Source organism: Numenius arquata, chromosome Z (assembly GCF_964106895.1).
Source record: "Numenius arquata chromosome Z, bNumArq3.hap1.1, whole genome shotgun sequence".
In the NCBI taxonomy this organism is placed as follows: domain Eukaryota; kingdom Metazoa; phylum Chordata; class Aves; order Charadriiformes; family Scolopacidae; genus Numenius; species Numenius arquata.
Genome location: NC_133616.1, coordinates 36,611,006 through 36,683,094, shown reverse-complemented (window position 1 = coordinate 36,683,094; position 72,089 = coordinate 36,611,006). Strand labels below are relative to the sequence as shown.

Genomic DNA, 72,089 nt, shown 5'->3' with positions numbered 1-72,089 from the left:
GGCTGTCACTGATCACCTCCTTATTTTCCATTGTCCTTAGCACAATTTCCAGGAGGATCTGCTCCATGATCTCACAGGGACAGAGCTGAGACTGGCCAGCCTGTGGTTCTTTGGGTCTTCCTTTTTCCCTTTGTAAAAATGGGGGTTATGTTTGCCCTTTTCCAGTCAGTGGGAACTTCACCAGGCTGCCACGACTTCTCAAATATAATGGGTAGTGGCTTGGGAACTTCATTTGCCAGTTCCCTCAGGACTGTGGATGTATGTCATCAGGTCCCATGGATTTGTGCACCTTCAAGGAGTGCTGTAACATTGTAACATTGTCCTTACAGTCTAGATTGTCATTACAGAGCTTAGTACTGGAGATCTTTAAAAGCAAGTCTGAATAATATACTATTATTGAAAATTAATTATAAATTTAGGGAATTTTTAAAAGTGCTTTTCAGTTAGGTCCCTGCTGTCTGAATGTCTAACACAGAAATAAAAAAAATACTCCATGAAGTTTTACAGAATGTTAAGTAGATGATGACAAAGGCCAAATGCAAAGGAGTTGCAGAGGCTACTCTGATAGCCAGAAGAGATGAAAAGGGGTAACTATTTTCAGTCTCTGCTAGAACATTCTCAGGGTTTACAGTGAATTCACAAGAGAGATGTGATGACAGGAAAAAATGAAAGTAGAAGTGTTGGTAATAGAGATTTAGAAGTTGGTATTATGTTTATCAAAGTTACCTCTTTCAGGACAAACTCCTTAAAAAGTAGGTCTGCATCCTCTACATAGAAGGAAGTTATCCTCCATATAAACATGAAAGCAAATATAAAATAAGAGGCTGTTACTTCCATCTGTAGACTGAAAAACTAGTATAGGGACAAAGACATGGTGCAAATTGTCCAGGCATTTTCCATATTAAAGCAGCCATAAATAAAACCTTACATAACACCCAATTTATCTTAATCTTGGCCTAAGAAGTCTTCCTGCAGCTAGGTGACATCTCTGAATTAGAGAGGTACTCAAGAGCTGATCAGAAATTGTTTGCCAAAGGTTATTCTTGTCAGAAAAATATGTTATGACGTTTAAATTACAAATTGTTTCTAGTGGCATTTTTCTTAGAATACCAATTCAGAGTAGAATACCTGAAGAGTGTAAAAGTTTAAATATTTTTTTCAAAGCTAGGAATCACAAGCAATAACATACCAAAAAAATTAATTTCTCCAATGCTGAGACATTTACAGAAAAATTTTTAAAACTAAGAGAAACTTGTAGTCACTCACAAGAAGGGTGAAAATATTCTGAAGCAAGGTATCTTCTAGTCTGTCATTATAATATAATGCCATGGAGGAAGAGGAACACCAGATAACATGACATGCATGAGTTGACTTTATTAAGTGGACCAAAAAAGAGGTATAGACTTTGTCAGGTAAAGGATTGTATACACGTGTGTACATGCAAACACATGCGTGTGCACACACAGACAAAAACACAGAGTTAACATATATAGTTATGTGCATGATTCCTTCACCATTTCCTTGCCAGAAAGTTGAGGCTGCAGAAAAAGCCACACTCTCCAGCCGCGCTGTGGTGGGCTCTGCCTGAGGGCTTGGCAGTCAATGCTTTAACTGCTGCATCTCGGGTCCATGGTGCCAGATGTCCACGTACCAGCTCTCCCAAACTCTGTTGCTGGGGGAGTTTATAGCCAGATGCTGTCTCAAATTGATATACGATGATACCATACTAGGCCTTTCTAGCAGTTCCAGGTGTTCTCCCGGCACTTGTTGACCCATGGTCCATACCATGGCTCATCCCACTCAGTTCTTGCTTGCTTGCTTGCCTGTCAGCCACGGCCAATTATTCTTAGTTACTCACTTATGGTCAGGGCACAGGTTGTGATAGTCCTGCATCAAATAAAAAAGATTTTGGAGACAAAAATATCGCATTGAATTTTTGGAAAGGAATGAAAGTTTAAACATCTTATGAAAAGGATTTGCCTTCAGTCACCACAGGATATTTTGCTGTCTGTACTGTCCAGAAATTTTGGAAATCTGGGACAACACAGAATATCCAAATAATTTGGAGCTGGGACTGCGTAGTCCTTGGAAACCCTGTGTTTTGTAATCCTGATGGGTTTAACTTAAGGAATTCCCTTAGGTCTTTATGAACAAAGTACTAGCTGAAGCAAGTGCTGTCACTAATGATGCTTTGAAAGGACCCAAGAATAAAGACAGCAAAGATTGGTTGCTAGAAGGGATTTTCCAGAGCTCATCAACAAAACATTTCTACTTTGCACATTCAAGATACTTGCAAGGAATGTGCTGACAGTGTTGTGCCTGCAGCACAGCCTGTAAGTCTTTCCTACAATAGTACTGTACAGGTGGAAGCAGAAGCCTGTATCCATGGAGATCTATCCCCAGTATCCATGGAGCTCTATCTAGATGTTTGTGCTCTTTACCTATTTTTCTATTCCAATGAGGCCAAAAAAGACCTAGTTTCTTTTCGTCGGATGCTTTTGCTTTCTTTTTAACTTAGTCTAAAGGGTCCAAATGATAGCTAGGGAAGGAGAAAGTCCCAGGAAAATGTGTCTCTGTGTGCTGCTGGGCACAACCACATTTTTCAAAGCACTGGCATTGCTGATGATGTCAGCCCAGGTCTCTGATGGTGCCATGCAGTGCGCACATGGCACTGATTTGCCGTCATTGCTCCTGTACCTTTGACACCCTGAGTCCTCTCTGCCTTGTCTATACCAACTCCATAATGTCTCGGATTATTATCCTTTTCCCCGCCACACTGTCTCCTTTTGCACATGTGCATGAGGTTGATATTGCTACAGTATGGTTTTGAGGATAGTTTTAAGATTTCACATGGAGAGCACTTGTTTCAGCTCTTTTAATAGGTACTTTCAGCTTAACTGTTTACCAATATGAATAAATTTCAGAATGTCACTGGTGAACCCATCTTTATTCCTCAAAACACTTTTTGATCCTTATCTCTTACAATCAAGTTACAGATTAATCAAACTCTTAGACATTATTAGTTCCTGCACCTCCTCTTACTCCTGGTACATTTTTAGAGAAACAAAACAAAACACATTTGAAACTATCCTAATCTTACTGTAAAGAACAATCAGGCACAGAGACAATTACTTCAAGACACACTTTGGAAAAAGTGGGTCACAATCACTTATGCCTCAAGGGCCAATATGTAAACTGGGTATAATAAAAAAGATTTTGCTACAAGAAGGAACCTCAATTAATATACATGAAGTATTTGGGGAATTTCAGATGAAAGGTGCTGTGAACTGTCAAAACATTCATATCCTAATATATTCCTTGAGACAGTTTGGACCAAAGTAAGCATAACTCTCCTTCCTGCTAAAGGCTGACAGACGTATTTCATGATAAATAGTTTGTGCTTGAATGAACACTTTCAGAAGCTATTCTGATTTTTTTTTTAATTTTAAGTTTTTTGAAGGTGAGCATCTGCAATTCCATTATTATATTGGGGAGAGGGGAGAAAAGGCTACATATAAGCATGTGTGTGCCTGATTGAAATTATAAAGCTTTGTGCTGGAAGGATCTGTAACTAGGATACAGCTAAAAATAACTTTATTCAGGACAGATGGGTGATGTGAGTATGTGGGTGCTATTCATTGTTTTACTGGACTTTTCAACACTTAGGTGTGTTTTATAAACTCATTCTGAAGATCCAAATGGAAAAAATGTTATGAAAATATGATAAAAGAAAGTAGGTAGGCTGAGCTTCAGCAATTGCCACAGCTTGGGCTTTTGGGTTGGTTGGTTGCTTTAAATTTTAATGTTAAGGTTTGGGTGATATTGAAAAAGCAAGTTTTCACAATTAGATTTGCAAAATGGCTGTTATCTATAAGAATCTCCGCATTTATTAACAGTATCCTTTAAAACTTTAAATTTCAGAAAGAAACTGTATCTATTTAGGAGTTAATATTAAAATTAAATGCCAGCATGCCCTCTACTGGCTCACAGTATTAACACCAAACAGTAACAGAAGAAATTATATATTTGTAACGTGGTAAGAATCATAGTCCAAAATCCAAGAGAAGATTGCCAGCTGCATTTAATTTGAAACATGCTGGACTTGTTAAAAACAGATTTGGATCCCTCCCACATCTTGAAAAGGTGGTGGCAGCATACGCCTTATGCAGCTTGAAGAAATTGGCTGGTTTCCACAGTGGCTGCTGACTGCATGGTAGAGCAAACCACATTCATATTGCAGCAACGAGGCTGCAATGTTATGCATCATCAATTGAAAAAAATGCTTTCCAGGGTATGAAAATCAAAACAAAGCATGCCCTAATACATTTTCTACAGCTCGTCAGAGCCTACAAGTTCAGTGGGGACTGTGAAACTCCTGCTGTTGCACAGTCCTTCCCTGCTCTAGTTCCCTGCAGGAGCTATGACAAAAGTGGGCTGCTGGCCTGTGTTAAGTTTAGAAACAAGATTGATAGTTGCACACTATCAAGAGGGAACTCTTCACCTCAGACATCAAGTAATAAGCTTATGGTGCAAACTGGAAATACCTGCTCAGAGGTGGAAGCAAGTGACTGCTGACCCTCAGCAAGTGGTGTCCCACACAGGGGGAACATTTTAACACCTGTCTTTACTTCCAGTTTCACCTCCTGGTAATCTCTAGAAATGTTCCTACAGTGCCTCAAGCCAGCTCATTGTTTCTTCATACCTCTTCATAATGCAATATTGCAGAGAGCAGCAGAAACACAAGTCCCATCTCTAGAAGAACAGGAAAAGATAAATAAAATTCCTTCCTCTTTTTTTTTACTGACTACTCTGCTGTTCCCTCATGATTTAGGAAGTATTCATTTTGCAGCACCACCAGAAAAGTCAGCAATAAGAGAGGATAGTTCCGGCTCTGAAGCTTCCTACTAGCAGATTGAACATCCTTTCTGCCTCTTCTAAAGTTGCCTTGGTCATCGTACAACCCCATACATGGGCTGAAGCTTCAGACATATGGTACTTTCCACGTTACAGGAGCTTTTATGTTTCTTCCTGTTCTCATGATTTTTGGAAGGTCCGGGCAGATGGGGATATAAAATGTTTGACTGGGACTGCCCAGCTAGAGTTAGTGCTACAATTTTTTCTGACAGGTTTTAAAGATCAGATCACCAAGTAGATCCTGATATATAAATTAAGAAAATATGACTGCATACAGGACTTATTCTGTTTGCAGTAAAGGCAGAGGATTATCTAGCTCATCAGTTGCAAAGAGTCAGATGAGTTTTTCCAAGGCCTCAGTGCTTCTGAGTAAGAAATTCAAACCCCTGTCAAACTTTACAAACAAAACCTGAAATGACCGACTCTAGACCATTCTTTGAAACTGAGCCCAGAGGATTGTGTTCAGCGGCACAATGACCATCTGAAGGCCAGCCATGAATGGTGTATACCAGCAGTCAATAGTGGGTCCAATCTTGTTCAACATCTTCATTAAAGTGAGTCTAGAAGAGGATCATGAAAATCATCAGAGAACTGGAGCATGTTCCCTATGAAGAGAGGCTGAGAGAGTTGGGGTTCTTCAGCATGGAGAAGAGAAGGCTCCAGGGACACCTTATTGCGGCCTTTCAGTGTATAAAGCGGGTGTATAAGAAAGATAGAGAGACTATTTACCAGGGCATGTAGTGTCAGGACAATTGGCAACTCTTTTATACGGAAAGAAGGTAATTGCAGCATGGACATAAGAAAGAAACTGTTTTACGATAAGGGTGGAGAAACTCTGGAACGAGTTGCCCAGAGAAGTTATGGATGCCACAGCATTGGAAGTGTTCAGACACAGGCTGGACAGGGCTTTGAGCAGTCTGATATAGTTAAAGATGTCCCTGCCCATTGATTGGGAGGTTGGAACTAGAAGATCTTCAAAGGTTCCTTCCAACCCAAACTGTTATATGACATTATGATTCTGTGATTAGTGGTCTCAAAGTTTAGGCAGAGTACCCTCTCTGTTACTTTGCAGATGATACAAAACAGGGAGGAAAGGCTGATACAGAGGGTTATGCTGGCATGGAGAGGAACCTGGACAAGCTGGAGAAATGGGCTGACAGGAACTTCATGAGCTTCAATGAAGGGAAATGCCAAGTCATCCTCCTGAGGAGGAATGTTAGACAATGTGAAAATTACATGTCATAATAGAGGTTCAAAAGTGGAATGAGAGAGTTGATGCATTACACTGAATTTGGGTGTAGGTATTAGGTGGGTACCTGGTTTCAGACCAAAGTGTGTGGTATCCATGGGGCAGGAGCACAGTATCTTAAAGTACAGCTGCCAGGGGCCTATGAGAATTCTCTCTCACAGCCTGTGTAGCCTGGTGTTGGTGCTCACGATAGCAGGGAGAAGAAATGGGAAGTGGCTGTGGGGTGCCAAGCTCTCCCATAGTACAAGGATCTGCAGACCCCCAATGCCTGGGGAAAGGATCCTCACTTGGAGCCATACCCTCTCTCTGCACCAGTTTGCCATGTCCTCAGTGAACCTCTTGCCACCCTGGTGTTGGAGGAGACAAAGTGACTATGGGGGTCATTAGAAAAGCTAGTAAAATAACTGTTGATGATATGAATTACAGCTTGTGCCTACTTCAGGACATCACTGCCAGTGTACATGCTCTGAGCAAAGGACGTGCCACAGTTCAGTAACTGTTGAAGGACAGGAAAGTCATGTAGATGAGCACTGTTGACGGTGGTTGGGTAAATCACTGAATCCTTCGGTTTCAGGCAGGGACCCAAAGAAGCACCAGTGCGTTTCTGCAGGTAGTGGGAAAGCAGATCTTGTCAGAGAGTTGCCCACCCCCTTCTGGTACTCCCCAGCTTGTAGACAAGCAGAGGGAGATCAAGCCCACTTTTCTTTCCCTGCTTTCTTACTACTTCATTTTCACAGAATCACAGAATATTTTTGGTTGGATGGGACCTTTGAGATCATCGAGTCCAACCAAAAACAAACAAACAAACAAACACACAAACAAAAAAAAAAACCACCAAAACTAAAAAAAAAAAACCCAAAAATCCCAGAACACCAATCACCCACAATCCCACACCACACCCATCCACAAACAGACGCAACCCAACAATCTTGGGCACTAGAGCATGCCCTGAAGTGTCATGTCTACACATTTCTTAAATACGTCCAGGGATGGTGACTCCACCACCTCCCTGGGCAGGCTGTTCAGTGCCTGACCACTCTCTCACTAAAGGAATTCTTCCTAATATCTAATCTAAACCTCCCCTGCCACAACTTCAGACGATTTCCTCTGGTCCTGTCATTATTCCCTTGGGAGAAGAGGCCAACACCCACCTCTCTACAACCTCCTTTTAGGTAGTTGTAGAGGGCAATGAGGTCCCCCCTCAGCCTCCTCTTCTCCAAACTAAACATGCCCAGTTCCCTCAGCCTCTCCTCATATGACTTGTTCTCTAGACCCCTCACCAGCTTGGTGGCTCTCCTCTGGACACACTCCAGCAGCTCAATGTCCTTCCTGTAGTGAGGAGCCCAGAACTGAACACAGTACTCGAGGTGAGGCCTCACCAGTGCCGAGTACAGAGGCACGTTCACTTCCCTTCTCCTGCTGGCCATGCTATTCCTGATACAGGCCAGGATGCCATTGGCTTTCTTGGCCACCTGGGCACACGGCTGGCTCATGTTAAGCCGGCTCTCCACCAATACCCCCAGGTCCTTTTCTGCTGGGCAGCTTTCCAGCTTTTTGACTCCTGGTTTCACAAAAGGTAAAGAGAGAGTGAAAGGCACAAGCCCTGAGCACTATGCAAGTGAGTAGCGTGAGCCTGGTTGCCGCTACCCCACCAAAGGACCTGTGGGCTTTTACTGCAAAAGGGCTCTTACTGCAGGGACTTCAGCTCATCCACTGTCTGCCCCAGCAGCATCTGAAAGGGAAATGTTCTCTGTTTGGAATCTTAGAACCGTTGAGAGCTTGTGGGAGAGGATTAAGGGGCGGGCCAATGTGAGGGACACTGTAGTGGGTGTTTATTACAGGCCACCTGATCAGGATGGGGAAGTTGATGAAGCCTTTTACAATCAGCTCAAAGTAGCCTCGCAGTTGCAGGCTTTTGTTCTCGTAGGGGACTTCAACCACCCTGATATCTGCTGCAAAGGCTACACAGCCAAGCATCTACAGTCCAGAAGGTTCCTCCAGTGTATTGATGATAACTTCTTAACTCAGCTGGTGGAGGAACCAATGAGGAGAGAAGCACTACTGGACCTAGTGCTGACAAACAAAGAGGGACTGGTGGAGGACGTGAAGGTTGGGGGCAACCTTGGTTGCAGCAACCATGGAAACATAGAGTTCAGGATCGTGGGCAGTACGCGCAAACCAATAAGTAGGACCGAAACCTTAGATTTCAGGAGGGCTAACTTTGACCTTTTCAAGAAACTGCTAGGAGAAATCCCATGGGATAAGGCTCTGGAAGGTAGGAGGGCTCACAAGAGCTGGTTGATATTCAAACATTGCTTTCTCCAAGCTCAGGATCGGTGCATCCCTAAGAGCAAGAAGACAGGCAAGGGAAGCAGGAGACCTGTGTGGTTGAGCAGGGAGCTTCTGAAAAAACTGAAGTGGAAGAAGGAAGTTTACACTGAGTGGAAGAAGGGACTGACCGCTTGGGAAGATTATAAGAATGTTGTTAGAGTATGCAGGGATGAAATAAGGAAAGCCAAGGCCTCCTTGGAATTAAAATTGGCAAGGGATGTCAAAGTTAACAAGAAGGGTTTTTTCAACTATATTGGAGGCAAAAGGAAAACTAGAGAAAATGTGGGCCCACTGTTGAATGAGACGGGTGCCATGGTGACGGAGGATGCAGAGAAGGCAGAGTTGCTAAATGCTTTCTTTGCTTCAGTCTTTACTGCTCAGGCCAGCCCTCGGGAGCCACAGAATTTGGAAGAATCAGAGACAGACTGGACAAAAGAAGCCTTTCCCTTGGTGCAGGAAGACCAAGTTAAGGAGCAGTTAAGTGAACCGGATACCCACAAGTCCATCGGTCCTGATGGGATGCACCCGCTAGTGCTGAGGGAGCTGGCAGAAGTCATTGCTGAGCCACTCTCCATCATCTTCGAAAGGTCCTGGAAAACAGGCGAGGTGCCTGAGGACTGGAGGAAAGCCAATGTCATCCCAGTCTTCAAAAAGGGCAAGAAGGAGGACCCGGGAAACTACAGGCCAGTCAGCCTCACCTCCATCCCTGGAAAGATGATGGAACGACTCATTCTGGGCATCATCTCAAAGGATATGGAGGAAAAGAAAGCTATCCGAAGTAGTCAACACGGATTCACCATGGGGAAGTCATGTCCGACTAACCTGATAGCCTTCTATGATGGCATGACTGGTTGGATAGATGAGGGGAGGGCGGCGGATCTTGTCTACCTTGACTTCAGCAAGGCTTTTGACAGAGTCTCCCACAGCATTCTCATAGGTAAGCTTAGGAAGTGTGGATTAGAGGAATGGACAGTGAGGTGGATTGAAAACTGGCTGAAAGACAGAGCTCAGAGGGTTGTTATTAGGGGCACAGAATCTAGTTGGAGGTCTGTAACAAGTGGAGTCCCCCAGGGGTCAGTACTGGGTCCAGTCCTCTTCAATATATTCATCAATGACCTGGATGAGGGGATGGAGTGTACCCTCAGCAAGTTTGCTGACGATACAAAACTGGGAAAGGTTGTTGACACGCCGGAGGGCTGTGCTGCCATACAGCGAGTCCTGGACAGGCTGGAGAGTTGCGCAGAGAGGAACCTGATGTACTTCAATATTGAAGGCAAGTGTAGGGTGCTGCACTTGGGGAGAAATAACCCCATGCAGTGGTACAGGTTGGGGGCTGACTTGCTGGAGAGCACCTCTGAGGAGAAAGACCTAGGAGTCCTTGTGGACAATAGGATGACCATGAGCCGACAATGTGCCCTTGTGGCCAAGAAGGCCAACGGCATCCTGGGGTGCCTCAGGAAGAGTGTGACCAGCAGGTCTAGAGAGGTTACCCTGCCCCTGTACTCTGCCCTGGTGAGGCCCCATCTGGAGTACTGTGTCCAGTTCTGGGCTACCCAGTTCAAGAAGGACAGGGAACTGCTGGAGAGGGTACAGCAGATGGCTACAAAGATGATTAGGGGCCTGGAACACCTCCCTTACGAGGAGAGGCTGAGGGACTTGGGTCTTTTTAGTCTAAGAAGAGAAGGCTGAGGGGGGATCTGATCAATGCTTATAAAGGGTGGGTGTCAAGAGGACAGGGCTGGTCTTTTTTCAGTGGTGGCCAGGGATAGGACAAGAGGAAATGGGCACAAACTTGAATATAAGAAGTTCCACCTAAACATGAGGAGGAACTTCTTCACTTTGAGGGTGGCAGAGCACTGGAACAGGCTGCCCAGGGAGGTGGTGGAGTCTCCTTCTCTGGAGACATTCAAAACCTGCCTGGACAAGTTCCTGTGCAACCTCCTCTAGGTGGACCTGCTTTGGCAGGGGGGTTGGGCTAGATGATCTCCGGAGGTCCCTTCCAACCCCTTGAGATTCTGTGGTTCTGTGATTCTGTGGAGTCTTAGAACTGCTGGGCTTTCCAGAGCCACTGGCTCTAGTAATGCATGGCAGAAGCTTCTGCTTCTTTGAACTGCTTCCCTGTGCTTTATCACCAAGGATACTATTTAAGGTAAATAGCTTAGAATTTATCTGTACTTTACAGTGCACAGTAAGAATATATCACAAAGCTGTTCCCATCTTCTGCAACATTTTAGGGCAAATGGTAAGGAAAGACTACAAAGCCTTCTGGAAATTCTAAGTCTGTGTTTGAACTACAGAGCATCCTTGAAATTCTGAGCTTAAGTCTAAGACAACCTACTAGTGCTTTACAGAAAATTAAGATCAAGTCCATTTCTCTAGAATGCACTGGGTTTTATAAAATGTTACCTGGGAATATGACCTAATTCATTACTTCATTTGCCCATCTCAAATCAGAGTACTCCTGTGCTGGGAAGAAGACCCATCTGCACAAACCCTCCCTGCTTTCATGAGTGTAGCCACCTTCCTCAGCCTGTAGATATGGCAAGCCTAGGACACATCCAGGAGCAAAACTATTGCTCAGCATAGTGGTAGCCATAAAGACTTGAAAGACCTTAAAGTGTGAAACAAGGAAAGAAGTCCTCATGGCAGTTTTCAAGTCTTGTCCATCTAGTTCATGTGGGAAAAGCAGTATGTTTATCTGTAAAGGAAGAGTTGTCTGTATAATCACTAAGCCAAGATTCAAATACAAAAATTTTGGTATGACTAACATTTTCTTTCTTTCTGGAGGGAAGAGGATATTTTAAAAGAGGAAAAAAACCCACACATTTGGTTAAATCACTTCTTTATTTAAATAGAGAACTGTTCAGGGAACTGTTGCTTTTTTTTTTTTTTCTTTATTTTTAACAAATTTTGCAATAAATGAGAAGGTCTAAGAAGATAAAAGCTTTATGAAAACTTAAGGTTCAATAGAAAAACCCCAGCATCAAACCAAAAACTAGCTAAATTTGGCAGCTGACAGCTCAGCGCTGGAAGCCTTCCTAATTTCCTCTGTGAGTAGCAGCAGTTCTACAGCCAAGTTTGGTAAGTAGGAACCCATGTCACGTTTTTGAAATGTTTCTGAAAACATACACCTTACGAAGCAGGATGACAGAAGTTCTAAGTCTTCCAGTAAAAAAAAAGCATGTTGCCTCCATCAACAACATGTCTTATGTGCTTCTCGAAGGGAACAGAGTCACAGGGTTCTGTAGGGAAAGCTTTGAACTACCTGAGATGTAAAATCAAATAGCCTCCTGTTTTCTTCCAGTCCCAGGATCACCCTTCATCCTACTACTGAAGCTTTAGATGCAAACTTTTGTAAGCCCTGGTAATCTCTGTCTAGGTGAAGTCAGATTTTGATCTTACCACCTGAGGAATAAAGCGTTCTTCAGGGATTACTTGTGTGAGACAGAGAACAGAGCAACACTGAACTGCCAGGGATTGTGTAACATGTCGAGACCAGGCCCATGTCATCAAATGATGGCGTGTAACAGATTTTTTTACTATCTGTGCATTCCTTCTGGCTCCATTTGTTGAAAGATACAACAGTTCCTTATACCTTAAAAAATATGCCCCCTCAGTAGGGTGGGACAGCACTGCACCCCAATTATCTTTTTGCTCTAAATCATGTAAAATTATCTCTAAGATAGTTATTCTATGTTTGCATGCCCTCCACAAACATTACAAAATAATAATCTAATAGGAGGGTGCGATGGCCAGAAATGTGTCTTTTGGATCCAGTGGCACTAGCCTTGATAATTAACATAGTTAATTAACCATAACATAGTTCTTTACTGTGGTACATCACCATTAATGCATCTGTTAAAAGTGTCAGGGCCATTAGATTTGGAACAGATTACTTCCAATCACTGACAGAAACTTACTAAGAGGTCAGTCCTAGGATTTAGGCCAGAACTGCAATAAAAACAGGAGTTGTATATATATGTGTGTGTATATATATAATTTTGTTTAATAGTTTGGGTTGGAAGGGACCTTTAAATGTCAGCTAGTCCAACCTCCCCTGCAGTGAGCAGGGACATCTTCAACTAGATCAGGTTCGTCAGAGCCCCCTCCAACCTGACCTTGAACTGAGCCTTGAATGAGGCTCCATTTCTGTCAGACTTGGTCTTGTTCCACTCTGTCAGTTCTGTTGACATGTGCAGGGACATCCCTTGGATAGGCCTATGTGGTTACGTGACAAGGCACTGGCAGTGGGAGGCTGCAAGGCAGCCTCTGTGAAAGGCTGGAGCTGCTTTGTGCCCAACACGTCTGGTTCCAGGCAGCTCCAATAGACCCACAGCAGGACATGGCTGAGCTTCTCAGGCAAGATCACAGAATCACAGAATCTTCATGGTTGGAAGGGACCTTTGAGATCATCGAGTTCAACCACAAACCAAACAAAACAAAAACAAACAAAACCAAAAACAAACAAAAAACCCCAACAACAACAACAACAACAAAAAAACCCAACAAAAAAACCCCACCCACAACCCCACACCACACCCACGCACAAACAGACACAAACCAACAATCTTGGGCACTAGAGCATGCCCTGAAGTGCCATGTCTACATGTTTCTTAAATACCTCCACGGATGGCGACTCCACCACCTCCCTGGGCAGGCTGTTCCAGTGCCTGACCACTCTCTCAGTAAAGTAATTCTTCCTACATGGTGGCGCCTCAGAGAAAACATACTTAAGAAAGGGCAAGACACACTGGGCAGAGAGAGAAGAAGGGGAAAACCAGAAGAGCGAGAAACAGCAGAGGGAACACCAAGGTCAAAGAAGGAGGAGGAGGAGGTGGTTGACAATACACCAGCAGATATTCACACCATGGCCTGTGCAGGGACCCACTTCTGGAACAGCGGAAAACCATGAGGATGCAGGAGGAGCAGAGGGGAGCTGCTATGCACGACCGCAAACCTACCATTCCACATACCCTGGCCCTTCTGGTGGGGAGGAGTCAGGAACAAAGGAGTGAATTTGAGCTTGGGAAATGGGGCAGGAAAGATGCTATTTAAATGTTTGTCTTTTTTTTGTTTCTCACTACATAAATCTGCTGTAATTGGTAATAATTTTCTCCAAGTCAAGTCTGTTTTGCTTGTGACAGCGACTGGTAAGCAATGTCCCTGCTTTTATCTCAACCCATGAACTTTCTTATCCTCCCACTGAGGAGGAACAGTGAGGGAGCAGCTGGGTTGGTGTTTGGTTCCTTGCCAAGGCTAACCCACCACAATGTGTAACAAAGACTATAAAATGAAATAAAATGCTGTGTCATATCAAAGAAAAAATAAATTATGTTACCACATCTTTAAGCTTTACGTCTTTAAGGGAGTTTGTGAACACCATCGTTCTTTAATGAGAAACAACCTGTTTCCATAAGATTGCATATTGGTCATCATGACATTAATTTAATGTGCTCAGTTTTCAGTTTATCCTGTTTATGAGGGCCATTATACATGTGAGTTTTTACTGAAGCAATATAATGATGACAAAAAAGTATTTTTCACATTTGCAGGAAATGAGGAATATGCTTTCTGAAACAAAATTCTTGTTAGCTGATGTTAGGACAACAGATTTGAAAGCAACAAAGTAATAATCCACAACACTATTCTAGTTATTCTCTCAGCATTTATTTGAAATATCAATACTTTCCATGATATAGCTTATACATTAAGCAGTAGGGAATTGTCTTCACATCATTCAGTACTGAAGTGGCACATTCGAAGCAGCACATTAAATCTCTGAAAGAGTCTGTACAATTTAGATAAATAAAACTCTGGTTACCTAAACTAACAGAACTTCTGCAACTGTTACCAAAAGAATGCCAAGAAGCTAGGCACAGCACTGTACGCACAAAGTGCAGGAAGGAGGAACACAAGAGAACCAACTAAACATATGGGAAATGCTTTTGCATATACGGCCACATGTCTTTAATTGCTCAACACAAAAAGATAACAAGTTTTATTTAGTCCTCATTGAGGGCAGAATATGCACAAATGATGTTCGAAGAACACATGGTAGACAGAAATTAATATAAGTGTGGTTCATGTTTGGTTGGTTATTGTATTCCTCAGTGAATGAGTTTATGAAGGATATCTGGTGCTTAAGCAGCATGATTTTGTGCCAAGACTTGACAAGAAACAGTTAACAAATGCCAGCTTTATTCCCCATCTTGCCCTCTTACTGGCATTTTGGTGAGCATGCTGAAGGTTCCTGAAGGGCAAATTCAGGCGGTTTGTGGTCCAAGGTTATACTATAGGAATCCCCATTTTATGGTTTACAGTTTACCTCTGGATGAAAACAGGCCTTTTAACGATAACTAAGAATATAAAAATGAGCAGAGAGCAGCAGGACACACAGTACAGTGGTTCACTTTCTCAGAAACCAGAGGGTCTACATCTACACTGTCTCTGTGAGAACAGCAAGCCAGTTTGGTTGGAAGATACAATCCTAGTTAGCCAATGTTAGACCTGTGTGAACTGTATCACTAGGAAGAGAAAGATGGAATGGCAAGAACTTCTCCCTCTTTTTACAGAGAACTAAGACTGAAAAGTAATACAGTGGTGATAGGCATTATCTTCCCAATACCACCTTCACTTCCTGCTACTTTACTATGAGATACCTGCTTTGCTTGCCATCATCTCCCCAGCTTCATCTCAGTAATGGCTCTGGTTACTACCAGGCCAGCACGGCCAATAAACTAACCCACACCATGCTGGCTCAGAAGATATCACGCATCACCACCACGTAGTATGACAACACGTAAACCAAAGATGCTCAGTGGGAAGCGATGACTCTAACCACTGCAGTTTGCACTTTTAAGGTGTAAGAAGCAGCATTTTGAAAGCAGTGGTACTGACACAACTATCTGGGTCAGAGGTGGTGGATCAGCCATCCTAATTGGGCAATGGGACTAGAATATCCACATAATTGATGGGAAAGAAACCTGACTGGCCATGAAGCATCCCCTCATACCAGTTTTCATCAATCTGGTTAGTGAGGGTAATGATATCACCCTCTTTAAATCCCAGCTCCCCTTCATTTTCTGGTTCAAAGTCATACAGGGCTCGGCAGCATGGCTGATCCATGTGAACACCTATGGAGAAGAAACACAAAGAAACAACATGCCTTAAAATCTCAAGATTTACAGTATCCTTTTCACCATTGTAACTACTACAGATTTTGCTGTTTCTGGTATCACTCATATGCTGATGACAGTTCTTTGATAACATCTAAATTTGGACTGCTAAACTTCACTGGAAGACAGCTATCAGCTTTTGGCAACCTTCAGTTTTCATATGTGACTACTAGTAAATGTCTGAGAATACTAAAAGAACCAAGCTACAGTCAGGCCCCCATCTAAAAGCATGGCTACAATCCATTTGGAAGCTATTTTTTATCTGTTTACAAAACACAAAAAAATGAAGCAAAAGCCCTAATGTATTTCCAGCTTTACTGGCACAGAGTTACTTCGTCTGTTTACCTCAGGTAAGTAGTGTAAGGGGTAGCTCAAAACAACAGTGCAGATGTAACTACATCTTTGTCCTTTATTTGGATCTTCGCTGGCATAGCTATACTGTAAACCCCATACATGTTCCTAATCCTCTGAATATTAGTATGAGGTTTCCAAAGACCTTTTCTCCCCATACCCACAAAACAACTGCAGAGCCATCAGGATATTTTCAGAACAAGTTTGAAATTGAAAGCTTTCTAATATGCTAGTTCATGAACCTCTGACCATAAACCCTTTATGATGGCTAATGGATATCAATATGTCATTAGTTAGATTAGATTTTCATACATTATATGAAATTAATAAATATTAATCCCATCCTCCATATTCCTCCCCCCGTCCCCTGCCCCTAAGTCTCTACAGCTTCAAGCCTATCAAAAGCAAAATGTTTACTGGTCAAAATACTTAGGATTTAGCAGCACTGAATTATAAGGAGTTTCAGATCCCTGCCTGACTTTCCATAGTAAAAGTTCATGCACTTCCAGTGGTCAGAATGAACAGACACAAGCCACTCCACCACAATAGCACTTATAAGTATACTTATTTCAGCTTTTTCATGTATGCTGGCTTCAGGATGAATACATTTCAGATTCAAACCTTTTGCATATTCATTTCAACCACTCACTACAGCTAGAAGGCCCATCCTTGAGCTATTTTAGTACAAAAAATATTCCATTTCTATAGATGTCAATAGGGCAAGTTTCTAAAACACCAGATTTAATTTATTAAATTCTGTAGTGAAACCTTCTTTAATTTCTTTACATGTCACTCACAGTGTATTTTGCTTTATTTGTCATGAAGACTATTTTGCTGGCACAGCCTTAAACTGTGTGTTTGGTATGCTCATTGCTACTAGCTGAAATTTTGAAGACTTAGCAAATGAACTCTAATGACCATAGAAGATTAGAGCTTTGAATGAACCAGCCTAAACATACACTAAGGAATTTTCAAAAATCAGGTGTTTCTCTGAAAGCAATAAACAATTCAAAAGAAAGAACCCCTATTGAAGAAAATGCTAACTACTGCTCTCTGAAGAGGAAAACATAAATATTGGGGAGACACAGGAACATCAGTCTGCACTGCCTTAGCACAGACAAGTGTTCATGACACTCCAAAAATAAGTGAAGAAAAAAATTACTGGTGGCATGAGGAGACCTTTAGCGTGCAATACTCAAGCCACCCTCATGCACAAGGAATCTCCATTATATCCCCCTCCTTGCTAGCATAGTGAGGAGGTTACTAGGACTTTGCAAGATTATGCAAGACAATTTCCAGTTGCAGGTGCCAAAAGCAGATACTGTGGCTGCCTGAATCTGGGAGAACATCAAACACTCGCATCAGGATGTGACGGAAAGGAAAGAAATCCTGACAAAAGATCTAGTGAAAAAATCCAGTCTTGCAAGGTGGAGTGTGCTAGCAATTGTCACCGAGGTAAACTGGAATAACTGAGATCAGGTCTGGGCAGAGGCCAACCCTCACCATAACATGGCATAACTGATCATTACTGTGAGAAACAAATAATAAGGATTTCTTAGTATGTGCTGATACGAAATAAACACTTAAGATAATAATTATGCACCGTCATATAAATGCTTTATCTTGCTTGTGCTGCTCCCAATTAGACAAAGAAATTAACTCAGATGGCTTTTTTTTTTCTTTTTACTGATTTTTACTTTCAGGCTCTTTGTGTTGTAATACTTGGTTATAAAAAGCAGGATAAGGTTATGGAAGTTTTGGAGGATTCGAGGTTCTGCATTTTCATTGAAAACTTGCAGTTGTTCTTTTGGTTTCTAAATGCCTTTTTTGTAAGGATCTATATTTCAAGGTGAATTTAGTACAGCAGCATCTCTTTGAGCTTCTAAGACTAAGGAAATTTTTGACTCAAAGACACATTTGAAGCAGTGGATGATCCAGCCCCGTTCTCCTGCCTGTGAATGTGAACACTTTACAAAGAAACAACAGTTCAAAAAGCTCTCTCTTGTACTACCCTTAGTCTCATTTTCCATCGCTATGGAAGAACTAATCTCTAGAAGAAAGCATGGAACTTCTGCATGTAGCAAAACTTCAGAAGCTTTTCTTCTCACAGTGCTACTGCCATTACCTGATGGCTTGGGTGTGGTGGCATGGGATATTCCTCCATTGTGCTGAGTATTGTCCCCAGTTGTGAAATCTAGGCTCATACGGGGTTTGGGCTGGTATTCTCTCCTGGGCTGAGAGGATGCCTCTTTTATTCTGCCAAAACATCAAGTTAAATGTCAAGAGTTAACAGATGAGATGCACCAAACTTCTTTATTTCTATGGCTGAAGTTTCCATCCACTGACCACACAGACTAAACAAGTTTTGACACTTGGAGTAATTTTTTTGTTTACAACGTTAGTTTAAATTACCAAAAAACACCTGAAGTGACTATGCCATGAGGTTGTTAATTTTTCTTTTAGCATTTTGTCTGGCTTCATTTTGTCTAACAATAACAAAGAGCTTCTAATGGAGAAAAACTTGTTATGTGATTAGCACTGCTTACAAAAGGGCTGTACAAACATCTCTGCTCTCATTTTTAGCATGACTTTTGCTTCTATCCCTGGCAAGCCTTAACTATTCAGTTGGTCGATGCCAGCTCTTGTCATTTTGTACGGAGACTGCGTGGGAATGTACTGACTTCAGTTGCAGACTGAGTTCATTTATAATTTGGAATACTTGTTTCACAAAGGCACACAACTCCAGTTTTTCTGACTCTCAAAATAAAAGTATTATGCATCATTCATTTCAACTTATTATTCTAATTGAGAAACCTACAATTTCTAGGAAAGGCTACATTTTCAGATTCAAGGGTAAAATCCAGGGAAGGGATGATCATGGAATCAGAGCAGTTTATGCAGACTGCCACATATATTTCTAATACTGCATATGGCAGAATACTTTTTGGTCCTGATAACAAGGGTTTTCTCAGCATCCAAAATATTATCAACAATAGTCAGTCCCCAGAGACTGCTTTTCTTCTTCATAAACAAAAACATAAGTGTGTTAAAAACATAAATTAATGAAGTCGTCAAAATAAGTTAAATAGAGTCATAGAATCATAGAATGGTTAGAGTTGGAAGAGACCTTAAAGATCATGGAGTTCCAACCCCTCTGCCATGGGCAGGGACACCTCCCACTAGAGCAGGTTGCTCAAAGCCCCATCCAGCTTGGTCTTGAACACCTTCAGGGGTGGGGCATCCACAACTTCTCTAGGCAACTTGTTCCAGTGTCTCACCACCCCCACAGTAAAGAATTTCTTCCTAATATCTAATCTAAATCTCCCCTCTTTCAGTTTAAAACTGTTACCCCTCATCCTATCAGTACACTCCCTGATAAAGAGTTCCTCCCCATCTCTCCTGTAGGCCCCCTTCAGGTACTGGAAGGCCGCTATAAGGTCTCCCCGGAGCCTTCTCTTCTCCAGGTTGAACAACCTCAAGTCTCTCAGCCTGTCTCACAGGAGAGGTGCTCCAGCCCTCTGAGTATTTTCGTGGCCCTCCTCTGGACTTGCTCCAACAGGTCCATGTCCTTCTTATATTGGGGGCTCCAGAGCTGCACACAATACTCCAGGTGGGGTCTCACGAGGGCAGAGGGGCAGTTACCTCCCTGGACCTGCTGGCCACACTTCTTTTGATGCAGCCCAGGATGCGGTTGGCTTTCTGGGCTACAAGCACACCTTGCTGACTCATGTTGAGCTCCTCATCCACGAACATCCCAAAGTCCTTCTCCTCAGGGCTGCTCTCAATCCATTATCCATCCATCCTGTATTTGTGCTTGGGATTGCCCTGACCCACATGCAGGACCTTGTACTTGGCCTTGTTGAACTTCATTAAATAAAAAGGCTTTGCTGTGTTTCACTCATTTACAGAAGTTACTTCTTCAAAACAGTAAAGTTCTGAAGAAAGAAATACTTAATTTCTGTTACACCTAATAGTTCTGTGAAGCACAGACCATTTTTTACAGGTAATGAACTAGAAGGCAACAGTTCTAGTGACTTGCTAAAAATTACCCAAAAGCTCAGCATGAGCCATATTTCTTAAGAAAAGAAACATCTCCAAGGAAACTATTCCTGCTTCTCAGCTGCTCTGTCACGACAGACTGTTTTGAAAACTGCAGCCTCCTTTTGCTTGATGAAAAAGGGAGTTTAATATGAAAAATCTTTGCTGACCTTCCAGATTTTATTAATGTTATTCTAATTCTCCCAGTGTTTGGCAAGTTTCTGAAGTCCCAGTTCCTGCAATCATGGTATATTAAGGGAGTTCATGCCTTCCGTTAATGTGTGAAAGAAAAATGAAAATTCTTGCACTTGCAGTTCCTGAAGAAAGTCTTGAAGCCTAACCTGAAGCACCCAGAAAGAAGACTCCAGTGCATTTTTAAGTTTTTCATGGGTTTTGCAGTCGAACTCATATTTTTTCTAAATTCTTTGGGCAATATTTTAAGCAGGACAGTCTTAGCAGTTAGGAAACTTCATCCACGCCAAACAACAGCATGAACAAATTCCTTTCACATCTTTTAAAAAGTATCTAGAAAACGGGCAGTATGTGTTGCAAACATCACTGAGAATGAACAGTAACAAATTTGCTCAGTCTAAAGCTAAAGCATTATTAATTTTCTGGTCCATATGGTGAAAAAAACAAGCCCCAAACCTGAGGGCCATGTAGCAGGAAAAGACCAGTAGTTCAAATAGTAAGAGCTCTACATCCCTCCTTAATCCCTGGCAAGAGCATATCACAGTGCTCTAATTTGTGTCCAGTGGTGTGGATGAAGGATGATTTAGCCAGCAGACTCTTTATATTGAGGGTTGCGCAGTAAGTTCATGCAACAGACTAGTGTCATCTGATCTATAACAGTAGTCTGATGCAGGGTTCCTGAAAAGTTACAATCATTCAGAGCTGAAACTTAAAGCAAAGATACTGACTGTTTAGAAGTTTCAAAAGGGCAAAGGATTATCTGAATCAATATAGAAAGAGAAATCTGCTGCAGAGAGAGGTGTGTTCACTTTATGACATAACTTAGGGAGTACAGAACAACCCACCTGCTCCTGAGGATTTTTTAATGCTTCTGTAAAGGAAGTGAATTGCAGCATTCATTTGGAAGTGCTGAAAATCATTTTGCTAGCTGTTTAGACAGTACTGCAAACCGTATCCAGAAACAGCCTGCCGGGCAGCCTACCTAACCAAAACAAGTGCTGCTCCTAATAACAAAGAAATTTTAAGACTTAGAACAGTCTGTGTGCTTCCAGAACCGTGTGGACTAAAGAAATCTTTCCTTTGTGTTACGTTTCCTGGAAGAAGGACGTGTGTAGGAAGCTGATAAACTTTTACAAACACTATTTTCCTCATTTCAGGGCAGTATAATCTATTTTGTGTTGATAGAAACAAAAACTCTTAACTAAAAATTCTAGAATTCTATTTAAAAGATATTGAATCAATTCTGAAATAGCATTCACAGAAAAGGAGATGGCAGAGGTAAGCTCAGTTAAGGCTTGTATCAAGTTTGATCCAACAATACAGAGGGAACAAAAGAGTATTGAGTAAGGTGGTAGATGATGGTGGTCTCACTACTTGGCTTAGGAAGATCTTTGGGTAGATGAGAATGTAACAAGATACTCTTTTTCAATAGCAATCATTAACACCTTCACTCAGAAGATGTTGAATACATTTGTCAACACATGCAGGAATGGTAAGGAATCCAAACCTGTAAGTCCCACTGACTTCCAATATTTATAAACAATAGCTATCAGTTAAATCACATTTAACAACTTTGCTGAGCTGAGATGCTTTCCTGAACTCAGTCCTCATTCAGTCATACTTGGAAGCATATGCATCTCCAAAACATACCAACCTCAGCTTGCAATTGCCTAATGAAATGGCCCTTGTTTTCCTAAACATACAATTACCAAGTTGCAAAAGATAACAGTATTGCATTCCATTCATAGGTTTTCTGCCTCTGTAAAACAAAATTCAACAAACTTACAAAAAGTGCATTACCTATCTTCCAGCTTAGAAGTAACTCGCTGTAGGATCTGCGTGGCCTGCTTGTGGTACTCCAGCTGGGCTTGTACGAGAGCAGAAAGCTGGCTCACTTGTTCAATCTGAGGATTGACATTAAAACATCACATCTCAGGTGAGTACTAACAGCTTAGCAACAGCCAGTGAAGACCACTGTCACACCGACACTGCAAAGGCCGTTTTACTTATCTCTCTAAAAACTTGATTCACCTTTGTAGCTCGCAAAACAGTTACATATCAGTCTTTATTCATTATCATGTCTGGTAAAGACCTGATCTGGAATGGCAACTGCAACTCTTCTCCGTTGATCATGTCTATGGATGATTTGCACAAACAGCAGCCTACAGACCTACCTCATTCAGCAAACACCATGAAAGTGAAAATGAGACTGTAATACAGAGCATAATACACCTTCTCCTTCCCTGCCTTTGAAGGGCACAAAACCATATGGACTATGGTCATGCTTCTGTTGTATTCTGGCCTATGAAGCAGACCAAACCAGGAATGCAGAATATTTGCAGTGAAGGCAGATAGCATTCTACTTTATAAGAGAAAAAACATCCAAAACTCTGGTGTGGGCAATGCTAGCAGTTTCCATAGTACACAATGCCACAACAGCGTAATGCAGGCCAGCACTATCCGGCCACATGGAGTCAGATGTTACCACAAAGGATTAAAACTACAAACTTGTTATATTTCTTTCACTTCAGCACAGATATATTTAATTTCAAACATGGAACTATTTTCAGGTTTGTTATGGCTCCTCTACAGCAATTTGGTAACAAAATGAATTATTAAATTAGGTGTGTATTTAAACTTTAAATAAACCCAATCCTTTACTTCAACAGAAATATTTAAACTGAGTTTCCTTTGACCACATATTCTGTAAGACAGACTTGAGCTGAAATGTTTTTTTTCCTCCAAAAGAGATGTTTTCTTCTCACTTGATTTTACAGTTTTAACATTAATTATAAATAGAAGATTAGAAAACCCAAATAGATACCCAATCCTAAACTAGTCTGTAAGCAAAAGTTATACTGCAAAGTCAGATTTGAGCACTCACATTAACTTTAGCTTTTCTACTCACTATTGCATGTGATTACAGCAGAGACCATGGGATTGTAAGTTCATCTCTGATCTTCACCAATCCTCTCAGCAGCCCACACTTGAGCAAAAGCCTTGGCTCAAACCCAAACACCACAGCTAAGTAAAAGTCAAGACTTACATTTACATAATTCTAAGAAAGAAGATATTTGGTTTTGTAAGTACTGTGCAGTTAGGAAGCACAATGATGCTACAGAGGACTTATGTTCTTTAAATCTCTTACCTACAAAATTCCTATAAAATTAGTCCTACATGTGCATGCTGTAGATGGCTATGGCTTCTGAGTCCACCAAGGAGGCAAGTGCTTCTCCACTGTACAAACACAGGAATCTGTGCTGTCACGGATTTAATAAGGCTTTCAAATTTTAGAATGCTTTAGACTGCCATAGCTGCTGAACCAGTATCTTTCTCATTTTAAGATTCAGCTCAAAAATTAAAAGAGATATCTCACATCCATCTCCAGAAGGTTGAACATGCTTGACTCAGCAATTTCTTTTGATTCATCAAATTTCTCCAGAGCTTGGCGAAGTTCTTCATCAGGGAGCTTGCCCTGCCTTTTCTTTTTGTAATCAAAATCCAGGCGTCGACCCTCCATTTTCTTTAGGTGATGCTAAAAAACAAAAATGTAGATGCAAGCACAGAAGAAAGGATGTTCCCCAGCTCTCCTTACACTGCATTGTAATCAGGCAGTTCGTGTACATTTGCAAGCATGTGCTGTTTGCTGTATATTAACCCTTCCCTAGAGGGCAGAAATACAGAACAATGTATTTCTGCTGCCATTTAAGCAGCAATGGCACACTGCTGTCTAAATTACAGACCTTCAACATTAAAAAAAGGTGACACAGAATGGGTAACTGCAACTCCCACCTGTATAAAAAGATACACGAGTTTCTAGCTTCTTAACTCTGATGCAGAATTACCTGAACACCATGGCTTTTACCTAGATGTTTAAGAAAAAATTCTGCTAAAAGCACAAGTTAGTACATTTTTGCCTGTGTAATAGTTCTCATAAACAAAGCAACGCAGAAAATATTTTTAGCATTTCCATCAGACCACCAAAGGATATTAATATTATATTTTTATTAAATATTTTCCAGTTCATTAAGCGACATAACGTTCATGTCAATCTGTTTAGCAGCTGCTATGTCAAGCCGGCCAAAAGTTAATGTTACCAGCATTGGCATGCATAAGCATGCATATTTTAGGTGTTTACTGTCCCTCAGAAGAATCAATTTGTCACCTATCATGATATTTGTAACTTTGTCAACTTTGTGAATTATATAATCTTTTTTCCACATACATTTAACAATATGAAAGTCTTACTGAGCTCAGAAGAACAGTTACTTATACAGATAAGCATTTGCTGAATTGGGAGGCACTTTTACTTGCAAAATCATAAAATTAGGTTGTGTCCATAGAAGTGCGTGTGCAAACAGATTTTTCGCTGTAAACTCTAGCTGGTTCTTAGATTACTAATTGCATAATTCATGCAACCAAACAGTGTTTGTGCTCAAAATTCCTGGGAATGCTGCAGATAGTCTTCATACAGACAAAAGAGTAGAGCCAGTCTAGAGGCAACTCTCGAAACCTCGCCACATGTTATACACCAGAAAATTGAATGTAAACATCTGTTCATCTGTCTAGTGAAATGAGCTTTCAAATGGTAGGATTAGAGTACTGCATTGACGACTGCATAAGCTTGACAATGCTATGGTCAAAAAATGTTAGAATTTTGATCTTTCCCTTTTTAAACCATCAACAAGAGAAACAGAACTTAAAACTCCTGAGTTTAGTCAAAGATACTAAAATCAGATAAACTGTGAATCTGAAAGCCCATTTTAAACTACACAACTTACATAACTTTTGGATATATACACAATCTAGATATTTGGCATTATTAAAATGCCACATTGCGGGCAATACCTGTATTTCTCTCAGATCTTTGTCATGGAGGTTCTGAAGTGGATCAATGAAGTTTTGTTTCACTTCCATGTCTAAAGAGTCCTTAACCTCAGAAAGCTCCTTCATAGCTTCGCCCACATCTGCAAGTGCTGGTCCTGAAAGAAAAGATGTCCACTTTATCTCAAAGTAACTTAGTTCCAAATCACTGTAGAATGAAATTGAGTCATGGAAACTTAAATTAACATTTCATTTTAAGTCTCAAGTTTAGGAACGAAACATAGTATAGTGCACTGGCAACATGGATTTTACACTTCTGCAGCCCCCAGGGTTTATGCCTTGTAACACACTTGAGGATCCACACTGCATCAGGACAGCCTCCTCCACATCCCTCACCGGTTCATTCCTCACTCTTGGTGAAACACACTAGAAAAGAATTATCTGTATTTGCTCTGGTGTTGCTGCCGCTAGACACTAGGCTGCATACAAAAATAGCTCTAATGCAAGTCCAAGTCTCCCTGTTTGTATCAGTGAGACTGGTGACAGTATCAAATGTAAAGATTCTTAACAATTTCACAGAAATTTTTTTATGAAAGATTTTTTTGATTAAACTGTCGACTTCATACACCTACTCAGGTTCATAAACTTCAATAAGAATTAGCTGCCTTCTGAGATTTCCTCCAAGATTAACTTGAGGGCCACAAAAATTACCACTCTGGTTTACCTCCTCTACATAAACAGAAAAGCTCATAAACAGAAGCTCAAAAATACCCTCCTGGTTTGAGGTGTAGGTCACTGGAAAAAAATCCCCTTGCAAAGAATACAAAGGTTCTGAAAACGTGAAAATGAGAAATCAGAAGGAGCTTTGTCTCCCAAGCAGGGAATGCCAGCAATGCACTGCAAAACTAGAGAGCCTGCCAGACCCGGATGAAGAGTGACAAACAGCCATAATAGCTGCTATTAGTTAAGAATGTGAAAATAATTGCCATATCTATTCTGCTGTGTGCTACTGCAATCATCAGGGAATATACAGCAATTTACACAAACTAAATTCTATTAGTTCTTCATTTTCCCTTTAAAAATGTGTTTGAAATTTAGCAAATGAGAGGCAACCAATTAAAAAAACAATTCAGTAGTCTTTAGCACAAATCAGCCTACATCTGCCAAGTTAACTAGCAAATTATATGAAACAAACAAGAAAGTACCTTTTCCATTGCAGATGTCTTTATGGCAGGAACAACATTTTATGAAGATTCAAACAGGAAATAGAATTTCACAGTCCCATTTGAGGGTCCTGTATGTTGCCATATAAAAATGGCCACAGAGAAGCCCACATAAACAGGACAGAACAACAAAAGATCCTGACGTGAATGTCATCTCTTTTAGTTAGACCTCTACTGTTGAAGAACACAATGCTAAGTCTCTCTTTAACATTTCTAGCTCAGAAGGTTGTAAACTCATTTGGGGCTTGGACGGAGGAGCGGTTGACAGATAAGACAGGAGTAATCACTAGTGCCTTAAAATGTGGAATTTGGTCAGAAAAATGGTCTAATAAAGTCTAATAAAAACCTTAAAAATTAGCCTTTATTCCTTGCCTGTAATGAAGAAAATAACATAATAAAGGGATATATAACATAGGGATAATAACATAATAAATAAGGATTCTGAGGACAAAAGGGTTTTATTGAACATGTTCATAGAACTAATATGATTTCTGAACACGTACATCTTTCATCCCAACACATCCCCAGTAACATAATCTATGACAGAGAGCCTAAAGCCTATATGGATATGGGTCCAAATGGAAACAATTTGACTTTCATCCACAAGAAAAAAATCTCTAGTCCAAATCCATAAAGGATACTCAACAGGCCTAGACCACCCTTAAAGGAGAAGTCTGATGAAGCTGAACTCTGATGGTTCTTGCAGAATTTCTTCCTTTATAAGAGCACAACACTTCAATAATGAAAGTTATATTAAATTTTACTACCATTTTTATTGCATTATAACAGAAAAAGAAGTAATCAAGTTACCAAAGTTGCATTCTTCTCCAAGCTCTCGGCCAAATTTCAGCATCGCATCTGCCAGCAAGGCTTCAGCCTGAGGGTAACCTGGTCCCTTTTCCTGGCCTCGAATTTTTGACATAGTGTTGATCATGCTGAGTTTAGCTCTGGAAGCTGAAGCAGGCAAGTGACAAAGGTTACATATGTGCAATAATTTGTCTACACAGACAGGAATGCACTCCTTACATTTATCTGAGATACCTACAATGTGTTTGAAGGACATTACCTAAGTTTAGGACTAAACCCTGCTTTTCATCAATTATTTTTAGAGCAAAGGAATGAGATGTTGGTCAGTGACTTTCTTCTTCTGCTGGTAGGCCAGAGAGGAGGCTCTGTCCTGAACTTTAAGTCAAAGCTCCCATTACAATTATTTGGACAGAAGAAAGTCCAAGAACACTCCCAAGATAGTATGTTTGACACGTTTTACAACACAAGTAGAAAAATCTTCAAGCTATCCCCAAATTCTTAATCTTAAAATCCTTGAGTACGAGATGGACAGCAGATTGAACCACCCTCCCTCTCAAGGAAAAGTCCAGACTAGGTACACTCAAGACTAAACTGTGGTGCCCCACATTTTTTAAATGCTTGAATTTTTCTGTTGTAGAATACTAAATAAAACCTACATTCCCAAACATGATGTCCAACACCCTTTGAAACACTTTTTGCTTTTTATGGGGATCTGGGGAAACTCCAACATCAATACAGTTTTCAAATGTACTTTATAGAATCATAGAATCATTTAGGTTGGAAATGACCTTTAAGATCCTCTAGTTCAAGCATAAGGCTAACACTGCCAAATTCAGCACTAAACCATTTCCCTAAGTGCCAAATCTACACGTCTTTTAAATACCTCCAGGGATGATGACTCAACCGTTTTTCTTGGCAGTCTGTTCCAATGCTTGACAGCCCTTTTGGTGAAGAAATTTATCCTCATATCCAATCTCAACCTCCTCTGGCACAACTTGAGGCCATTTCCTCTTGTCCTATCACTTGTTACTTGAGAGAAGAGACCAACACCCACCTCGCTGCAACCTCCTTTCACATAGTTGTAGAGAGAGAGAAAGTCTCCTCTCAGCCTCCTTTTCTCCAGACTAAACAACCCCAGTTCCTTCAGCTGCTCCTTATAAGACTTGTTCTCTAGACCCTTCACCAGCTTTGTTGCTCTTCTTTGGACATGCTCCAGCACCTCAATGTCTTTCCTGTAGTGAGGGGCCCAAAACTGGACACAGTACTTGAGGTGGGGCCTCACCAGTGCCGAGTACAGGGGGATAATCACTTCCCTAGTCCTTCTGCCACACTAGTTCTGATACAGGCCAGGATGCTGTTTCGCTTTTATTTTATTTCAGATGCACAACTGCAGATCAGAAAAAAGCACACAATTATCACACCTGATGAAAAAAAACAAAACAAACATAAAAGTACTAATTTGATGATGTGCTTTAGTGAATTGTCGCAACTAGAGAATGTGAATGGCCTGCAGATAGGGAATTATTTAATCACACTTGACTTCAAATTTTGCCAGCTAAATCCTATTGCCAGCAAAACTGACTCAGTGAGTGTTTCTACCTACATCATTGTGTATGCTACAGGAGGACAGCTATGAATGCCTCTACCTTCCTCCTTGCGAAGGCTTGACTTTGTTAGTTGCTCTTATGAGTTAACATTTCTGTTTACAAAACATTAGAAGCTCACACTTTGTGTGCTGATTTCATTGGTCAAAATTCAACCTTGCACATATTTCTGCAACAAAAGAGAACATTATCAGACTGGAGTCAACACGTGTTTTGCTCTTGCTTTACTGTTGAAAGGACTTATCAAGAGATGATTCTTGTTGCTGGGTATGTTTCACCTTGTGGCATGGAAATGCATGCATAGACATAGACACAGAAACACACACAAGAAAATCGGCATGTGTCATAGTAATTATTTTGCCTGAGAAGCAGCTATGAAAGGATAACACATTTTTAACATAGAGTAATAATGGTTTTGTAAGCTTTCTCACTATGCTTGACTGCCACCAGATCATGCTTTTCAGCATCTGAATTTCTTGATGCTTTCTGTTTCTGCCCACTAAAAAACTACAGTCAGCAGACTGGCTGACTGCTTAGTATAAGAAATTGAATTTTAATGAAGTGTCTGGCCTTTAAAAATGGCATCAAAATGATGGTGGCAATGGGAAAATACAGAAGCACAAAAGAAACTAAGACACAAACAAAATCCATCAGGGAAACGGAAGTAGAAAGCTGAGTTAGAACAGGAAAAATGGGAGTATTTTCAGAAATAAAAGAAAAAAAAATGTTAGAGGGAATATAAAAAATGAAGCGGCTATATTCTGGACAGGCAGGTATGAGCAGAAAGCAAAAGGTACAGGAAAGAATGAAAGAACTGAAAGGACAATAAGGGGAAGGGCAAGAAATAAATGATAAAGAGAAGAAAGGTAAACATGAAAAATTAATGCTTCAATGACTGATCTAATCATTTAATAATGATTACATTAGAATACTGATTTAGTAGGAAATCTTAGAATACATCCACCAGTGGTCTCATTCCACTTTTATTCTTTTAAAGTTGATTCCAGTAACTTCCATGGGAGCAGAGGTAAGTGCGCTCAGTCAGTCTTAAAATCCTATCCTGAGCCCTTTCATTTCTATTGCTTTATTGTGTGAGTGCCACCTAGTTTCTTCTTGAAGTTATGTTTTAACCTGACTGAGGACAGGCAGAGAGGTACAAAACATCACATGGAAGTGACCTGAATGCTTGATTCTTTTCCCAGTTGCATTCCCTCTTCTTTACATTGACTTTTATGGTGTCACTAATGACTCACCTCAATATTAACTGTTAATAGACTCATGGCGAATCATAACAACACTACCAAAAGAGTTAGAAAGAAACTTCAGCAGTGGATTCAATTGCTCATTCTTTGTACTTTCCATCTTGTTCATCCTGCATCTATTTTTCTTGAAATTATGGTCACGTACATCTGCACGGATAGTCTTTGGGTCTTCATCGTGTTCAATTTTATTTACTTTCAACTGTCCTTCAGGGTTGTTTTTTTGGTAAGTGGGAGGAAGTCTCTTCCCCTCCCCTCCCCTCCCCTCCCCTCCCCTCCCCTCCCCTCCCCTTCCTTTTCCCTTCCCTTCCCTTCCCTTCCCTTCCCTTCCCTTCCCTTCCCTTCCCTTCCCTTCCCTTCCCTTCCCTTCCCTTCCCTTCCCTTCCCTTCCCTTCCCTTCCCTTCCCTTCCCTTCCCTTCCCATTTCCATTTTCATTTTCATTTTCCCTCCAGCATTAGTTACTTAACTGTTTAGTGAAGTTAGACAATGCTGCATACTTCATTTATTGATCCTTCAAAACACCATAGATCCAATTGATCTCTAGCACTGCAATACTGTGTTATCCAAGCATATTGGTATTTCTAGGGTTCATCCTACTTATCAAGGAATGTGTGCTACATTCTAAACGCTCTTCTCCCTTCTAAACCCAGGTAAACTTGAAAAGAACATCTGTTAAATATTGCTGTTAAAGATATTTTTTGTTAAATTCCTCCCCACCCCGTTCCCAAAGTTATGTTTCAATTTTTTATGAAAATGAGAAAGCAAACAGAAAATACTGGAAATCAGCATTTTTGGTGCCCCAGGTAAATATAATATAGTTTTAGGGAGAATTTTAAAGAGAATTTTTTTTTATTTTATTGAAAAAAGAAGTAATTTTCCCTGAAATTCTTCTCACTATAGGGAGCCCTTTTTCAATTGGCATAAAACAATCTAAGATTCCGTGAGAGCTGCAAATGGTCAGTTCTCCTTTCGTCTTACCCCATCTGCTACCATTGCCCAGCTGTGGAACAAATAACATGATGTCATTTGATATGCAAGAAAGTAAATCTTCCTCCTGCCTATTACAATTTTAGTTTTCTGATCCTACTTGCACATGCCACAAGCAGATGAGGGGATGTGTAGCGGCAGCATGCAAACTGCACTTTCCTGCAGCACTGCAAACTTACATCAGCCTGAGGTGCCTGAAATCACACCCATAGCTACTTCCAGAAATTTTGCTGTCTGACGTTGCTGTGAGCCTCTTCCGTGATTCACAGCAATCATAATCACTCAGATGTGTCAGGAAGGCAGCCAGAGAAGCTCTAAACAGCCAAGCTTATTACTCAGTCTATACAATGTTGCACAACAGCAGCTTGACAGTAGTTAATTTCATCACTAGCCCCATAATGTTTGTCAATCCTAAACTCACTTCCTGCAGAGTGCTTGTTGACGATGAGCAATGAAGCTGTGGACTCAAGTCATAAACAGTATTTCATCCGTTGACATAGAAACTGTTCTAGTCATCATTATTTTCTCTCTAGGAGTCCTTGAACTTGTAAATATTATTCCTCCTTTTCTCAATCCACTGGCAGCGTCATCAAATTATCCTCCTTTCCTCTGTGATCTAACATAAAAATTTCACCAATTAGGCTATACCAGCAGCAGCCCTTCATTGTACCACACTGGAGTTAAAATATTTGTCACAGGTTCAAATTTGTTTCCAGCTATAAAGAAACAAATTCCTCACAGTGAAGGAGTAAATTTGGTCTGTACTTCCATGAAACTCTTAAGATATTTATGGTAGATAGCAGGCCTCATTTTACCTTCACACTAATTGTGCACAAGCATAACTCCGTTGACCCCATCAGTGAAGCTGGCATGGCCTTATGCCAGTATAAAAACCCTTATGTTCCTAGATTACTACCGAAATCTTCAAGTTCTTGAATTTAATGGTTTACTTTAACAGCTCCACATCACGTCTCCTTGTGAGGATCCTTTGGCAAGAGAGGAGCATGCAGCTCTCCATCAGCCCAATCACAAAACCTTTCTTTCATCTCCCATGGAAACCAATCATTTATTTCTATTTTGAAGGTTCAATTCAGTCCTCTCTAATTATGTCCCTTCATCTGCCCTTTTCCCCAGTTCGGCATCAACAGCTCTTCTGCACCCTCTCTATTGTCGTAACTCTAATGAGGATGGGAAATCGCTAGAAGGCCAGGTGAAAGGTGGTATTATATCTCTTTGGGTGCCTTGAGGAAAGGTGCTTCAGGGCTTTGTCTTTCTTCCCGTGGTCTTCAAGGACTGCCTGGTCTTTTTCCCTCACCCAAGGTGAATGACTGGGACTGCAAAAGAAAGAGGTGTCTCATGCAGACACCCTCACCGTGCCTGATCCTGATCCCCATACCCAGGGAGGTGCCTGATGCCCAGGACTGCGGCTGCTGCCCTGGTGGCTGGAGCAGTGGGATGGGCCCTGGCTGCCAGGCCCTGCCCTGCCACCTCTGGGGAGTCCACAGCCATCTCCAGCTCCCAGGGAGCCCCCAAGCCCACAGAGCTGGCATTCAGATGTCTGCAAGTAAATAAACCCAGTGTCTGGTCATATCCTGCTTCCTTATCTAAAGCAGGAACACACAAAAGGAAAACAAGCCTCCCAAAACCAGTCTCCATTCCCCCTCACAGCCTAACACAGAAGCCTATACTCATCTGTCTTCACTGTAACTTCACTGATTTTGTGTTAATCTGAACTGCACCAGTGAGGATGAGATCTGTCAGGCTATACATTGGTGAGAAATAGTATTTTCAAACAGTGCTGCAAGTACTGTGAGACTGTGAAATTACATTACCTGGATTGGGCTGAAGATACTCTATTGTCTTTGCCATTATTTCCATAACTGCCCTGCTGGTAACATCCACTTTCTAAAGGACAGAGAGTTAAACAAAAAGAAACATGAAATAAAGATATTAGACAAAAGGAGTATGTTTTTCTCTCTTCTTTTTGCTCTTATAAATTTTTTTAATTCTTCTTATAATTTTATTTTTGAGTCCTTGAGAACAGCCCTGGTACCAGAATGGTGATAATGCCTGGAAAACTACCAAAGCATGAGTCCACCATTTCAGTTTACAGCAGACTCATTCCCAAGTGATGCCATCAGGACAGAGCACCTCAGAGTGTGTTAGGAATTTGATATGATTCATTGTACCATGCTGATACTTTACATCACCCTGGGAAGCATCCACAATAGGAAAAACTTTTTGATAGAACCATCACTGAAAACTATTTAAGAACTAGCCAACTTTGATCCCCTCATAACTGGCAAAGTGAGGTGAAAGCAGATGTCAACCCAAACCAATCACCTGATAAAATGGGCTGTCTACCTCTTTCAGAGAGAGAGGTCTGGTAAAATTGAGGTAAGGAAGTCAGTTTCCATTTTCAAGAAACCTATCAGCATGGGTGCACTCATCATTTATTTCCCCTTGCCAACTCCACAAAGAATTATTAAATATTTAGGAATTTAAAATACTTGGAACTGAATAGCATTAATTTCTTCTACCGGAATAGGAATTCTTGCTTTCTTAAGAAGACCTCCACATCACATCAGCTTCCCAAGCTGCATATAGCAAAGTGTACACCTACTCTCCTTCTCAGGATCAGGCCTCAAAGAAAAGACTGCTGCTTTGGCAGATTTGGGGATCCCTGTAACTTGTCCTGTACTCTGCATCTATGAAGACACATTGCACTTCTCTGCAGGGTAGCTTGTGTCTCACAGTGAACTCCCTTACCAAAATGGCAAGTTCCTATTTTAAAAAAGGAACACCTGAGATAGGTTGGTTGCAGCATGCTGTGACTGACATCTTTCCTGTTTCCTGTTGCCACTGCCATCTGCCAGGTCTTGCTCTGTGCTTCACACAAAGAAGCAGAAGTCGTCTGCCAGCCCTGGGTGAATAAGTAGCTGAACTGCCTGGTAGGGAGCCCAGAACTGGCTGGAAGGCTGCAGAGAGAGTGGGGGCGAGGGAACGGAAGGCCAGGGACAGGCAGAAGGAGCATGTCCACTGCCTGCAGAAAAGCTGGCAAGGGCCATGGGGCCAGGCGGGGAGCACAGAGGCAACCAATGAGTTTAGTCCATTCTCTTTTCAACTCTCAGTGCTCTTATCTCCTAGGCTGCCAATCCACGCCGCCCACGAGCACATGGGATTCACCCCTGGAGGTTGCAATGTCCTATTTTCCACTCTAAATCTTGCACCAGTGTTCTGAATCTTCGTTAACAACCTTCCAGTTTTGACAGCAATGCCTATACTTGTGGCACATTCAAAGGGAAGCTGGACGAAAGGGGAGAAACCAACTCTGCAGTACTTTTGCTGAAAGAAGTACAAAGGATATGCTCTTCTCCTTTATTTTACATCCAAGGTTTTTTCTCCATCTCACTATTAGAAACATACAGATAAATAGCTTCTGTTTCTCTTGATCAGAGTGATACATCAGATAAATACCCTGCAGATTACCTAGCAGTAGCTTGTGTTACAAGATTTGATAGTACCTTTCAAAGTTGAAGCTGGAAAAAACAACCTGTCCCTACCGATCCCTGCAACTGAAATATTATCACTGCCACACACAGCTGTGGGGTGGGTTTTTTTGCTTTTTTTTTTTTTTTTTTTCCCCTCCATAGAAACACTCAGTGCTATCTCTGCCAGCCTCACCAAGTAGTCTGTAGGGGGGGTTAGCCCTATCTACCCAAGGCACTCTGCCAGTGGAGGCTGCCTAACAGGATCTCTGAATCTATGAATAAATATCCTAGTGCCACTGTCAACCCCCTTCGGCAGGCAGCTCTTGCTACTCTTGACTGATGGTCAAGGAGATGAGAATTACAGGCATCTTTTGCCATTGAAATTACCATCTTGTAGACAGACACTCTGATCCACTACAATGGTTTAAATGAAACTAATTTGTAGCTGACATCAGCCTCAATCTCTGAATGAAATATTGGCATTATAAAGAGTGCCATTTATTATGTATGTCTTGGTTAGAAAACAAAAAGAAATATGAAAATGAAAGTTCAGTCCTGCTGTCTAAAAGTTAAGTCTTTCAAAATTATTCAAGTGATTCAGGGACAAAAGCTTTGAAATTCCTATCCTAGAAAGTAAAAATGAATGGTAATTATTAATAAACACATTGGTATGTAGACTTACCCTTTCCATTTCTTTGAAGTCATCATCTAGCTTGGTTCCTTCTGCACCTCCTACTTTTTCACTCACTTTCTGCAGTTAAAAAAAAAGAACAACAAACAGATTCAGCTATAACTGAAAAATCTAGCCACCGTTTTCATGGGGAAATGTGGGGTTTTTTACTGTAAGTTGGTACAACAGTCAAGACATATTATTCTTTCTGAAAAACTTATTTCAAACACATTTTAAGTTAAGTTCAACAATCAGAAAATAACTTATTACTGCATAAGTCGCAGAGACCCAATCTTCTGCTGGTGTCAGAAGTACATACCATCATGTCTTTGCAAGATCACACCTCTATTTCTCTGTTGAATGAATGTCTGTGTCTTGGAACTTATCAAGCAATTATTCAACAATGACAGATCTGTATTCAGCAGACAGAAATATCCATGGTCGTGTGTGCTGATGAAAAAGGAGGTGACTTGATAGAATGAACTGGGGAATGAATCAAGACACTAAAAAGATAAAAAGTGGCCCCAGAAGCTTTGTCCAGTGTGTATTAACGCAACAGCAAGGGTAATAATCATGCCTAAGAGTGAAAAGAAGTTTCCAAGTCTTGACCCTAGCCATCCACCAGGTAACAGGAACCTATGCCTGAGAACTCTCAGAAACATACTAACTCAAGCCACAACCAGGCCTTCACCATTAAAAATCAAGTTTATAAATAAAAGTGACAGATAGATACAAAACCCCCTACATTCACACCATGCAAGAGCTTGAGGTTCACATGAGTTTTATATAAAATACTCAGTTGACAGATCCATTAGAAAGGGAACTTGGGTGTCATGTCCTTAGCAAAAACTTTGTTTTTTAATAAAATGCTTAGTTTGAAAACTAATTGGAAAATTATTTTGTGCTACCATTTCATTTCCCTGATTCAGTGGAACATATTGAACTGAGTTTCCCTTTACTGTGAGTAAAAGTGACAGTAACAGATTTGAATGGCAACTGCTACGCAGTACCATTCAAAATGGATTTTAGCAATTGCCTTGTCAGGCACAAAGTTTTTTAGTGGTGTAATTCCCCAACTAAGTCAGGTGCGTATGATCCAGTGAATATACCTATCTTTCACTGGGCTGGTATTTGTCGTAAGAAATTCATCAGACATATGACTTTTTGTTTTCAATCCATTTTTAGCTCTTTATACTGAACACCATTTAATTTTACAAACTTCCCTAGGTGCCTCTGAATCATAATTAGTGTTTTAACTAAGTGTAAGTACTGATTTCAGTAAAGTGGCTCCTGCAATAAACGAGGAGAAATGAAAGAAAAATGGCACTTTTTTCCTCTTGGTTTCAACCACTGTGTTAACTCTTCTATACCTTTCTTTTAGTATAAAGAGGAGGAAGACCCACAGTCAATCACTCACATGCCATTAATAAAATCCAGACATTTGATTAATTTCAAATTCACACCAGTTCAATCCAACAAAGCTCCAAGTGCAGCATGGCCAAGCACTTACTAATGCAAGCTATAATTTTCTGTGCAAGAGGAAATGGCTATTAGCTCTGTTTGTTTTCTGTCAGCTCCTTGCAAATTAGTACCCAAAGTGGTGCATTAATGAGAGATCAGTATTATGAAACATCCTGAAAAAAACAAAGAACTTCGCTTATCCCTTCTTTCCAAACAGAAGAGATGTGCAAATCCATGCAGACACTCTTGTTTGTGTGGTCTGTATCACTGAACTTGGGCCTTAAAGAAATTAGTGCAGTGCCACAAAAAATCATAGATTTCAAACTCAGTGCTCTTAGGAACAATTCTGCAGTGGACAAGGGATAAATTACACATCCTAAAAGGTGCTATTCATTTGCAGTTTCTGTGAAAAATGGTAACAAAGGAAGCATAAAAGACCAGAAGCTTTCTTCACCAACCGATGAATTAATCTTCTGCGAATGGACCTCCTACTACAGATGATGCAGCAAAATCTGCACTGGAGCTTTCTACCATGAGGATTTCAGGTTCCTGAAAACACGAGTATGCAAATATGCTAGTACTTAAATATTCAAAACAGTTTTTGAATAACTGAAGTTCAACTCTAAGGATACAAAGTACCCAAAGATAATTAACGTTTGAGCCATCTTTAGGTGTAGCTTTACTTTTCATCACTTTGAGATATTTTCATAGTTGATGATTTGCCAAGATATGACTTAGCATCCCTATAGGTGCCCTAAAGATACCATTTCACATCTACAAAGCACAGCACTTGCTCCTTCCCTTCATATTCATCGTTATTCTAGCTGAGGAATGTATGACACTTTTAACAGTGCAGCTGCTGGAGTGGTCACTGCTAAGTCAAAAAGGCAGATCATCCCCCTCTTCTAAACATGCTTTCCATTTTTGGTCACTTTACCAATTCACCATCATGAGTGAATTATTTAAGGTGACTAACAAAACTACGTATGAAGCAGAAAGCTCTGGGTCAAGTACTGTTACAGACAACACACGTAAGCACTGAGCTGCTGTCTTCAGCCCTTCTGGAGCTGGGTGACTCTTCTTTCAGGTTAGTTACATCGTAGGCCCTCAAGGAAGGACCTTCACCTCCATTATCCAGATGAAAAGCACTGACAGACCACAAGAAAAGAGCAGCTGAACCAAAATCCCACTTAAAAATTTAAATACTGTGGTTTTTCTTTTTTTCTTGAAAGCCACAACCACTTAGCAGAGATGAGAACTCAAATTAAGGATTTAAATTTAAGAAAAAAAAATTAAACTAAAATATTAAACCCTTTAAAAGTTCTTGGGGGAAGGGGGAAATCTACTCAGAATCTGAGAAATATACTCAGAAAATACAGTAGATTTTGTAAAGCCATAAACTAAAGATGTCAGGAGGAGCAGTGGGCCTGAGAAAGTCAGCCTAAGCATTTGAAACAGAGCCCACATCTGTGTCATCACTGTACTGACTAAATTTAGAGATATTTTCCAGCCTGTTTATATCCATCCTCCAAATCAACTGTTAAAGCATTTCATTAAGGCTACCGCTCCATCATTCTCTCAGACTGTCAAATTTGATTATCATAGGTTATGAAGCTATGCCAGCTTACATCAGCTGAGGATCTGCTCTCCTGCTAAAGATTCAGAAGCAGTCAGAAACATTGCCAGCTAAAAGCTGCAGTTAGCCAGAAAACATAAGTCTCTTTTGCCATGTCATTTGACTTGAAGTTTCAATGTTTTGGGTTCTTGCTTTACAACAGAATGAAAATTAGGCCCTTTACATTATCTCTAAAAATGGTAATACTACATCTTCTCCTAGTCCAGTCTTAGTTATGGAGCCATTTGTTCTGTTTTTCATGTAGTTGTGCAACTAACCTCTTTTTTTTTTATTATTGTGTCATGATGCAGCATGTTGCACAGGACAAAAAAATGCTTGCAGTCACTATGAATATACTGAAAATTCCATCTGCCTCTCAGAATACACTGATGATCACTTGTACAATATCCCATACAGCAGTCCTCTTAACCAATGACAATATGAATCTGATGCTGTCATGTCTTACTACTCACAAGATATTAATGTAAATCAAATTTGCATTAGATAGCTATTCCTTAAGAATTATGTTCTTCAGTACTATGACACTGTATCATATTAGAATGCCTTCTGAACAATTCACAGTTGTAACAACTGCTACCAGAAAGCCTTGCCCAGTAGGATAATGCCACTACCCAAACTTGAAAATGCAGCAAGATTAGCATTAAACTACAATAGCAGTCACCTGAGTGTGCAGCTCTATTAATTTCATGAAATACTACTTTTGCAGCATGTATAGAAGGCAGCTTTGCTTCTATACAGGGGTAGAATATCAGCTTTGAATAGATTACCACCACAATACACTGCCTTTGGTCATGATGCAAATTGAGTGCCTTGTTTGCAAAGCAGTCACACCACAGTAAGACCGAAAAAATAGCAGTCTCATTAAGGCATGCATTCATAGCTCCAAATACGGAGCACAGCAACATTTTTACTCAAAGTACACAGCAAACTCTGATGTACTTCTTTATAGCTTTTGTCATTACCACCATCCCGGACTGGTTTTCCCATTAGGATATTTTGGAGATCATCCTTCCCAATGAACTACGACATAGTTCAGTTTCCATGTCATAACTTCTCTACCCCTAAAAGGAAGGCTGTTGACACTACAGTCCTATCAAAGTGCCACACAGTAGATGGGGTGGTAGGCAAAAATTTTATTAGTATGAAAGCTGCAGGAAATAGTAATGAATGGAGGTTACAAATTCATGATGGAGAAAAATAGCGCTCTATGTAGTTCCTGCTTGCCAAATGCAAGTCACCCTGTTGATTTCTCATTCCTGATTGCTTAGTATGTTCCACAGGTTTCTGTAGTTATTCCTTGCAGTTTTACCCTTTTGACTTTTGCCTGTCACTACTGTAATGGTTCCAGTTTTGAAAGCACAGAATAGATACATAAGTATCTTCAGGTTTGTGAAAGATTTTCAAACAGGTCCTAAAATGCTGTGATGCTTTGTTAGCTTTTCAAACACAAGGAAGACATAGCTGACTTGCAAAACAAAGTAGTGAGAAATACACATTTTAATGAGGTCTGTCATTTTAATGGGAAGAAGTCTGTGTACACATGGTGAAGGTTTGCCAACACTGTAGGCTTTTCAGAAGGAGAAAACGTTTGAAAAAGAACATTTATAAAAAGCACAGTCTCCAATCAAGATTTTTTTTTATTGTACTCTCTCTGCCACTTCACATGCTAGAGTAAGGCAAACTGCCACTTGCAGGCTAATTTTTCTGTCTGTTTGATCCTGCACACTTTGGCGTTTATGGTATCAGAATTGGTTACCACAGAAACCACGTGACATCTGCAATTCAAATTTATGGTCATGGCCCCCGGTTCTCTGCAGATAATGAAGCATACTTCCTTGTGGCAAATCACAGTCTCAGCAACAACAGTAAGCAAGAGAAGAGATTTTCTGCTGTCAGATAAATTTGAATAGGAAGGAAAACAAAAACCCACCTCAAATTCTTATGTAAATTAGCTGTATTTTAGACTTCTCCTCCTTCTCCAATTGACATCAGAATATAAAAGAAAAGAATGACCTTTTCCAGATTAATCTGGAGATACATTATCTTCAGAAACATTAAGAGGCTTTGGAAAATATCAGTGTTGGTTCACAGCAGTTCATCCTGTACTGGAAATTAACATCTGATTTCAGCTGAGGTAGAGTGATCTTGCTCAAGCTTTTCCAGAACAGCCATATAGATGAGGCAAGTCCCAATTTACAAGCCAAATGATCCAGTATCATTAGTCTTGGAAAGTTTCAGAAAACCCAACAGATGTGATAAATCTCACCAGAAGCCAGAAGTGTCTGATCAGCTTTACACTTACATTACACTCATTCGTTAGAGAAACTGAACAAAATCCACACTTTCATCAAACACGAAAGATCACACAAGACAGGGAAGCTTAACACCTTCTCCCTTGCATTTAAAATTATTTAAATTTTATTCTGTTTTTCTTTTGCTTTGTAAACACCTTGAGCAAGATAGAAACTGTCAATAGGACGTGACATGAGTATGTAGAACAAGACACTTCAGTGGTGGCTTTGTAAATTTCTCTTCTTCAGCTGTGATGGCTACAAGGGCAGTCCACAATGCCAGCTGGAGCTTATCAACAGAAGATCCTTTCCTTGCAGAACTGAGGTACACAGTGACTCCACTGCTACCACAGAAGCTGTAAGGGGTCATGAAGACAGTGTGAAAGGTAAAAGGGAAAAAAATGAGAGATCCAAGAATCTCCAGGTAACTTCATTGTTTATCTCCTATTTGCACTGAGACTTTGATTATGTCATTGAAGCTTTGCTTTCTCCTTGGCAAAATCAAGAAATACACTTGCCTGCCACATGGGAAAGTTGTGAGCATTAATTTGCACCTGCTACTGCTTGCCATTAGAAGCATATCTGACAGAAATGTTCGTGATGTAGTTAAGGTAAGCATCTGCCAGACAAGCCTGAAATTATCTTTTCCTTTTCCCTTCTGTCACTCAACAGATCACTTAATCAGAAAATAATATTCTCCCTCCCCTGGCAGCACTGAAATCACTTTCTTCCTGCTAGAAATCTTTGCTTGCTGGCCTGTTCCACCGTAACACCACACCAGCCACAGCCTGGGTAGGTCTATTCTTCCTTAAAAGTTCCCTTGACTCTGCTGTTTAATCAGCATGTCAACAATGAAGTACTCTATTCAAAGATCAGGAAGTGAACTGTATTTTGGAAACTCAAGAAGAAAAGGGAAGGCTATGACTGAACTCTGAAAGGCTTGCCTTCATCCCTCACAAAGCATCTTCTAAGTACCCTTTAAATATATATACAATAGGTTGGCCTTGCTAGTCCTCACAGCTGCTAGTAGTAGGGCTTATAGCCCTGTTAAAAGCTCCACTAACAGTCTGAAGGCAGGTCAGAAAGCCAGGGAAACTGGCTATAGATGTGACATGCATAAGACACAGGAACTGGCAATGCTAAAGATAAACCATTGCTAAAGCTTGTCAAGTCATGAAGGAAATTCTTTGTGGGATAGGATCTCTCATAACACCAGTGATAGTGTGGAGCAAAAGCAAAATAGCTCAGTGGAACCATTTACTCCCCAAGAAGGATAAAAGGAGATAGGATCCCAACCTCCAGCATTGCTGCAGTGTAAGAAATACACATTGTGAACCTGCCCTGTGTTCTTACTGTCCTCATTTAGAGGACATCCCTAGTTTGCCTTTTTTTTTTTTTTTTTTCTTTTTTTCAGCTAAAGCTGTCTAAGGGGAGGGAAAACGGTGTTTGGATCAACCCTTTCTTCGACGAATCTGATCTAGCATCTTGCTTTCTGACTACTAGCAAGGACGATACTGCAGAGTTCCTGCAACTCCATCATCACAGCGGGAGTCATTCACATTTAGCACTAGCACACAACATGAAAGTATGCCGCAAGCTTCTGCACTGACAGGAATTACTGCAGAGCCTCTGCTGCAATGCCACTGCCTTACATTGGAGGCTGTCCACTGGTAAGTGAAATAAAGCAGGGTGAGAGCAGGGGAAGAACTGTTGAGGAAGTACTGGTGTGATTGTTTCCTGTGTATGGAAAGTCCCTGCACAGGGGCAGTTATCATGACAGATGGGGGAAGTAATACCCTAGGGCAGTCAAAAATTTACGCTTTCCAGTGACAGTGGTGTGCTGAGAGCTGAGACGCTGCAGTGCATCCTCAATAGCCAAAAGAATCCACTTCATGTATTTAAACTTATTATTGAAATTTTGCATGATTACCAAACATACTCTTTACGAGGCTGGTTCTCTGCAAAGTTTAAGTTCAGCCAGAAAGCTGGTCACAACCCCAGCACCTTTGCAGTTTAGAGTGGCCTCAGGAGCTGGCAAAGAGAAGCTGGCAAAAGCTCAAAAGCTGCCAGAGAGCTGAGGACAGTCAGAACACTATGTGCTTTTTTAACACCCTCTGTCCCCAGCAGGCCACCAGTATGAGAAACAGAGAAGAAATTGGCATTAAAAAGGTGGCTGTATTAGCTAGAAGTTGTGCCAATCTCTGCTTTTTTTTTTTTTTTTGCAGTACAGAAAAGGAGCAGAGAATCTATTCCCATATGTTACCTATTCCCACATGGTATTTTTGCTTCTGATGACAACAGTACCATGACTCAGTCCCTTCAGTGGACCTGTACACAATAAAACGCTCACAAGTTTTTCACTCCTGTGCAAAGGCATCTGGATTCAGACCCACCATCCTTACGAGTTCCCCACACAGCAGTACTGGGAGCCCTACCCTACACGGCACTGCCACAGAGAAATCTGTGCTCTATTCCCCAGAATGCCAAAAAATTTGGTAGCTGCCTGAGAGTTTCTTCAATTTAAGTGACTCACTCAGCTCGGTGGTGATAAAGAAACTCTGAGAGAGGGGCAAAATGAATACAAGAACACTAACAGTTTTGGGGGTTCTCAGATATCTTACCTAGACAAGTGCACAGCACCAGGTTTCTCATCTGGAACAATAAGAGTTGCCAGCTCCTGACCTATCACACTGTGCTACCATAAATAAATAATGGCTTTGAATTTTAGAAGCAGAGTGTGAACCATGAAATTACATATTCATTCAAACATTCATACTTCTCTCATGTCTCCAAAGCAATTTTTATGAAGATGCTTCCTCTGGGTGGATAGAATTGCAGCTTTAAATTTTGTTGCTGCACTTTCAGGCAGGTGAGCTGTGGATCTTAAAACCATATACAGAGGTGTATGACAGTACAGAGAGCGGAGAAAGAGGGAAAGAGAACACAGAGCGCGTATCCATCCAGCTAATCTGGATGCTCCTAATCTGGAGCCCAGGTACAGCATGCTTATGGATCATGATCCTTCTTATCTCAGTGTCATACATTAACACGTGTTTGCTCCGTCCACATAGCTTCTAAGATCAGCAGAGACAATGATCTCTTCCTTCTCGCTGCTTCACTTGGCACACACATACCTTACCACACAGCAGACTCAATCTGGGTACAGCAGACAGGTGTCTTAAACCATCCCATGGTTTCTTAAACCACGTCACCAGACTGTTTGAGCTCACCTGCTTCATTTTAGCACAAAACTGTTTCCTGCTGCAGTGGTTTAAGCTGCCAGCTAGGAGGCTGAGTTCACATTCACTCCTCATGAACAGTAACGCTCAGTCTTGGCTACTGATCCAGCTGGCTTACATGCACTGAACATCAACTTCGAAAAACACCAGAGTATTTCATATGCAGGTGAAGAGTCCTAGGGTACAGGCTACACCTTGCTAAGATCTCCAGGAAGCATGGAGTCCAGATATCTGATCAGCATTATGCAAGCAGTAACGCCACGACGTACTGTTGATGAGTCAAGCAGACTCTACTACACATGACTTTGTTAGGCAAATCAACTAATTTTTACAGAGTATTAAAACTTTGGGGGTGTTGTAATTTCTTTCTCTCAGTACAGGAATGAATTAAAGTTTAGCAGAAATAAATTTGACATACTCAGGCCAAAAAAAAGGGCAAAATAACAGCAATTAAATTCCATTTAAGGCATATTTTATAAATCTACATAATGTGCACCAGTCTATATGCCTTCTGCTGGGTGAAAGTCAGCCTAGTCCTTAACATCTGGAAATGTGAGAATGCCGGGAACATTCTGAAGCTGCTAGAGGCCAAGCAAACAAAACATGGCTTAAATACGATTAATCGATTTAACAGCTGTACAAACTGTGCTATTGTGAACTAGTTCCTTCTACATTTGAAAAGTGCATTTGCTGGAATCTGTTAGTGAACTAATTGCTATCTGCCAAAGACAAGACCTTAAGGGGAGTTTGTGAGGGAAAGCATGTCTATAAGCTGTTGCTGGTACTGGTGTACATTTTATTTCTGATGTTCCTGTTGCCACTATGTCTGAAAGGTTGCAGTCTGTACAGCACAACAAAGACCCAGTCCAAACTATTTGTATATTTTCTTATGCTGTTGGGAATTTATTAATTGCATAGAGAGCAACCCAAAGCCACCCACCACTTTCAGTTTGATAGCTGCACATATAGAAATTGCTGAGATCTGCTTTTTTTACACAAGAACCACATAAATTAAGCGGAATGCCCTTTCTTTAAATTCATGTCCTGTGTTTCACATTCACTGTGTAAGAGCAGTATGTGCTAAAGCACTGGCCTGTTAATAGGGGCACGGGAGCACTGAAGTACAACAATAACGCTCAGACAAGCTCTGGGTATTTCTGGGGTGACACCCTTTGGTTGACTGAAATGGTGGTGTGCCTTTTCGTGCTTCTGAGATGTATGCAAATGACAAAGGAGTAGAGAAAGGGAACTGGATGGGTTAGGACTAGGTGAAACTTATCCAGATATAAGAAAAAACAGCACCTCTTAGCCTGATGCTGTACTGTGCATGAGCACGCTGCACAGTGCCATGGCCAGGAGAAGACGCAGCTTGGCTTCTGCAGCTGCAGGTAGATCAGCAAGGGGATTCTGTCAGAGTCCCTGACGGGGAGGAGGAGCAGTCCCTTCCTGCCAAAATTAATGCATAGCCGCAGCCCTAGGGGATTAATATTTAAATTTGAAGATAATTTTCCTCCTTTCACTACCGTATGTATCAGCTACTAGTGACACAGGACATTTCAAAATGCACAGAAACAAAACCTGCATAAGCCAACGAGACCCAAGACTCAGCTCTGACCTAAACTCTGTTGCAATTCACCAGCAGCATCCCTGAAGTCCAGGCAGTTACACAAACACACCTGCATTAAGCAAAAGCACAGCTGAGCCTGCTGATCTCTGGTACTTGGAATTTTAAGAGGAACCGAAGAAATGAGAAAAATTACCAGAAAATCCCCCTGGAAACAATAGTAATGATCTCACTAACTGGCTTATTACCACTGTCAGGACCAATCATAATACCATATGCACCAGCACAACAAACACTCCTTTAGATGCAGTAATAGTATGTGTCTACAGTTCTAGCTGGTATTCAAGATATTGATGTTCTAAGAAAGCTCTCATGACAAAGGGAGATGAAAATCTTTCACTACGTTTTTACATAATTTACAAAGCAGTGTCTTATTACCTGGAGGGATTTGAGAGGGATATAGAGATTTTTGAGAGATAATAGTGAAATAGGCATTTTTTGCTAATGTTCACAATTTGTTTGAATGATGGAATCTGGATGAAAAGGTAATAAAAAAGAATGTTGGACTCGGTAAAAGAACCTGTGGCCATCTCAAAAATTGTAAATATTTACACCTTTGAATATCTAAAGATATTTACAGTCTTTTATGGCCTTTTACAGTCAGTCTTTCAGTCTTTAACAGGATGTCCCGGTTTGAAGTAAAACCGAACCAATTTTCTGTTCTGTAACTTTACATCCTAGCTAGGCCTCCTCTAACTCTCTGAAATTAACGGCATATTAATGGAGAAAACTGCTCGTTCTCAGAATGGTAAGACCAATGTTTGTGCTCCATGCCAAGGATCGGTATGCAGGGAGACCCTTGCTTATACTTATTGCCGTAACAACCAAGGTCAGCCAATTTCATTATTTGCCCCGTTAGAGGGTCGGAAACAGAAAAAACGTAGAGGGGTCACATCGGTGGGGAGGAGTGGACAGGACAGGTGACCCAAACCTGACCAACTGGGGTATTCCATCCCATCTGCCCCATGCTCAGTATAAAGGCTGAGGGATCAAAGGGTCAGCCCCCTTCCTGCGATGGCCAACGTCCAGAGAGGACTCTGTTTGTTCATCTGCCTTTGATCCCGATCCGTGTGTTCCTGACTCCAGAGCTGGAATCCAGTTCCCATTCATCGCTGAGTCCAGTCTGGGACTTCCCCAGTGCCTGCCAGTGACATGGCTGTCATCGATGCGGTTTTGTATATATTGTATCTATTTCATTATTTTCTTCTTTATTTTTATTTTAATATTAATTCTTCATTAAAGTAGTTTAGTTCATTCTAAACTTCTGAATCTCCTTATCTCTTTCCTCTCTCTCCCTTTGGGGGGGAGGGGAGAGGGGGAAGGAAGGGCCATCTGTCTGTCTGGTTTTGGTAAATTCGGCTGAAACCACGACACAGGAGCTGAAGCTCTGAGCCATTGTGGATCAAGTTGCACACATACACAGAAAAAAAAAAAAGAAAAAGATAAATGTTCCCTTATAGTGCAAATTCAGTTGCTGATTTTTGCCAGGTTATATGCCTTGTAATTTTAATATCATATATGAATGAACTATTGCAATGAGTAAGTTCAGTTTTATAAAGCTATTAGATGCTATTAACTTTTCCTAAACATACTATGAAGTTTTCATGAACGGGCTGTGCAGACTCATTTATATTCCTTGAATTTTAAAAACAGATTAGGAAGATGCAGAAGTGGACCTGCTTAAATTTCTTGCTTAATATAAAAATATGAAAAATGACAAGAAATTCTTTCCTGAATTACCTTCTCAGAGTTAATCCACTGTTACCTCCCTCCCTGCCCTCAGTGTCTGGAAGTCCTCTGCAAGTCCACTATCCATAATGAAAGCATTTTCACGCTGCATTAGCCCACACAGAAAACGAAACAGGCAAGGTAGATTCCAATGTCATATACACATGCGGGTAGTCTACTTTCAGAGATAAATTAAGTCTGAACAATCACCTTTTAGACAGTGCACTACAAAATAAACCCATAGCTATATAAAGGGAGTAACGCTCACAGCTTAGAGTGCAGAAATATATGCATGGGAATATATTGCTCGGTACTAATATATTACTTGGTACTATATTATTTGGTACCCACCTGATTCTTTCAGCAGCTGAAGGGCCATCCTAGGAGTGCCTTTTTAGAAAGACAGCTGCATATTCATGTCAAGTACAGTTACATAGCAATAGTTTAAACCTGTCTCATCCCATTTAGAGAGACTACATGTCTTTGACAGACTCAGAAAGGCAGCCTTTGTGGCCCACTCCCACAGACCCTGTCCACTTGCACAACCACAGCCATCTCACTGACATCTATTTTCTCTGGTCCAAGTTTATTTCGCAGTACATAGCTGACATAAGGCATAAGTCCTTACCACATGCAACAGGGACTTTCCAGCTTCTGTAAAACACAGGGAGGTTACTACCTGCTACCTGCAGAAGAATACTATCTTGCAGGATGAGAGAAGTGATGTGAAAAGAGCCAAGAAAGCAGAATATAAAGAAGATACGACCTCTGGTTGGTGTAACATATTTGAATCGCCTTCCATTTTACAACACAAGTAATCCTAACAGATGCTCTATGCTGCCTCTGACAGTGAAAAACCCATCTCCTTTTCCTTCACCTTCATTTCATCTCCATTTCTTTCATCTGTTTTCTTAAAAATATTTACATTGTTCTATCCCAGAGGTACCACACACGTGAAAAGGTACCCACGTACTTTATATAATGAGATGTAAGGGACATGTAAAATAAAGTTTTTAAATGCATAGGATTTCTCTTCCATTTGAAATAACCTAATGAAAAATGTTTTTAAAGACAATCACCTTACACTAGAGGATAAAATAACACTTCTTCCCTCCCTCCTCCCCATACTGGCAAGTATTAAAATTTGTCATGAATTTTAGGCTGTAAATATCTTGCTGTCTGCATGGGATATATATGATCCTTTATGTCAATCTGCTAATTAAATTTAGTAGAACATTTATATTCAATCCAAAATTTACCACAAGTTATTCTGTGGTATATCAAAAATTGCAGACCAGGTGAGATTTTCAAATGACTAAATTCAAACATCACAACCACAAATAAAAATACAGCAGTAGCCTCTTGAAGTAATTAGTTAGTGAACCTAATTAGCCTAACTATCCGTGTATTCTGAGTTACCGTCCATTGTGCAGACAGCTATGCCACTAACATGTTCATTATACTCAAGCAGTTTTATCTTGGGGGAAGAATAAGTTGGGCTCTTATTGCATTGGACTCTTAAATTGTATTCTTTCACAGCTTTCAGACCTCTAGTTGGTTGTAAAAGAAACAGAGATAGAAATGCTACTAAATACTTCAGTGCCTTACTCTGCCTTGGAAGCTGCTTAGCAGTGTACTCAGTCTGAGGTAATAAGTAACTAGCAAGAAAACGTAAATCTTTTACATTGTTTTTCCTTGGTTTAAAATACTGTGTTTGAGTTAGTTCCCAAAGGCAACAGACAAGTAGAAATCACACACAGAGGTGGTCAGCTTGAAATAAATTTGATTTGCTAGTCTTGAGTTGTCTTAATTCACATTCCAGAAGATCCTAGACCAGCCTGCACAAAACATTCAGTGACAGGCAAGAGTTGCATTCATCACAGTACCACTTGCATGTTATTGGGACTCTGAGGAGCACAGATTTATCACTGTTACCTGCTTATGATGGTGCATCACAGTTACATAGTTTTAAAAATATTTGTAACTCATTTATCTTGACATCCTTCTTGAAAGCCAGAAAACAAGTAACCCCTGTATTACAACTGATATGTACCCCTGCAGACAGCTTCAGACACCACTTCTTCGTATGTGGGTAGGTCTCTGTTATGCCACTGGCTTTACAGCTTTTTTTCAGGGAGGTATCTCATTGACTGAGCATGACCTATGCCAAGTCATTTAATCACCTGTGATGAGATTTCAGCATATTTACAACATTCTTCCCTACACCACATCAGTAGAAGGATGGATTAATTAGCTAGGATCCCAGTTCCCACCAGGTCTTGGAGTTAGAATGTTTGCAAAGTACCAATTTTCTTAGGGGAAAGGTAGCAAAACTTGTTTCTTAGCAAACATGTTGTAGCTTCCAGAACTGACCTTTTACCACAGGATTCAGCTGAAAAATTCCCACTGACTTTACTGACACAGGATCAAGCAAAGTAGCAGAAGTGATGTGGTTTAAAACATTTGACCTGCTCAGTGGATGAGGGAAATAACTGTGGATGTCGTTTACCAGGACTTTAGTAAGGCCTTTGACACTGTTTCCCACAGCATTCTGGAGAAACTGGCTGTCCAAGGCTTGGATGGGTATACTCCTTGTGCGTAAAAAACGGGCTGGAGGACCAGGCCCAAAGAGTGGTGGTGAATGAAGTTAAATCCAGTTGCCCACCAGTCAAAACTCATGTTCAGCACAGCTCAGTACTGGGGCTAGTTCTGTTTAATATCTTTATCAATGGTTGGGATGAGGGGATCAAGTGCACCCTCTGTAAGTTTGCAGATGACACCAAGTTGGGGAGGAGTGTTGATCTGCTTGAGGGTAGGAAGGCTCTACAGAAGGATCTGGAGAGGCTGGATGGATGGGCTGAGGCCAATGGTATGAGGTTCAACAAGGCCAAGAGCCAGGTGAGCCGGGTCCTGCACTTGGGTCATAACAACCCCATGCAGCGCTACAGGCTTGGGGCAGAGTGGTTGGAGAGCTGCCTGGCAGAAAAGGACCTGTGGGTGTTGGCCAACAGCTGGCTGAATATGAACCAGCAGTGTGCCCAGGTGGCCAAGAAGGCCAATAGCGTCCTGGCTTGTATCAGAAATAGTGTGGCCAGCAGGACTAATGTCACTACAGGAGGTTCTGGAGTGCATCCAAAGAAGAGCAACAAAGCTGGTGAAGGGTCTAGAGAACAAGTCTTATGAGGAGCAGCTGAAGGAACTGGGGTTGTTTAACCTGGAGAAAAGGAGACCTTATCGCTCTCTACAACTACCTGAAAGGAGGTTGTACCAAAGTGGGTGTTGGTCTCTTCTCCCAGGTAGCAAGGGATAGGACAAGAGGAAATGGCCTCAAGTTGCACCAGGGGAGGTTAAGATTGGATATTAGAAAAAATTTCTGAAACAGGCTGCCCAGGAAAGCGGTTGAGTCACCATCCCTGTAGGTATTTAAAGGACATGTAGATGTGGTGCTTAGGGACATGGTTTAGTGGTGGACTTGGCAGTCCAACTTTATGGTTGGGCTTGAGGATTTTAAAGGTCTTTTCCAACCTAAATGATTCTATGGTTCTATGATTCTATAACAAATGCAGTATTCTGCTTATTAGTGACCTCATTTTTTAAGTTAGTCTTATCCATGTCTCCTCATAAGCCACTGATCTTAAAACACTTCTTCCTTGAGTTCTTCCATTTCTTATGTTAAAAAAAATAACTGGAGTTGATAACAGAGTACTAACCAGATTTCAGAAATAGCTGCCAAAAAGGGAACAGTAATGTTACACATTTTGAAACAGAAACTTTTTTAAAAATGTCAACCTTGCAATGGTTTTGCATTTCCCTAATATCCTTCAGCTGATGTTTGATACAATGTAATTCAATCAGTATTTAACAACTACAGTGCAGTAGTCCACAGTTAAAGCCATTAGTATCTTTGCTTTAAGCGCCATTTTAACTGATTAATAAGAATACATAAAAGCTTTGCCTACTCTAGGGAGTGTTTTGCAAAAAACCACCTCCTTTATGGCTAGAAGTATCCTGCCCCCAGAAGGCATTCAAATGCTGGCAGTACGCTGAATTGGAACCACGATACTTCCAACCCTCCTCAGAAGCGGTTTTCACCATGCCAGGTGACCTACCTACACCTGGACTCCCAAAACAGTCAGCAAAGATGGAACTCAACCAGTTTAACACTTCTCTTTTTGTTAGATAAGATATAGTAACGACAACTTAGACTTGAAGATGGCTGCTGGAATTTAAAAAAGCAGTAGCTAGCAGTAGTAGTAGTGGCATGCTGAATTGCACCTACTGCACGTGGGAGGTGGAAAAGAAGCAGTAAGTGAAAATACAGCTACACTTTAACTATGAACATTTTAAATATGCAAATGAAAGCATTTTCATCCTCTAAATTAAATGCAAATGTGGAATGTCAGAAATTATTTACACAAAATCCAATGTTAGCAAGCACCATGACAGTATGCCACCTGTTTCCTAGGTGAATTATCCTTAACACTTAGCTCTACAGGATAATGGCATTACAGCATCCAAAAAAAAAGAAAATTTGTTCCTTTTTCTTAAGAATAAAGAACTATTTGTGTCTTGAGCTTCTATATTGCCGAGAACAATTTGGTGTGAGATTTGTTGCACAGTTGTTCATCATGTAGTCACATCCTAATATAGGCATTACAATACATATGAGTACAGATGAAGTTTGGTTGTTGGCTTTTTTGTAAATTAATAAAAAAAAAATGAATATATATATTATTCATATATAAAAGTAGACATGCAAGTGCTAGTATTTCTCTCTTTCATCATTAGCTAATGGCAATGCTAACCTGAGGATTTTAGTAGTTGAAAAGTATCTAAAACTGAAAGACGGAGTACAGAGACAGAGAAGACACACTGGCTTTTGCAGTATCTTATTTTTCATGCTTCATTTATGCTAAATATGTCACTCACTTTGAAGTTGTGTATACTGGTGGACAATAAATAAGCCATGCTGTGAATATGCATGAACCTGTGAATAACACTTTCTCTATGACCCAGTTCCTTAGCTAGTGTGTGAAATAATACCCAGAAGAACAAACCATTTTTATATCTTCTCCTTAAAGTATGCATGAGCTGTGATGGGATCTACAAATCAGTCATGTTCTGCGTTCTGATTATGATCCAATAATCTTATATACCGACTACGCTATGCCAACGTAACCATGAACAAAAGCTAAACAAGAGCTACAAAAAGGAGATTCTTGACATACAAATTTAGCAGCACTTTTCAAAAGCCAAAAGAACCCTACACACAAGGAACACTCTGAAAAGAAGCTTGATATACGCAATCTGACAAATGAGGGCAGATTGAAAAAAAAAGGGTACATATACCAGTGGCACTCTCAAGTCTTATTACCCACTTCTTACTTTTCAAGCCTTAGGCTCTCTGTTACCAATATGTGGGCCACGACAAGGTGGGCTGTGACTCACTGAATCCTGCTTTTGGACTTTCAATAGAACCATATGGGAAAGCAAGCTGCGGCCTTAGTAGTGGTGAGGAAACAGAAGCCTTGAGAAGACTGCCTTCCAGCACCACAAAAATGTTCAGTAAGACAACTGATACTGCCACTACACTTCTGAAAGGGGACAGCATTGTCGGGGGAGAAGTTAGGAAAACCAAAGCCAACAGCATCTCCTTTTAAAGATGCCAAAAATGCACAGGCCAGTCTTCTTTCTAAGGGAAGAAAGGCTGCCCCCAGCTACATACGATCTCCTGCTCTTCACCATGAACGTGAGGTAGTGTCTAGGGTGGAGCTGTCAGAAAGATCATTACAAGCTCTCGTGGCCTGGTGGCCACCCAACCATTTGCTTTCATTTCTGATCAACACATACCATGCTAGAACTTGTTCATGCATCAGTTCCACAACAAGCCACCCTGCCTGCGTATTTTCACAGTTTCGGCATTGGTACAACTGGAGTACTTTGCTGAGATAACCTGGCAGTGCACTCTCATGACTGATGATCTACTTCATTTAGCAGAAAGTGGGGGGATGAGAAGCCTTTGCTGCTCTACAGTTTCCATTTCATTCTCAAGCTTATCTTACCAAAGCATAGCCACTCTGAGGGATAATGCTACTTTAAATTACTGAGGAAACGGAAGAAAGAATTATTGTACTTAATGCAAAGGAGCATGTAATTTGCTCTCATAACAAACATTGTACTTATCTTTAGGAGTAACCAATAAGTTTCTAATTCTTATTTGCTGTATAACATTCTTTTGTGAAGCTGGTTATTTTCCAGTTCACTTTTCCTTTAACATATAAAGTTGCTTCTGTCAAACAGAGAAAAATGAATGGTTAGAATTGCAAATGAGTGTTTTCTTCTCTTATACTGCGGGAAGAAAACCAGTTTAAAATAAGGACATTATGCCCTGAATAGCTTATCAACAATAAATGTTACTATCATCATAAAATTTGAAGCTGGAAAAATAAGTCAGAACAAAACAATTAAAAATTCCAATTTTGCTGTCCTGACACAGGAAAAAATCCCGTTTAAAATTCAGAGAAATTTTACCTAAAAGATTGCAGGACTGGGACCAGATGAACTAAGCACACAAGCTGACAGAGCTAGCCATTTCTTGAAATGAGGCTGCTACTGTTTCTATGTCTCTGATCTTTGTGTGAAGAATGACATCTACTTTTACCTCAACTTTTCTCTCTCTTGCGTATTTGAGCTGCAAGTCCACCTGGGTAAAGCCAAGATTATTTTTATGCAGAGTATATATCATCATGCTAGGTCAATCTACAACACACTCCCTAGGCTTGACACTGCCTAGGCACTAGTGCTAAGAGTTTTGACAGGCAAAATGCAGCAAAACTTTTCTAGCATGAAATTGCCCAAGGATACGTCTAAAAACTAAAAACCTCTTACATTCCTCATTACACGTGAGCTTTATAGCCTCCTGCAAACTGCAGACAAAAGCAATAAAACTGATGCTATTATGACGCTGGGCTTCTCGTGTAAGACAATCAAGGAGATGACTGATCCGAGCTCTGTTTAAACAGTTCAAATGATACAGCCTGATGATGTCTTGTTCTTCCCTGCAATCTCTTCTACATAATAGCTTCTGATCATTCAGATGCCCTTTGTAAAGACAGTTGGGAACCCGCAAGATCAATGCCTTTATTAACTGCAGATTTTTATAGTTCAGGGCATATGAATGATAACCAGAAATAGTAACTGGCAGTACGGTATAGAGTAAAATTAGAGATGTTTAGGAATTTCTCCAACAATTTGCCAGATAATGCCAATTGGCCAAAAAAAGTCTTTTTTTTTTTTTTTTTTACAGGATTTTACCAGTTTCACTATGACCTGAGAAATGCTTTCTCCAGGCCAGGATAGATATTCTGTTCAAAACTGGACATAACAAGTGCCTCTGTAAGCTTACTCAGAGAGTCTCTTTCACAAAAGGGACCAAAATGTGGGTTTCTGAAATCCCACAGCCTTAGCAGTTCAGTAAAAAAGTTATGCTTGGACAAATTAACATTTCCCCTAGGGAAGGGGAGAAGAAGGAACTTAACATTTCCCCTAGGGAAGGGGAGAAGAAGGAACTTACGCAAAGTGGAGGAGGTCCAAAAGGAGAGGTTAACATCATCCAGTTCAAAGGAGAAATTTGCATGAACAGAACAGTACATATTTAAGTAGGCTGCTCTCAGCTTTTTCCATAAAAATTCTCTGCTACCTCAGAACTGTTTTCAGTGTCATGCAAGTTAGGAAATTTTCTGTAATCTCAAAAATCTGTACAAGGGAAGAAAATCATGCTCTTCCTCATTTGATGACTTTGTGACTTACAGAGCTTCTAGATATGTTGTATTTTTAACAGACCCTATGGAAGATACCTTGCTCTGGAGGTTAATGACACGTTGGTTCCACAAGGCCTTTTATATTACGATACTGACAGCACTGAGAACTAAGTCAGCAGTTAATATGTGCAGGTTACAAAGTAAGGTAAGAAGGGCAGAAGATAACATTATAAATGCAGAACGTGTGAATCCCTCCATATGTATAAATCAAAAACCGCCAGGCCTGGTTTGCCTTACAATGGCATCAGTGAGGTTTCATTGGGTAGTTCCCACTTAAAAAGCAAGAGAAAGAGCTACAGTAACTAAACACACAAGAGAAAAACAATTTGTTTGCACACCAAAAATATCAAGGAAAATTCTTCACGATCCATGAATTATATAACATTTCTTAATTTAATTATCCATTAAAAATCTATTCTATAGCTCTTGAGAAGTTAAATGATCAACTGTGCATACACAGACAAAGACATTCTGGCACTCATTACAGAGCTTACTGCTGCTAAGGCCCAGCAAATCTTCCTTTCTTTTGCATGTAACTACATGTTATGTGGCAGAACGATTAAATCTGGGCATGAAGAAAGCACAGTAGATGTCATCTACAGTCATTTTACCAAGGCTTTTGAGAGCATCCCAATAACCAGGCTGAGATGCTGCAGTCTGAATGAACAAGTAGATCAATGAAAAAATGGCTGGGTCATCAGTCTCACAGGGTCATGGCTAATGGTTCATACTCTACCTATAAACTCAACTGGAGTTTCTCGAGGGTCTGCCCTGGAACCTCATCAACTGTTCATCATCTTTATCAGGGGCTTGCCTGCCTGGGGAAGCAGCCCTAGGGGACAGCCCTGGGTGCTGGTGGGTAGTGAGCTGAGCCAGGGCCAGGCATGCATGGGCAGCAACAGGGGCCAGCAGCGCTGAGGGTGGTGTGAGCATGGCATGGCCCCATGAGCACAGTGGCACAAACTGAATCACCTCTCTAGTTCTGCTGGCCACACTATTTCTGATACAAGCCAGGACGATACTTGCCTTCTTGGCCACCTGGGCCCACTGCTGGCTCATGTTCAGCCAACTCATATTGACCAATACGCCCAGGTGTCAACATATTGAGAGCTGGCTCATATTGAACAACACCCCCAGGTCCTTTTCTGCCAGGCAGCTCTCCAACCACTCTGCCCCAAGCCTGTAGTGCTGCATGGGGTTGTTGAGACCCAAGTGCAGGACCCAGCTCTTGGCCTTGTTGAACCTCATACCATTGGCCTTGGCCCATCCATCCAGCCTCTCCAGATCCTTCTGTAGAGCCTTCCTACCCTCAAGCAGATCAACACTCCTCCCCAACTTGGTGTCATCTGCAAACTTACAGAGGGTGCACTTGATCCCCTCATCCCAACCATTGATAAAGATATTAAACAGAACTAGCCCCAGTACTGAGCGCTGGGAAACACCAGTTGTGACTGGTGGGCAACTGGATTTAACTTCGTTCACCACCACTCTTTGGGCCTGGCCCTCCAGCTAGTTTTTTACCCAGCGAAGAGTATACCCATCCAAAACATCATGACCATCTCATGGTTTTTCTCTGCCTCCAGATCTGGTTATGAACTACAACCCTGTTCTTGGTACTACTGAAATTTCTGTAACATAAGAACTGTTTGAGTGGAAACATCAGTATATATAAAGTAGATACGGTTAAGTACCTGTTTTGTACATCCTGCCAAATTGGAAGTATCAGATGATTTCTGCCTAAAACAAGAATAGGATGCATCAGCATCAGAATAAAGCTTAGGTAAGTTTAGGACTCTTTTGGTAGGGAAAACAAATTGGAAAGATCTAAATTTAAAGTGATCATTAGTGCAAAATTACTAAAAGAACAGTTTATTTTTTTAGAAATGCAGTGGCTAGATAGATGATTTCTGGGCAGAAAAGAAAGCAAATACCCAGATCATCTTGCAGAATATGTAAATACTCAAAAACTTAAGTTAGAAACTTTTAAGTGAAATTTCCATTTGAAAATCATAAGTAATGTGTCTGCATTCCTAAACCAACTACCATTAAGGGAACAGATCAAGCCTTTCCCCTATGGGAACAAAATTTTGACCAATGCAATTAACTTGCAAACTGTGAAGACAACAGCAGTTTGTGGTAATCTGTAGTAAAACCAATCCTCACAGATGAGTACTCTTCTGATGAAAAGCATGCTGATCGTTGTAGAAAACATACCACAAATTTATATTTAAGCCTCGCACTGTTCCCTGGGAAAAGTCCAGTAGAACATTATGCACAGCAATGCAGCATACCAAATCACATAACATTTCATACAATATGAGATAGAATTATTACTTATTGCTGTAGCAATTGCTCAGGACTTTCCTTTGGTTTATATCTGCATGTTAAAAAAAAGGGTATAAATACATAAAAACACCCTTAGACTGCACACATATACTACCATTTTTCTATTTAAAAAAATTATTTTTAAAGAGATGAAGGATAATATATTCCCTGTGTGGGTCATTACTAAACTAACTTTTAATTGCCTTCTGCTACAATGCAACTGGCAGGTCTCAGTGATTTGAATATAAGGTGCTTCCTGACAGGTAAGCAGCTGTTGTGTGCAGGTAATGCATGCAAAACCAGACCTAAATTCTTGTCTTCAGGCTCATTAAGCTGACTTCCGCATTATGCCAATTCCAGTAGCAATTCCAGTAGCACAAGTTTCCTAAATTAGCTTGGCTCAAATTAAATATTTAGAGAAGAAAAGCTTTTAAGACAGCAGGACATTACTAGGCCACAACTGCAGTGCAGAGCTACAGAGGCATCATCTCAAAATACATGCAGAAAAAGAAATCTGCTGGCTTCAAGAGTGATAACCACCAAGCACCTCAGGTTAATATAAAGCTTCAGAAGCAAGGTACATCATCTGATTTATAAACTGTGAGTATGCACTGAAAAAAAAATCAAAAAGACGGTGTTAGGATCCAAAATTATGCACATTCAAAGAAAAAAACCCCACCTTTTAAAAAGTTGTTCTCTCCAATAGTGATGCCAGTTGAAAACACTCAGAGATAAGACAGGTTCCTCAAACCAGTGAAGAGGGAACTTTTTTTGTTTAACTTAAAAGAGCACTAATTATTTGAAGAAATGGTGAATTTATACTAAGGAAGGTCACTAAGTCATGCAAACACACTTATTTAAGCAAAACAGTAGACATATGCTTTATTTTTAAAATCTACCTGTCACTAATTTCACATACAAAAGACCCCCACTCCTGTGTCGGACCTAAATTAGAATTGCATAGAGAGGAAACAGTGTACATCATATAAAGATTTGTACGATATCTATAATAACCATTATTGCACAGAAATCAGCATAGATATAAGTTTATTGCAACAACTTAGAAGTAAAATGTTTCTTCATTCAAAATTTGTTTCACTTTTTTATTACAATTCTACAACTTTAGGCTTTATAAAAATTTGTCTCTCATAGAAGAAATACACTGCCGATATAGCAGTAGAAAGGTTTAAAAACCCTATCCAAACCACAACCCGCTTCTGCTTTTCTGCAAGCACTCTCAATGGCAGCTGAAGGGCAGAGAAGTCCCAGGTATGCTCTCAGCCATATACTCGCCCTGACATGGCTTTCTCCCCAGTGTTTAGATTTGAGGGACGTTCTCTGAGGTATCACAGAATCACAGAATCTTCATGGTTGGAAGGGACCTTTGAGATCATCATAACTCAGCCTTACACAAACAATCTTGCTCTCACTTCCCACACAACTAGTATTTATTACTAGGTCAGGTCAGCCACAACTGTTTTAGTTTTGTTTGGGAAGATGTCAGATAAGCCACAAGTCACAAGAGAGATGTTATACAATGCCATGAACAAAAATAACAGGACACAAGGAAAAAGAACAAACAAAAGGTTTAATCTCTGTGGATAACTTCTGAAGCATCTTGGAATAGTCCCAGTCCTGATATAAAATGGATCCTGACCTAGGTTTTGTGCACAAACTTCCCCACTGTTGAAGTAATTGTTGCCTGACCTCTTCTTACTTCAAATAGAAAGCACAGGGTATTTTTATAAGGTGTCTCTGTAAAAAAGGCAAGACCTTATAAGAGTACCTATAAGTACATGCAGCCCCTTTCAGGCCTAAAATTTTCACCTATAGGCAGCTCTTTTATCTGGCCATACTGTACCACTAGCCTATGGTAAAAAAATAATCCAAGGTCCAACGGCTGTTGAACTCTGTTTGTCCCCCCTGAGTTTCCCCTGCAGCTTTTTTACTGTCCACAGGTTACCCAATACTCTTCTCAGCCATTAGACATGCTTACATTTCCCTTCTCCAAATCGCAGCTTCTCTGTACTGCATACGCTTCTCTTCCACCCTCTCACAGTTCTCTCTCCCTTAAATAGCTGTAAAAAAAAGACAAACTATCTGCCAGTGATCCCCACTATTGAAATATTTTACTAACTACACCTCTGGTGAACAACCTATGTGCAGCAGGAGTCACACTAAGGAAAGAGAAATCACAGACACTGAAGCTCCTGCACATAAAATATGCAATTTGCTATTCCGATGAGACAGAAGTAGAAGCTGCACTGAAAGCCTCAGACTGTCTGGCTACACAGTTCGATCATATTTATACATGACGTGTCAAATACAAGAGTTGCAAAGACACACGGGATAATGCTTTTTACCAAAACAGAATTCAATAGAGAACTTTCACAGAAAAGGAAGAATAAATTAACATGCAAAAATATATATTAAATGTTACGTCTGTAACTTTTACACCTACATGAGGCAATAAATATATATTGTAACCAGCAACCTTGGTTAACAATCTTACATCACTATAGTTGTTTGCTTTACAAATATAATGTGCATATAGAGAAAATTCAGGAAAGCTACTGTAAAGTGACAGTGAAAAACTTGAATACCTGTCTCAAGTCTCAGCCAGTCACCAGTGCTGCACTGCTTTGGGCACATTATTTCACCTGTCAGTACATTAGTTTCTCAGAGAAAGGGGAGTAATACTACTCTCCTTCGTAAAACATGTATGTATTTGCAGTGCATTTCTTCCCTTACTCAGGATCCCTATTCACACTTCGGGATGGAAAAGATATTCAAAATATATATTCTTAATGATTTTTTTTATTAAAAGAAAAAAAGAAAAAAAAAAGGTTTCCAGTAGAATGCTTTCTCTTCTTTTTACATTGGAACTAGATACTTTCCTCTCTTCTTTATAGGGGCACCATTACCAGGAAAATGTATTACAGTTAGTTCCTTAAAATAACTCAGTGTTGATTAAACTTTAAATCACATAATAAAGGTGTACAGACTGTAATTGCTGTTGTGAATTTAGTCAACTATTATCAATAACAAGGATATCTCATAACCATTCTTTGATATTCAAGATGATGATACAGAAGATCTTATTTTCTTGGAGAATACCACCATTATGCAAAGCTCTACATTGATTATTTTAAAGACACAGAACATACTATGCTATTCTGCCACAGCTAGTAGAAACACATTGGAAGTTACTATATTTGTCTCAAGACTGTTCAGGATGAACCATGTTCCAGCTTCATTTTGCAAGGTGCTGTATTTGTACCAGAACTGACCTAATCCTTCATTTCAAAAATTGTAAGATATATCTCTGAACACAGTTTAGCTTCACCTACGTCAGCTATATGAACTGTGGTAGAGCTGTGACTCAGTGAATGCTATCTTTGAGCTGTGTTTCATAACCAGGACACAGCTCCTTCCCTGTTACAGATGGTGATGTGGTTTTTTCTACTTGGACATGTCACTGATTTATTGGAAGTTCATCATGCTGCTAACATCTAACACTACTAAACTGGAAGGTTTTTTTAGAACTTTGTAAGGGCTATATAAAGACTTTTCAGAGAGTAGCTATAAAACAAAAATTAAAAACAGCAGTAGATGCTTAAATGTCATTCTGTAATAGAAAATTAAAGAGTCTCTGCAGACTTTGTGCATAAAAATAATTCTCTCTGGGTTCATCTTTTGCAGAGTTTATGTGTGTACACTACATTTTCACTTCAGTGTTTAATTTCACATCCTGTTTAACTCTACAAAGGCAAATGTGCTTGGTTTCAAGCTTTTAGAGATCATCTGCTCATACAATGAAATCATTATCCAGGGTTAATAATCTCTGCCTAGGAAAGGCCCCAGAATGGCTGAAGTGAATTAGCTTAGGTAGAGAGAACACTGCTGGTGACGATCTAGTGCTATCAGCCACATGACATTGCAAAGACTTCACATGCGCTGATTAATACCCTCAGTGCCCTTGACGTAGCAGAGGTGTTGTGATCTGAAAGCCCAAAGGCTTAGAGATTTCCAGGTCACTGTTACTAATAGCTGACCTGCCAGGCATTGATATGCTTTTCCTACATAGAAGCCCTTTAATTAAAAAAAAAAAAAAAAAAAAAAAAAAAATAGGGAGAGAGAGAGAAAAAGAGGAAGAGAAAAGCAGGAAGTCATCTTGAAGATGCAAGAGGTACAAATCAGCCAGGGAGCTAGACAGGGTCAGGAAGTGGGACAGGTCAGACTCTTAGATACAGAATGAAACAAAGCCCTTTTCCTTTGTGTAGGATTTATTTCTATTTCCTGCCTTTCTCCTTTTTTCCTCCACTATGGATTATGACTGCACTTTAGCCCCACTTCTGGAGAAAACAAGCAGTTCAAAGAAGTTCACTATGACATCTTCTTTCTCTTCAGATGCTAAAAAACTCAGTTTAAATATCTTCTTTCTCAGTTCTTTAAGCAATGTCTCAAGCTAGGTTCAAGGACAGTTCTACAATACTTCTCAACCTTATAATGTCATTTTACAAATCTCAAATTGTCATTAAGGTTGCCAATAATATTGTTTCCAAGAAGCATAGGTTAAAATTTTACTTTTTCTAACTTCTGAAATGAAAGAGGCATCTACTGAAAAGTACAAGTGAAAACCACACAGAACAGAACCATAAAGGCAACAGAAAAAATATTCAAAACTGCAGGGAAAAAAAAAAAAAAAAAAAGAAAAAGAAAAGCAAGTACTACCAAACTAACGAATGACGAAAATCAAACAGTACAGAAACAGAAAACTGAAGAGAAATTGCTAGAAGCAAGAATAAAACAATTTGCATGGAGCAAAAGAAATGCCAATGCATGCAGAGATTTTTCAGCTACACAAATCTAAAATGGAAAAGGATACCTGAAACAGCAACATAAGCATGGAGCTGTGCAGCTTATATCCACCAGCATAAAAATATCACCCCAGGTGGTTTGAATATGAAGGAGAACAGTCCCACAGAGTGTGCAAAATGGCAGCCAACAGGTATTTTTCAGGTAAGGGGGCAATACGAGCAAAATCTCAATAGACTAAGAGAATAGGCAAAATTATCCTTATTCTGTAGCCTACATTTCAACTAAGCTGGACACGAGGGAAAATTTCTAGCACATTTTCCCACATTTTCCTCCATTACATACTTGAAATCTCATAACTTTACTCTAGCTTTTGGAGTATTTTCAATCTCAGAGTACGTTAAAAAGAACCTTTAGAAAATGCCAATGTCCTGAAACAGGTGACTGCCAACCCCCTAAATAACTCTGAAGCATCACCTGCACAGCAGGCCTTGCCATGCCCTACATCCCACATGCAGGACACATTGCACAACATGCCCTGCAGAAAACACCTGCAAACTCTGGGCCATTTGGATTTCTAAATCCAAATTATTTCAGTTCTGAAAGTAAACACCATGGTTCCACTTCACTACACAAATGCAAAAGATTGATGGAAAAGTGACGGTCAAAATAAACACTCCCTTTACCTCCTGACAGGTAAAAAGATGTCTTTGTAAGAAAATAATGCAGCGCCTCCACATATCACATCTACCAACGCCACCAGAAGGCCATAACTCACAGTTTTCTCATTTTAGCAGTATGTACAAACTCTTTACTATTTAGCAAGTCTCTAACAGCATCTTATTACTCAAACCTGAATAGCTTCAGTTTTATGGGTATTGAACTCTGTGAATTTTTACAGATACTAAGGTTAAAACTTGCTTGGGTATTTAGGTAACTAAATAGACAGGTTGGATTAATTTTCCTAAATTATATTAGCTTTAATGGGAATTAATTGTCTAGTTGCAATCATACTTCCTGTATAAGTGAAAATACTAAACAGGGATTTTTGATCCCCAAATTTGCTATTCCCATGAACCAAGACCGTAAAAATATTTACAGATGAATGAACAGGATTCTTCTCCAAAAGTTAAGATAGTACACTTTAATGGAATGAAAGGAATGTGAAACTAATTGTCCTGTGTAATCAGATTGCTGAAACAAAATTAATTGGTACATTTCTTTACACTTTCCTCAGAATGTCTAGCAAATGCTGACCCACGTACCAAATAATTCACCCAGGGTCAATTCTACCAACGGGTAGAAACACCAGAAGGTCTATGTGGAAAATGTAAGAAGGAACAATATATTCTGAATTCTGCAGTATAAACAAACATTAGAATAAGCTTCCTGCAAATACCAAATCATTTGAATATCAAAGAAACCTTGACTCTATAAACAGTATTGCTGAACACCCCCCCTCCATGAAAAGGCAAGTTCATTAGCAAGCAATTTCAATTTATGAAACTGGCCCACAGGGAACATAACTTGAAAAACAGTGCTCTTGTTCTGTAGGTGTTGAACCAGGGTATTGATTTAATTGTATAATACATCACACAAACAAATCCATGTCATAAATAGCAAATGCACCCAGAAATTATACTACATTACCAGATTCCATTTCTAACAGAAGACAGGCAAAACCCTGCACTGAGTGCTAACATTTTTGACACACCCGAACACACAAACCCCAGGATGCTATCAAAAAAGGCCCATTGGAAATAACTCTTTGTTCTTTTTTAATCAAAGACTCAAATGAACTGTCACAGAAACTGCTTCTGCAGGGGGACAAATCCCTACAACAGCCCAGATACACCCAGACTGGTAACAGCAGGAGCTTGTTTAGAAGCTGCTATCTCACTGTGTTCACAGCAACACCCTTGGAAGCTAAAAGACTAATTAATTCCTTATATGTGGGGGTTTTTTACCATTTCTCTGAGTAAGGACAAGCAAGATAGCAGAATGCTTTGCAGCAGACCGAGAGCATCCTTACTTTTAGCTCCACCTACATAATTCATCTTGATACAAGGCTGGTGACTTCAAGATCAAACTCTGTTAACCTCATTACCAATGCTGAGTTATTTCACCACCTTCAGACAGGTCACTTAATGACCTTAATAAATCATGTAAAAACATATTCACAGATCTTATCCTAGGTTACATTAATTGGTTTATGTCCAGCTGTTGCTTCATAGAATCCAGAATCTTCCTTTTAACACAGCTTTCCTGAAGCAGTTCCTTCAAACACGTAAGAATCAGTTCAACTTACAGGACCAATTTTCCATTTTTTTTCTCCTGTACACAGTCTATATTGTCCACATTGCTTTTGCAGCAGTGTAAGAACTGGAGCCATTGTGTTTTCTTAAAGCAAGTTTAAATCAAAAACACACCTCAAATTTGTTCCTATCACTATCTGCAAAAGAGAAATAACTTTATGATCACATTCTATGCAGAAATTCCTCTGCCTAGAGAGACCCACTGTGACAGCTGATAAAAGCCAAGACAGACAAGTCTCTTTTTTTGTTGTTTTGTTTCTTTATAGTGCAGACTTTTAGTCTTAAATCCTTCTTTCTTTATACCAGACAGAATTTTGCTTCAGGAAACTATCAGTCCTTGTTCTCACTATAGAAAAACTTTTTCACTTAATATAATTACGACACTCGATTCTCAGCCCTGAAGAGGCTTTAAATTCTGTTTTGTTTTCTGGAACAAGTAGCTGCTTTTTCATAGCCTCTCAAACACAGCACTGAGCAAAACAGTTTAATCAATTGTGGAGTGTTTTCAAGCTGAGGTACCTGTTTGTCTGGAAAGTCCTGAGACAGTGATTTAACATTCTGTTATTTCTGAGCTTCACTATTGCAATTCATTATTTGCAAGGCTCAGAATGACCTCCATGAGCTCCAGTTATACAGAATACAGCTCATCAGTTCCTCACCAGAACCAGTAGGTCAGGTCTGTTCTCTCTCTTCTGCTGAAGTTTTGAATTAGCTTTAAGACTAAGTTGTTGTCTTGTGAGATTATCAGTGATGGAGGTCCCAAATCTCCCTCCCAACTTTGCATGGCTCATAGGAGTCATACACGTTGCTAGAATATAGTTTATCTTAAGAAATGTATAGAACTCAGTAAGCTATGACAGCTCTTGCTCTAGAGCTCTGTACATTGTAAAAATGAAACCTGCCCCACCAAGGCTGAAAATTAACTTTTTCAAGACACCAGGCCTGAGTCTATGATGCATCTTCTATGCAGCGCAGTGAAGAGCTGCACATGCAGTTATAAAGTAAAGGTGCAGGCAGAAATTGGGAGTCTCTGAAGCAAATACTGCCCAAAGACTGATGTTTCATACCTTCAAAACTGAGAAAGCAGGCAGTGACAAGCAGAAGTCAATTTTTAGTTTTGGCTAGCCTTGTTTCATCAACAATTTTCCACCGATTTTTAGGTAAATCGCAATGAAGATAAATAATTTTCATCGGCAATTTTGCCTGAATGTTTCAGAACAGATGATGTGTGATTTACATGGGATTGCTATGTGCAGCACACTGCATATCTTATAAAGATATGCAACTTCCAACATTATCACTTTTGCTATGAAAAAAGTTTAGCAACTTTTAAATAAAGGTTGTTACCTGATCATTAATAAATCATCTTTGTTTTAAATTCACTGTGTAGCTTTGCAATAAGCATTCAATGAGGTAGAAGTTGAAAAAAAATTCAGAGAAGAGTTAAAATACAGGTTAATTCTTTCAAAGTTACAAAACAAGGTATTCCCAAGAATCTATAAAACGTAAGAAAAAAAAATGTAAATTCCACTCTCCTTTAAAAGCTACATGATATTTTGCGTTATCTCGTTAGAATCATTAGCAGAGAAGTATACTGACTTTCCCATCACTAAATGTAATTTAATTATAAGCAGATTTTTTTCCATTGTTGTACCCTAGCATTGGTTATAGGCTGTTTAATGAGCTTCCTGAGCCATTCTGAAATACTTAGAAAAACATCAGTGCATTTTATTTCAATAAATTTGCTGAAAACAATAGTTCCTAAAAGACTAGGCTATTTCTTTCAAGGAAAACGAAACCTTAGGACCACAAAGCACAGGATCCCAATATACTCCCGTACTTATCCTTTTCCCATTTTTGTCCTCCAGATGCACATTTTTCTTAGTATATGAGACAGGTTTCTTTTATGCTGGTACAGCTGGATTTATTGTTAAAAAAAAAGAAGACTTTAAAGTCCAAGGGACAGTCTTCTAAATGAAAAAAATTAAATACTAGAACTTTATCAGAAGTGTTCCAGAAGAACCACAGCAAAAGCTGGTGATCCTGACAAAAAAAAGTATTCTTGGAAGCGATAGCTCTGTCACAGATAGGCTTGGATGTGGAGTGCCACAGACTTGAAGCTCTGTGCCAATGCCAAAGAGAAAGAAACATAGTAGTCACATCTGCCACAGATCAAAAGCAAAATCAGAGACATAAACGTAATGCCGTCCACGCTCACCTTTCACATGCTCACATGCTATATGCTATAACACCTTTGAGAAGAGTGTCTTCAAATACAGAAGTTACTCATTTGTCATGCAGGTGTGAAGTCAAACATACAGGAAAACATGATTATGTCCAAGTTCAGTAAAGAAATATGGGTTATTGCATAACTAATAAATGAACTGTACTACCATAATCATCTTATTAGTCGGCTTGCTCACGCCGTCATGTGAGATACAAACATGCAGCATGTAACTTGTCTGTGTGCCACATGGATCACAAGGTGCTCTCCCAGGGCCAGGTTTATCTCTTCCCTTACTTTCTGGAAATGAACAAAAACGAAAAACAAACTCTAATTGAAGACTCTGGATCACAAGCATGACTGTTCCCTCTGTGGGTCTCTCCAATACAGAGCAGTTTGACCTGGCTGACAGAGAAGCCGGTACTGACAGCTCTTGGGCTGCACCACTGTAAGTGCCAGGCTATCCCTTACTTCCCTTGGGGAAGGGCTGCCATGTCCAGTTGTGCCCACACCAGATAATCTGAAATGCCCCAGTGAACCTTGCTCTTGCCAAAATTCTTCCTCCCCTCCTCGGAATTTTCCAGGTGTTTCGCTCAGCACACACAACCTCATTAATTGTCCCAGTCCACAGTGCATTACCACCCTGTCCCCTGCCCTCCAAGCCTCTTTCTGGGGCACGAGGGCAAATGCCCTGCTCTCCTCCCTCCCAGCAGGCAGGGCCACCACGCGTGGCTCAGGGAAGCGAGTCCCCAGGTCTCTGCTACCCCAACAGAGCAAGAACAGCAGGTTCTGGCACTGATTTCCCCCCACAAGCAGAGGCCACCAGATCCTTAGAAAAGGAAGGCTGGTTTTTACGCTAATTTCCTCCTGCCATTTGAAAGCCAGTGCCCAATATTTGCATTCAAGTACGGAGGCTGTTGCCTGCCAATCCATGGCACTTCACACTGCTGTCAGCATGGTTCGATGTGCACTCCTCAAAGGAAACCGGCACAAGTTAACTAACTGTTAACTTGTTGACTGTTGGCTGTGCATTAATGAGGAGGAACTCTTAAGATCTACCAGAAAGGCAGACACAGGAAGAGCATACAGAACAACTGGTTTACACAAAATGTCCTTTTTTGCTCAGAAAATGGTTTCACATTGAGTAAGTGGACCTAAGAAGCTATTAAAATTATTAAAGTGCTGTTGCCTGGATACAATTTTTTCCTATTTCATTCCCAAATGATTCTCAAAAGAATGCAGGTTAGCTTTGTTCTTATTGTTTACCTGAAAAGTAAAAATTCCTTAAAATTCAGATGTAATCAAGCAATTGTCTAAAATTGAAGATATTTATTCTTTGATTGGATATATATAAAATTTTTAAATTGAATTAATATTTAGAAATTAATTATAATACTATCTAACCATAATTAATTCTATCTATAGTAATAAGTTTTATTTCTAATCCATTACTTACAATCTACAATTATTTCTAAAATACTATTTGCATAACTTTGTATTTTACAGATATCAAAAGAGATAAACTAAACTGCATGCATAAAATTTTTTCAAAGATAATGAAGGATTTATAGGGACATATTAAAAAATACAAGAAATTACAATTAAAATTACTATAGAACTTTATTATGTAACTGTATATATGCATTATGCTATATAAACTTTTACTATTTTTGCACTAGTTGCAGCTTCATTATAATTTTATCGCTCACTGAACAGAATGGGCAGTACTCATTTAACAAAAACCTGGTTTTTACTTTGTTTTAGCTCTGCTGTGCAATGTGTGGGCAATTGTCTTACCACAAAACTGTATCCTGCATAAAGATTGAATACTTCATAATATTGTACCCCAACCATATTCATTACTACCTAAACAGAGTGCTATAAAACCATGTTTAATTTATTTCAATTTATTTTAATGTCAACTTTGCAAATGTATCAGTTTCTGACTTCATGTTATTCTCAATTAGTCTCAGCTTTAAGAGGCCAGCAACAGAAATGTCACCTCAGGTGATCCACAGCCCCATCCCCAAGAGCTAAGTCAATACACACAAACTTGCCTACTTGATTTCAGTTTGCGGGAAGTACAGAGGATGATCAAGAGCAGAAGACAGAAGAACAAAAAAGAAGCAAAAAAGAAAAATAAAAAAAATAAGAAAGGGAGGAAAGAAGGAAAGGAAGCAGAATGTGAGGAGAAAACAAAAAGAGAAAGAAAGAAAAGAATCCACAAAACATGCCCCTTTTAATAGTCCTTGCTTGCCCAGCAGTCTCTTTTACCTATTGTTTGATGGGAAAGCATAGCACTTACAACTAATTTCCTGAATTGCAGTTTGCTGCTAATTTGTTGCATAACCTGGAAAAAGTAGTCTTTAAGTCAGAACTATTTCTACTATATACAGTAACATTCTGTCCAGTCACCTGCAGCCTACACTGTCCAGTCACAGTGAAAGACCTTGTACTGCAGCCCCAAGAGTGACGGTTGTCATGGCTACTGCTACTTCTAAAGTCTTGACTTTTTATGACTAACATTTTATCTTTAAAAATAGTATTATGACAACATATAAGAGACAAAAAAGATACCTCTGGGCAAAGTGCTATGCAAACAGTAAAAAGCTGGCCCTTTTTTCTCTAAACAATCTACAATCATGTTATATAAAAGAAAAAAAAAATCCTTACTTGGATTGCTTTTCCATACATCTAGCAAAAGCACTCCTTAATGCCTTTAAAAAGACACCATTTCTAAATGCATGATGGAACACAGGGTAAAGTCCACTTAGAAAATGCAGAAAAAATTTGAAAAATTATCATGCTTAAAATAGCTTTTACTGTATGATCTGGTTGTAGTAACAATTTGTTACACATGCAAGCACATCTGATTGGTTTGTTTTTTGTACCATGGGGAGACTTTATCTCTAAGAATTTGTGGAAGTCTTGCTCAATTAAGAGCCACAAAATCAGGACTGAAATAAATCTAAAGGATAGAAGTAAAAAAAAAAAAAAAGAGTCCGATTATTTTTCTATAACTATATTGCTTCCACTTCAGGGAATGAGTGGCTCAGTGTTGGGACCATTTCTGTTTAACATCTTCATTGATGATCTTGATAATGACATAGAGTGTATCATCTCTAAGTTCGCAGACGACACCAAGTTAAGCGGGAGCGTTGATCTGCACGTGGACAGGGAGGCTCTACAGAGAGACCTAGATAGCTTGGATCGATGGGCCAACATTAAGGGTACGAACTTCAACAAGACCAAGTGCCAGGTCCTGCACTTGGGCCACAACAACCCCATGCATCGGTACAGGCTTGGGGAAGTGTGGCTGGAAAGCTGCCTGGTGGAAAAGGGCTTGGGGCTTCTAATTGACAAGCGTCTGAATACGAGCCAGCAGTCTGCCCAGGTGGCCAAGAAAGCCAATGGCATCCTGGCTTGTATTAGAAATAGTGTGACCAGCAGAAGTAGGGAGGTGATTGTGCCCCTGTACTCAGAACTGGTGAGGCCACACCTGGAGTATTGTGTCCGGTTTTGGGCACCTCAATACAAGAGAGATATCGAGGTGCTGGAGCGGGTACAGAGGAGGGCAACGAAGCTGGTGAAGGGCCTGGAGCATAAGTCGTATGAAGAACGAATAAGGGAGCTGGGACTGCTTAGTTTGAGGAAGAGGAGACTGAGGGGTGACCTCATCACTCTCTATAACTACTTGAAAGGACATTGTAGAAAGATTGGTGCTGGTCTCTTCTCACAAGCAAATAGTGATAGAACAAGAGGGAATGGCTTCAAGCTGCAACAGGGTAGGTTTAGACTGGACATTAGGAAGAAGTTCTTCACAGTAAGAGTGATCAGACACTGGAACGGGCTGTCCAGGGAGGTGGTTGAGTCGCCATCCTTGGATGAGTTTAAGAGTTGTTTAGATGTGGTTTTGGGGGATATGGTGTAGGGAAAAACTTTGTAGAGTAGGGTAGATGGTTGGACTTGATGATCCCAAGGGTCTTTTCCAACCTGAATGATTCTATGATTCTATGAATGCAAGTATTCTCTTCTATTTTCGGCATAAGGACTCAGCTCTACTTACGCAGGACAAGTCATGGGGATTTCTCCCTGCTGAAACTGCCAACTTCAGTGCCTTTATTACTTTTTAATGATGTGCGTAAAAGCTTGCTACTCACTACAGCAATGACGTACGTTACTCCATCCTAGGACTTGACCCTGATTTACCTCCAACTCTGTTGTCAATTCACATTTCTTCCTCTTAATGATATTGATAGGGCATACACAGTCAGTAAAGAGAGGTTTTAGAATCCGAGAGTTCAATTCCCAGCTGAAGTTCAGTGCAAATATATCTCCAGTAAAATCAATTAAGCTATATCATTTCCACATCAGCTGCAATCTGGCAGCTGGAGAGAAACCAAACCCACTTTTTGGTTAGGGCAGTTACTATTTATGCTGCATTTGTTCTTGTTCCTTGCTGACACTACCCCTCTCCCTACCTGCTGAAGATGTGGCCTGCAGAACAAGAAATAAGGGCTGTGCAGAAGCACCTCTGTGAGTTTTGGGGAGTTTTTTGAGTATGAAAGAAAAGGTCAAGACCTTTCTTCTCTGTTTCAAGTATAAGCTTTCCAAACTAACATGAAATGGATTACCTAGTTGTAAGAGGAGTCTGTCTACCAAAAGTGGCTGCACTTTTTATAACATGTAATGTGATTTAAACCAGCTTAGTTACAATTGTTGAAACCAAACCAAAACAAGCCTTGCTTAAACAAGAATGCATTCCAGAAACATTCTGGTTATATGAAAACAGTTTTTAAATAATCTTAAAAGAAATTTTAAAAAATCAAATATAATTTGCAGCAAAGATTATAAAAATAACTTTTACTTAATGAAGGTACAGCACAAACCCCCCAATCCTAGAAATATATTTGGACATGGTGGCTCCTAGACATCTGCAATAAAACCAGTATCTTTGTTAGGAAGATGCTGAACAGCAGTATGCAAAATGTCAGAGAGAGATTAAAAACAGAAGATGAATATTTTAAGGTGAAAACTTATCACCTGGGGTCAAGATTTTATAAAATGTAGTAGGTTCATTTTGGCTCAGCTGCGTTCATCTGGTGGGAAAGACAGCTTCAGTCATTGGCTCTCACAAGCAAGTAAGGCTATTTTACTTTACAAGGCCTCCAGAACTGTCTAATCTCAGAGTTAAAGGTCTGAAAGGTCAGTTACACTTCTGAATATGGAAGGATTAATCTGATGATGCAGTGTGCTTTTTAAAAATGTTTGTATTAGTTGCTTTTTGCACTGGAGGGGCTTGACACTATTTAATTCAGCAGCACAGTTTCCTTTCTCATTCTGTGATTTTAGATTTAGGGGACAATGCCCCAAAGCACAGAATCAGAGAGATGCTAAATAAAGGTGCAGTAACCTTTATATAAACCTAAAAGTAATAAAGGTGCCGTATTTCTTCAATGGTTCAAGACTTTTAGCATCTTATATCTCAATGA

The 72,089-nt window shown here is 40.2% G+C and overlaps 1 protein-coding gene across 1 annotated transcript; it reads right to left on the bottom strand.

The window, feature by feature from the left end:
• Positions 1-14,143: 14,143 nt before the first annotated feature.
• On the bottom strand, positions 14,144-35,191 carry SH3GL2 (SH3 domain containing GRB2 like 2, endophilin A1). The gene is made up of 8 exons (XM_074166034.1): positions 35,129-35,191; positions 32,788-32,860; positions 27,108-27,251; positions 25,099-25,232; positions 23,627-23,785; positions 22,051-22,154; positions 18,146-18,276; positions 14,144-15,627 (listed from the first exon to the last, which is right to left on the bottom strand). The coding sequence occupies exons 1-8, from the start codon at positions 35,135-35,137 to the stop codon at positions 15,428-15,430; spliced, it is 954 nt and encodes a 317-aa protein (XP_074022135.1). The 5' UTR covers positions 35,138-35,191; the 3' UTR covers positions 14,144-15,427.
• Positions 35,192-72,089: the final 36,898 nt, after the last annotated feature.

What these genes read in the sequence shown, in the direction of transcription:
- SH3GL2 (XM_074166034.1), bottom strand. An exon ending in AAGATCTGAGAGAAATACAG is followed by an intron (nt 23,786 to 25,098) that starts GTATTGCCCGCA and finishes TTTGTTTTTTAG; the next exon opens with CATCACCTAAAGAAAATGGA. An exon ending in ACTTCTAAGCTGGAAGATAG is followed by an intron (nt 18,277 to 22,050) that starts GTAATGCACTTT and finishes ATGTTTTGGCAG; the next exon opens with AATAAAAGAGGCATCCTCTC.